Source organism: Leguminivora glycinivorella, chromosome 18, assembly GCF_023078275.1.
Source record: "Leguminivora glycinivorella isolate SPB_JAAS2020 chromosome 18, LegGlyc_1.1, whole genome shotgun sequence".
Taxonomy (NCBI): domain Eukaryota; kingdom Metazoa; phylum Arthropoda; class Insecta; order Lepidoptera; family Tortricidae; genus Leguminivora; species Leguminivora glycinivorella.
The window spans coordinates 7939410-8011498 of NC_062988.1; the positions used below are offsets into that span (position 1 = coordinate 7939410).

The 72089-nt window shown below is 37.4% G+C and overlaps 1 protein-coding gene across 1 annotated transcript; it reads right to left on the reverse strand.

The window, feature by feature from the left end:
- Window positions 1-32100: 32100 nt before the first annotated feature.
- Window positions 32101-33925, reverse strand: LOC125236060. The gene is made up of 3 exons (XM_048142749.1): window positions 33439-33925; window positions 32833-32970; window positions 32101-32203 (listed from the first exon to the last, which is right to left on the reverse strand). The coding sequence occupies exons 1-3, from the start codon at window positions 33806-33808 to the stop codon at window positions 32184-32186; spliced, it is 528 nt and encodes a 175-aa protein (XP_047998706.1). The 5' UTR covers window positions 33809-33925; the 3' UTR covers window positions 32101-32183.
- Between the last annotated feature and the right edge of the window lie 38164 nt (window positions 33926-72089).

The window sequence follows — 72089 nt, forward strand, 5'->3', positions numbered from 1 at the left end:
GTGTCATAATTCACATAGCAGGCGCAATTCCAAAACTGCTGTTATAAGATGATAATGTAGTTATGTGATTTATTGCAGTTAGCGATTATAGGAAGAACATTCAATGTATGGGCGTCACATACCTACTTTTGATAAAACCTGTAATACTGAAATGAGCTCGACGCTGTTTTTGGAGCATATGTATCTAGAAATAAGGTTTAAAATGGCATTGAAAACGAAAAATCGTTAAAAATCACATAGCGAATTTTGCACGCGCAGCGACGATGTTTACCTTACGTCGAGTCACGTTCGTGGCGTCACAAACGACGTCAAATCATAACAATGGTTGTACGTGGCTCGTGAGCACATGTTAAGCAAATTTGAATTGTGTTGTTGGTTTTATGAGCATTGCGTGCTTGGAAATATTAATAAAAAGTAAAGGTGGGAGAAGTCAGATTTAAAATAGTATTAACCCTAGAAATGTAATCTGGCATAGGTATACCTAACTATCTACCTATGGCAAATTGCATTACCAGGATGTCTCAGCGTAAAATACGACGTCTTATGGCGCACACGGGCGATGTTCTTCCGATTGTCCGGCGGCTATATTTCCGTGCTCATATAACCCGACAGGTGGCCACCTTTCGGAGGGCTTCATGGTGAATGATGAACGTACATCGGTCCCAGCGCGCCCTCACAAACGGCAGAGAGGATGAAAAGCCGGAGTGGGTTTAGTGGGTATGGCCAAGTTTCCCCCCTCTCGCTAGGGGAGGGGAAAGAAACGGCGAGTCCCACACATCGTGCGTAACAGCATTCCCAGTCCGTCAAAAAAAAAGGTGGCTTTTAACTTTTTTTTAACCTTTAAATTAAGGGCGAACAGCGTGCGTAGCCGAATGCACAAACGCTCGCGCAACGCTCACGAAACGAAACGCTCGTAGAAATCTATCTCTATCGCTCTTGCGTATTGGCGCGACAGAGCCAGACTACCTTTCGCAGCGTTCCGATTTCGTTTCGCGTCGTAGAAATGCTATTTGACTACGGGGCCAGGGATTACCATTATCTTGCATAATTTTTTTTGTCATATTTTACCTTCGCATAACAACGCTTGGCAGAATCCTCTTTTCGCAGAATGACATTTTGCATAAATTTCTTGGCATACTGTCATTTTGCAGAATTATTTAAAGCAGAGTAATACAATGGCATAATGGTAAATAGTATAATAGTCGTATAATCGATTAATTCTTTTGTTGAAAATTGTGTCGCATTCTATTGACTTGGCATTTTGTCATTTCGCACAATTGTCTTAGGCAGAATAATAGATTGGCGTAATGTTGATGCGCAGAATAATGTCACTTATGTTTTATTTATTTTTTACATTAAAAAGGAGTTTCTGGTTTACTCACTGTCAACCTAACACGCTCCTCCTCGCTTCGCTCGTCGTCGCACCTAAACCGACTCTGTGACATATAAGATTTCTGTGTCGTGTGAGTATTTTGTCTGGATAGGGATTCTAACCTAATCTACATTTCTGGCAACATGTCAAAATAAATAAAATTACAGTCAGCAACATGAGTAGGTATTATATTTATGCGACATACTCGTAAAATGCTGCAAAATTAAAGTCGACGATATTAACAGTATGCTATTACTAATTCGGTGAAATGTAATGTATACTATATACAATTCTGCTATATTAAAATCGACAATATTAGTATTCTGCTATCCAGAATTCTGCCAAATGAATGATATGCGATATGACAGTTATGGTATTTGTACAATTATGCAAAAAAATCATTCGGTTAAAAATGTTTGTGCGAAAGCTGCTATGCCAAATGTATTTCGGACAATCGATATTCTGCAAGATAAAGGGAACCCCGGGGCCAGGCATCTTCTGGGCAAGCTCACTCCATCGGAGGCCACGTCTTTGCCTTTGGCTAGTCTGTGGCCAAGAGTAAGCCCATTTATAATAATAATAAAAAAAAAAAGTTTAGCGAAATGGCTCTGGGTGGCTAGCCGAATGGCACAATCGCTCACGAAACGCTCACGAAACGAAGCGCTAGTAGATATCTATCTCTATCGCGCTTGCGTATTGGCGCGACAGAGCCAGCGGCGTATCGCTTTCGTTTGGCGTCGGAGAAATGCCATTCGGCTACGGGGCCAGGGCACAGAACATCACACGACACCTTGAGATGCACACTGGCGATCTTGCCAGATATGTTTAGCGACATACCGAAAGACATCGCACGAATTCACGCGACTTATTTCTGACCAAAGAACTGAATCTAGAAAGATGTATCTGGGGCTAGAGATATTATAAAACTTCGCGCGTCTTATAGCTCACACTAGTGATGTTGTCCTAACACCTCGCATGCCGCGATTTTTTTTTTCATAAATAAATGGTTTCGTTGTAGGTAAGCGGATCCGCGTTCCGGCATACGTGAAATTAAACCTTGTTATTGTTTTACCCAATAAAGAAATATTATAGGTTAGAGTCCCACGGTAAGCCCGAGAAGGGGGTGCCCTCTATTTCGCCTATCATTAATTCGCATAATTTGAATTTGCATAACAGATTTGGCATAACATAATTGTTCATAACATTGAATAAGCATAATATTAAAAATGCATAATTCTTATTTCGCATAACAATGAATCTGCATAATTGAAATTTGCATACTATTATTTCGTATAACTTTAATTATCCTAAAATGAATTGCCATACTTACTAACTGTATGGAGCAAGCGATTTTCAATTCAATTCAAAGCGATTCAATCAGGGGCTGATTTTTCAATTTCGAGCGCTCGATTTTGAATGTTTAATTTTATTCTGTCTCACTTATTAAGCATGAAGAAAATAGGAGTAAGTAAGGTACAGCGGGGCAAATCTCGAGTGGGGGGGCAAATATAACTGGTAAATTTCTTCTATGTTTTACAATGACTGCATTATTAAAAAAAACCTGTTTATTTTTAAGAAACATACATGCATTTATGAACTTAACTGCTAATCTTAAATTAAAAGGATTATTTGAGTTAAGGAGTATTTATTTAATTTATACATTACATATTAAGTTTTTTCGTTTTTCATAAGTGTTTTTCAGAAAATAGAGTGTCTATTAGTTATGTAGTAGGCGTGTAGGCGTGGATAGTATTTAAATAACATTATTTCATCGTTCAGATTTTCGCAGATCGCTCCTGCCAATACTGATACCCGAGCAAGCGGAAGATTCCAATATGGAATCTTGAGCGTTGCAAGGCACATTAACCTTCGTACGGCACGTTAAACATTGCCACCGAGTTTGAAAACCAAATTTTTCACCACCCCAACACGAACAAAATACTGACTGTAAAACATCAAACTAAATCAAATCCATCGATTTCTTTAATATTTATGATTCAAAATCATCATTTATAGGTAAAATTCTATTAGCTAGCTTAAGACATCAAGTTAACATTTGTATGAAATTACTTTGCACTCTTGTGGATAAAATGCAATTATGCTATCTGTTTTCGAACAGAAAAGTAAGCCGTTACCCGTTAGTGTGGTGAAAATATAATTTTATTGTATGCCATTTAAACATTCTACGAAACAAAGTTATGCGTATTATATTTATACCAATTCATCGTTATAACAATTTACATTATGCGCATTAGCATTATACGAAATATGTTATGCGAAATAATGATATGCGTATTAAACGTTATGCGTAATAAACGGTATGCCAATTCATATTAGGAGTATTCAGTTATGCGAATTAATATAGACCCCCGAGAAGGCTTATGTTGTGGGGTACTCAGGCAACCACAGATGTCATTAAGTTCAGTGCAGGCAACGATATATATAATATACAAATACTTGTATAAGTATGTAGGTATATACATAGAAAACATTCATGACTCAGAAACAAATATATGTGCTCATCACACAATAAATGCCCTTACCAAACCTTATTGAATCATTTATTGACTAAGTCAATTTAAGGATTTATGAGGATGCCATGAATATTTTAATTGGGACTGTTAAGGTGTTGAACATATCCACGAGTTTTCTGTCGATGGCTTAACCAGATTAGCTATAATACTTAAGTAAATAATCAAACTTATCTTCGAAACTATCAACCTAATGACCGGATTTAATCTTTCCAATCTTCAAAGTGGCTGCCGGCTTATTTGTTGATGAATTACCAGAAAAGCCATTTTGGGGCAAATTTAATGGTTTTTCTGAATAAACATTATGATTTATGCATAAATTAATCCCCTTTAGAATTTTGGACAGACAAATGAGCTACTGATGGGAAATGCTGTAAAAATTACATTATTAATTTCTATACCTATTTCAGGAAAAGATAATATAAGTTGTGTACTTAACACAGCAAAATGGAGTGTATAAGTAGAAACTTCTAATGGGTTGCCAACGCGCATGTGACGCTCCTTGTGTTGCAGGCGTTAGGCATAGGTTACTGAGACCGCTTTCCATCAGGCGGCCCGTATGCTTGTTTGCCACTGACGTAGTATTAAAAAAATCAATCGCTTAGATCACTTTTCTTATATTTACTACTGACTACCTACTAAACACGCATAGCTCTACGATCAGTAGGTATACTTTACACATTTTTGACCCCCGACGCAAAAACGACGGGGTGTTATAAGTTTGACGTGTCTGTCTGTCTGTTTGTCTGTTTGTGTGTGTCTGTCTGTGGCATCGTAGCTCCCGAACGGACTAACTGATTTATATTTAGTTTTTTTCTGTTCGAAAGCTGAATTAGTCGGGAGTGTTCTTAGCCATGTTTCATGAAAATCGGTCCACTATGTCGCGGTCGGGGGTTTTATCAAAATTTTAATTTTTAGTACGAATGACGACCGCAAAACTATACTGTTTAAGACACGATGACTAATGAATGAATGACGGGTTGCACAACCACTATTCAAAAACACATTTAATAGGATAACTTGCAACAATATTAAACTTTAAAGTAAGTATACAGCGTAATTTCTAATTTTCCACTTCAACTGTTCCTACCTCTTGGCTCGCCGCGACCCATCCTTGACTCATAAAACGTCACAACCTGGACTTATTTTTACTGGACTTACGTCCTTTTAATATTAGTCAAACAATCTCCTACAGGCCTAGCCGAAGTGACAATTTATTGACACTGCGTAGCGATCGAAATGCAATCTGGCTCCGTGTGGCCACTACAGAAGAGCGATAAGAAGAGCTAGCTTACAGAGCATAAGAGATTGTAAAGTTGGCTAGGCACCCTAGAAACGTTGTTATGGCGAATAAAGCCGTTATTATGAAAATGCTGTTTTACGCTTCACTTGTCACAGTCAAGCCTCGGTATCTTGAAATTGAAGTTTACAATTTGTGGGATTCTTTTGGGTTAGGTGTGATTTTCCAATATTATATTCCAAGCGGTCTGTTGAGTACAATCCAGGTCTCTTTAAAGCAAGAGTAAATAGGTATCTCATAGGTAAGCGTGCTCCACCGTCGACCGCATCATCACTTACCATCAGGTGTGATCGTGGTCAAACGTCTACCTATTCATACTAAAAAAAAAAGTAATAACCTTTAAAAATGAATAACACTTTAAATTATTTGATTTTGACGACCGGTCTGGCCGAGCGCGTAGTGACTCTGCCTACTACGCCGCGGTCCCGGGTTCGAATCCCGGTAAGGGCATTTATTTGTGTGATGAGCACAGATGTTTGTTCCTGAGTCTTGGATGTTTTCTATGTAAATATTTGTATATTATATATATCGTTGTCTGAGTACCTGCAACACAAGCCTTCTGAAGCTTACCGTGGGACTCAGTCAATCTGTGTAAGAATGTCCTATGTATAATATTTATTTATTTTTCGCGTTTTGTACACATTTCAAAAGTGACACACGGGTCGAATGTTGGAAAAAAGGTAAAAAATGTTATCTTGTCGCGTTCGATCCGTGTGTGAGTGTGTGACTTTAAAAATGGGTCTAAAAATCTAATAATTACATTTTGAAACTAATTTCCAACGTTTCAAGGATAGCGTTGTTCCCGTGGTCTCGGAGAAAACTGGCCCCATAGCCGAATGGCATTTCTAAGACGCGAAACGAAAACGAAACGCCGCGAAAGGTAGTCTGGCTCTGTCGCGCCAATACGTGAGCGTTTCGTTTCGTAAGCGTTTGTGCATTCGGTTACGCACGTGTGATATTTCCGAACTACCCGCAATTGGTTTTGTTTGTCAACTTGAACAGTTAGCACAATACCGTCCCCGTAACATTGGATATAAATTTAAAACATAATAATATGTTCAATAAAGGCCAGTTTTTAAATATTGTTATGTATATTAGTGAAATTGCTTGATTCGGTGAAAATAATCTAGAAACGATAAGGTTATCAGGGTCAAAAATGACGTTTTATAAAACAAAAGCGTATTTAGTTTGAATCGCGCCGTTTGCGTGATGTTCTTGGAATTACGAGGGCGCCGCCCGGATAGGGTTGGCCTTTGTCATTTCCTCTATCTCCCCAAGGTAAAGGGTGGATTCTAAAAATAAAATAGCACGTGGAAACTTTATGGCTGTAATTAAACTAATTTTGATAAGCATGATGATAATTTTTATTTGAAACGAAAATATCTTTAAGTGCGTTTTCACATTATCCAATCCTATATCGGATGTGGGACCGATAGATATTTGTTATACAAGGGGGCAAAGTTGTATTTTAACGCCGAGTGTGGAATTGAAAAACGAGCAAGTGAAAGGATTCTATAGTTGAACTTGCGAGTTTTTTAACACACGAGAAGTAAAATACATTTGCACCCGAGTGTAAAACAAAACTTTTCCCTTCACTATAGCGAGGAAACTACAACGCAAAAAATGCGTTTATCACTGCTTCCAGTAGTTCCACAGGTGGTAAATCATCTTTATTACTAGATTCACCTCCTTTTATCAATTTTAATGCAGTTAATCTGACTTTATTTAAGGTCAAATTACTTTACCCACTAGTGGATAAAATGCGTTTTTACCCGCTGGTACTAAAGGACAAAACACGTGTTTCCAAGCTAGTGAGGGGAAAATAACTATTAAGCCGCGATCTTTGATCAGAGGCAAACTGAAATCCTTCCTACATCCGATATCGGATCGGATAGTGTGAAAACGCACTAAGGTGGCTTATCGCTACCAACCACTTTGTTTCTGTATTCACCCTTACGAGTACCAAAGAGAATCGAGTTTTACAGAGAATTGCTGTCGAAGTAAAATGTGTAATCACAGTGCATAGACTGCCATCTCTTGATACAGGCTTAGAACTTTTGAACCTCACCTCAGTTTTGACAATTTAGCCCATATTTTTAGCTTGATATGTCAATGTGTTAAAATGTCAAATATAGCGCCATCTAGCTGAGCGTACCCCAAAGGTGTAATGCCATCTAGGCCACCGTACCTTTTTCTGTATGGTACTGAGGTACGTCTTTGTCTTAGACTTTATCTGTCTATACGGAGTTATAAATGTCTTTGACCCTTACATAATATTGCGACATTTGCGACTGCGGCAGTTGCGTTTCGTTTGACACGAAGCGTCAAACCATTGTACTATCAGCTGCAAAAGTTCATGGCGAGTTTATCAATGAATTCATTCATAATTTTTCCTTGCATATTTTCAGCTCACTGTACGTTCGACAAGAGGGCCAGCCGGCTTAGCCGAAATGACAATCGTTCTTTGTTTTACAAGGGGGCAAAGTTGTTGTTTAACCGGACGTGCCAATATTGATACCCGAGCAAGCAAAGATTCCAATATTGAACCGCGAGCTTAGCGATTGGTTCAAAAAGTGGAATCTTGAGCGTTACGAGGGTTTCAAGGCACGAAGGTTAAACAAACTTTGCGACCGAGTGAAACACAACAACTTTGACCACTCCAACACGAACAAATCGCCATCTGTTTTCGAATAGCAAAGAGAGCCTTTACCAGTTGGGATGGTGAAAATATTTATAACCTACTAAAACCCAAGTAATTGGTTATAAAGTACTTAATTTAGTCGATTTGCTAATGGCCAAGTTATCCACGTCCCAGCCATTTGTGGCAACCCTGACTCTGCTCTTTGAATTTACTAATTAATCTAGTTTTTGCCTTTTCCGTGATAAAGCAAACATGATTCTGTGCCTTGGTTCCCAGAAAATTCGTTTGTTTTCGAGCGCTAAGTTAGTTTTTAATCTAGTTTGACACATGTTGTTACTGTGGTTTCAAAGCTCATGCAAAATGTCTACTTGCTAACAATGTTTAATTTTATTTAACAGTCGCAATCTGATATATCGGGACAGCTGAAGTACCCAAAAATATCTGAACACCCTTTACGCCTTTACAATAGTGCCATATTTATTAATAGTTAATGGCGACTAAATTAATTTATTCACTGTTACTTTAAAATACTAGACCCAACATTGTTTTTAGTAGGTATAGCCTTAAAGCCGCCTACAGAGGTGATCCTGAAAATTCGACAAAAAATACATAATTAAGAATATATTAGAATTGAAGATAGCAGTTGATTTGATACAGTAAGTATTTTATAAGAAACCGAGCCGAGGTGACGGGAAACCACGAGCCAGATGATCGGACGCAGGGACCGGAACCGCTTACCATAACCGGGGTTTTTCATAGGCTTATTCTAGAAGTTGTTTTAAAAACCCCAACCATAATGGTAACCTTTTGTAAGGGTGACTGTTTGATAGGGTAAGCCTATCTGATACAGTTAACTTAAATAACCTCTAACGAAAACCAAACCCAGTCTTAAAGGTTACCCTATCATTTAATTATTAAACCGTTTAAGCAACTTTAATCTCTGCGCACATTGAAATTCAACTTATTATTGAATAACCATAGCGAGTACAAGCTCATACGTATCGTCTCTAAACAAGTTTATGTCGATTCAAATAACGTAGTTTTATGTCGATTCAAACAATATAAGAGGCCTTACTCCTAAAGACGAGCGTTTTTTGCAAAATGGAACCTTTTTCATTCAAAATTATAAAGAAACTATAAATGATTATTAAAAAAATGATAATGTTCCTAAAAGTACATATCTTAAGCTAGAAAGTCAATTGGTACTACTTTAAAATATGTCTTTTTATACTTCCGAAAAATCAGTTTTTTCGGAAGACGTTTTCAAATTTCGTAGTGGGATAGCTCGTTTAGAATCGTGATTGTGCTGTTAAAAATGTTATTTGGGGTAATAAATGATCACAATCCTATTTGTTATATCCTGTACGAGTTAGCTAATACTTTGACATTTTAAGATTTACTTGAAATGGTGGATAAATAACCTTCCGTATCCTCCCCATTTTTTCGATAAAAAGAGGTTTACATTATGTATTTTTCCTGCGATTCCTGCATTTTTTGTAACTCTTAAATAATATTATCCTAAACTAGAACTTCTTATTGACCTATAAGAAAAAATCATACATATAAGACATACCTTTCTGTCGATAGATATGTTTTTAAAACACCTAAAATTCGAATAAAAGACACTGTGCTAACGCGAGCCCGCTCAGTCTGCGCCGAGCGCTCGAAGACAACGGACCTGCGTTTGATCGTCCGGCGCACCTAGCTTTCGTAAGCAGCTCGATAGTTCCGAGAAGTGCCGTAAACTGCGACTAAACAAATCTTGATCCTTTTTACACCTTATGCAATTTTAGCATTCGAGATGCTTTTCATATGATTTTGGATTTTAAGTTATACGTGAAGTTTGTTGAGAGTTTGAATTATTATTATATTTTGGGACCAGGATGAGGTTCTGGTTCTCATGATGATGGAGTCAGGCAGGAGATGTTCAACAGAACTGCTATTCTACTTATCATAACTCCACCATGTTTGGGCTCATTAGATTTGGGCTGATGAGCACCATCGATCTAGATGAGGTCCAAGGTCTCATGATGGAGTCAGGAGGTGGTCAACAGAACTGCTATTCTCCTCATCATAACCCCATCATGTTTGGGCTCATTAGATTTGGGCTGACGAGCACCATCGAACTAGATGAGGTCCAAGGTCTCATGATGGAGTCAGAGGTGGTCAACAGAACAGCTATTCTCCTCATCATAACCCCATCATGTTTGGACTCATTACATTTGGGCTGACGAGCACCATCGAACTAGATGAGGTCCAAGGTCTTATGATGGAGTCAGGAGGTGGTCAACAGAACTGCTATTCTCCCCATCATAACCCCATCATGTTTGGGCTCATTAGATTTGGGCTGACGAGCACCATCGAACTAGATGAGGTCCAGGGTCTCATGATGGAGTCAGGAGGTGGCCAACAGAAATGCTATTCTCCTCATCATAACCCCATCATGTTCGGGCTCATTAGATTTGGGCTGACGAGCACCATTGAACTAGATGAGGTCCAAGGTCTTATGATGGAGTCAGGAGGTGGTCAACAGAACTGCTATTCTCCTCATCATAACCCCATCATGTTTGGGCTCATTAGATTTGGGCTGACGAGCACCATCGAACTAGATGAGGTCCAGGGTCTCATGATGGAGTCAGGAGGTGGCCAACAGAACTGCTATTCTCCTCATCATAACCCCATCATGTTCGGGCTCATTACATTTGGGCTGACGAGCACCATGGAACTAGATGAGGTCCAAGGTCTTATGATGGAGTCAGGAGGTGGTCAACAGAACTGCTATTCTCCTCATCATAACCCCATCATGTTTGGGCTCATTAGATTTGGGCTGACGAGCACCATCGAACTAGATGAGGTCCAGGGTCTCATGATGGAGTCAGGAGGTGGCCAACAGAACTGCTATTCTCCTCATCATAACCCCATCATGTTCGGGCTCATTAGATTTGGGCTGACGAGCACCATTGAACTAGACGAGGTCCAAGTTCTCATGATGGAGTCAGGAGGTGGTCAACAGAACTGCTATTCTCCTCATCATAACCCCATCATATTTGGGCTCATTATAAATATGTGGAAGGTCGTTAATAATAATAATAAATGGAAAAAATGTTTTATTAGGGTACCCCTACATATAAAGAGGGGGCAGATATTTTTTTTCATTTCAACCCCAACGTGTGATATATTGTTAGATAGGTATTTAAAAATGAATTAGGTTTTACTAAGATCGATTTTTGATAATTTTCATATTTTCGGAAATAATCGCTCCTAAAGGAAAAAAGTGCGCCCCCCCCCCCTATAACTTTTGAACCATATGTTTAAAAATATGAAGAAAATCACAAAAGTAGAACTTTACAAAGACTTTCTTTGAAAATTGTTTTGAACTTTATAGGTTAGTTTTTGAGAAAAATACGGAAAACTACGGAACCCTACACTGAGCGTGGCCCGACACGCTTTTGGCCGGTTTTTATGTTATTTTAATACTTTTCTGTGCTATTAATACATTGTCACCCTAGGGGATTCAGTATTGACAGCTTCTTTTTTTTCTTTCTGCAAATATTTCTTTCCGCTTGTAAGTTTATTGTAAATAAGACTGCTTGCACTTACATTGACATTATAATTACATAATGCTATTAAATTAAATCTAATGAAGCGTTGTTTTATTTCCTAAATCTCAAAACCCTCTAAATCGAATATGTATAGTAATGAGCAAAAATTTTACCGCAGGCTTTCCAAACCGACGATGTTTGATCAGCTACTTTTAGAACGAACATGTACATATTTTGATTTTCACCCTTTAAATTTTAAAAACATTTTAAAGTTTAAAATGTTTCTAAGACGCAATGTTTTGCAAATTTGGTCACGCCATGCACAGTTAAACTGTGGAATGAATTGTCGCCAGCGGTATTTCCGGACCAATGCGACCTTCAAACCTTCAAGAAAAGAGCGTACATCCATCTTAAAGGCCGGCAACGCACCTCCAACACTTCTGGTGCTTCTGGTGTCCATGGGCGGCAGTCATCGCTTACCATCAGGCAGCCTATCTGCTCGTTTGCCTCCTATCCCATAAAAAAACGTTTAATATTTTTTAAGAAAAAAAAAACCGCCGCCTTTCGGGTTCTGGTGAAAGCTACTTGCGAATGTTGGATTATGTAGAAATGTGTAGGTATTTTTTAAAACTGCTTTTAATGCTTTAATTATTTGATGGCAACACAAATCAATATACGTATAACGCTAAGGTTTGAGGAGTTTCTCAATTCCTCATGAATCCGATTATAATAAATCGAAGCTTGACAAACTTTGACTTGAAAACTCAATATGCTTAACAAACATAACTAAATAAATGTCACTGTTCTGAACTTAAATGCATGCTTTTCTTACAAAAATACCAAAGTCACTATGAGTGTGCCGTTCAGATTTGAGGAGTTCGGTTCTGACCATCATCAGCAGTTCCACTGCACCAAATGTCACTGTTCTGGACGTAAGTGCATGCTGTTCTTATAAAAATACCAAAGTCACTATAAGCGTGCCGTTCAGATTTGAGGAGTTTGGTTCTGAGTGTTCTGACCATCATCAGCAGTTCCACTGCACCAAATATCACTGTTCTGGACTGGACGTAAGTGCATGATGTTCTTATAAGAATACCAAAGTCACTATAAGTGTTCCGTTCAGATTTGAGAAGATCGGTTCTGACCATCATCAGCAGTTCCACTGCACCAAATGTCACTGTTCTGGACGAAAGTGCATGCTGTTCTTATAAAAATACCAAAGTCACTATAAGCGTGCCGTTCAGATTTGAGAAGTTCCGTTCTGGCCATCATCAGCAGTTCCACTGCACCAAATGTCACTGTTCCGTACCTAAATGCATGCTGTTCCTTTAAAAACACAAAAATCACCATACGTATGCCTTTCAGATTCGAGGAGTTCCCTCGATTACTCCAGGATCCCATCATCAGAACTGGGTTCTGAGAAAAATGGGACCAATCTGTATTCATATACATTCAATTTTTTTTTTTAATCGGTCCAGTAACAACGGAGATATCGAGGAACAAACATAAAAAAATGAAAAAAAATAAACATACAGACGAATTGAGAACCTCGCCTCAAATCTCTCAGATTTGAGGCGACGGTTAAAAAGTGACACATCATGAGCAGTTCCAATGCACCAAATGTCACTGTTCTGGACGTAAGTGCATGCTGTTCTTATAAAAATATGAAAGTCACTATAACTGTGATAATTTCCGAAAATATTAATATTATCAAAAAAACCGGCCAAGAGCGTGTCGGGCCACGCTCAATGTAGGGTTCCGTAGTTTTCCCTATTTTTCTCAAAAACTACTGAACCTATCAAGTTCAAAACAATTTTCCTAGAAAGTCTTTATAAAGTTCTACTTTTGTGATTTTTTTCATATTTTTTAAACATATGGTTCAAAAGTTAGAGGGGGGGGACGCACTTTTTTTCCTTTAGGAGCGATTATTTCCGAAAATATTAATATCATCAAAAAACGATCTTAGTAAACCCTTATTGATTTTTAAATACCTATCCAACAATATATCATACGTTGGGGTTGGAATGAAAAAAATTATCAGCCTCCACTTTACATGTAGGGGGGGTACCCTAATAAAACATTTTTTTGCATTTTTTATTTTTGCACTTTGTTGGCGTGATTGATATACATATTGGTACCAAATTTCAGCTTTCTAGTGCTTACGGTTACTGAGATTATCCGCGGACGGACGGACGGACAGACAGACATGGCGAAACTATAAGGGTTCCTAGTTGACTACGGAACCCTAAAAACGATCTTAGTAAACCCTTATTCATTTTTAAATACCTATCCAACAATATATCACACGTTGGGGTTGGAATGAAAAAAAAAAATCAGCCCCCACTTTACATGTAGGGGGGGGTACCCTAATAAAACATTTTTTTCCATTTTTTATTTTTGCACTTTGTTGGCGTGATTGATATACATATTGTCACTAAATTTCAGCTTTCTAGTGCTTACGGTTACTGAGATTATCCGCGGACGGACGGACGGACGGACAGACAGACATGGCGAAACTATAGGGGTTCCTAGTTGACTACGGAACCCTAAAAAACAGAAATCACTATTAAACTATTCTCTAATTTCAAGTTCCTAACTAAAATTTTCCTAATAAAAAAAAAACAAATTGATCCCGCTACAAACTTTCACTCCCTTTTTCCCTCTACTAGGGGTGTAAATTTTCATAATCGATTCTTATCTCTTCGAAATTTTGTTAATGCAATCTATACAAATTTCGACTTTCTAGCTTTCGTAGTTTCGGCTCAGCGGTGTTGGTTGTTGAATCAATCAATTAGGAAACCTGTATTTATATATGTATATGTAGACTACTATACTTTTACTACATTCATACACCTTATTTACTACTACCATACCATGAACAGGAAATTCCCCGTATAAAATTGAAAATTATGTTATTACCAATTTAATTCAAAACTATCAAGATTATTTGTGTCGGCGTTGAAACGCGCGTTGAGTTGCAGGTGCTCGCGTACCGAGCGCCAACGCCATCTATCGATGGCCGTTTCGTGAAATTGATGAGCGCTCTAAGGAATAAGGAGTCTTAAAACCTTACACTAAAATTTAAAACATAACTGACCTGAATTATCATAGTGTGTTTTGGCATTGAATGCATTCGTAGCGCGCGCCGGGTCGTTCTATTGTTTATCTATCTTACCTGTGCGTTTCCGAACAATTCTAGTTTTAGCTTTTTAAAGATCAACCTTTTGTTTGTCCGTCGGACCATCTCAGCAAAGACGCTCATACTCGAGAGCAAATTTTAGTAAAGAACTAACTAAAAAAAATATTGTGAAAGAACAAAGCAAATAATTATATCGATATCTTACGATTAGATAATTGAAAACATCTTCTCAATTGGGCTTTGTTAAAAATGTCAAAATAGCTATTTATGCAACAAGTGCGGAAAGTAGGGTATTTCTGATGAGTGTCATATAAGCCGATACGAGTCGGAATTTCGGAAATCATCTTTGCGCACATGTTTCAAAGTTTTCAAACAATGCTTTACTTTGCATTGTGCGAGTAAATAAAAAAACATAATAAGACAAAATACTTTAGTAATTATTAAAATTAAAAGTTATGTTAGTACAATTTTCGAATTTGAAAGACATTGGTTTTATGGGACTTATAATAGTAAAGTTCAAAATAAAATAAAAAAATTGAAAATTAAAAAGCACTAGTGCGGAAAAGTATTACTTTCCACACGATTTTTATGGGACTGATAGTGAAGTTAAAGTTAAGTTTAACTTCACTATCAGTCCCAGTCATCAGTTAAGTTAAAGTTAAAAGCAAAATAAAAAAAATGTTAAAAGCACCAGTGAATATTGTGGAAAAGTACCTACTTCTTTCCGCACAATTTTGCTTCATAGAAAACGCACTTTTCGAGCACATACATTCTAATAACTATTTTTATGGGACTAATAGTGAAGTTCAAAATTTAAAGAAAAATGAAAAGTAAAAAGCACTAGTGCGGAAAAGTACTTTCCGCACGATGTTGCTTCATAGAAAACGCATTTTTCGAGCACATACAGTGCTATTTTTATGGGACTGATAGAGAAGTAACAAATTTAAAAAAAAGTAAAAAGCACTAGTACGGAAAAGTACTACTTTCCGCACGATTTTTCTGGGATAGATAGTGAAGTTCAAAATTTAAAAAAAAATTAAAAGTAAAAAGCACTAGTGACTAGTGCGGAAAAGTAGGTACTACTATCCGCACAATTTTGCTTCATAGAATACGCACTTTTCGAGCACATACATTGTAATAGCTATTTTTATGGGACTGATAGTGAAGTCCTAAATAAAATAAAAAATTAAAAGTAAAAAGTACCAGTGCCGAAAAGTACTCTACTTTCCGCACGATCTTACTTTATAGAAAACGCACTTTTGTAATAGCTATTTTTATGGGACTGATAGTGAAGTTCAAAATTAAAAGTAAAAAACACTAGTGCGGAAAAGTACTACTTTCCGCACGATTTTCCGGGGACGGATAGTGAAGTTCAAAATGTAAAAAAAAAGAAAAGTAAAAAGCACTAGTGTGGAAAAGTATTACTTTCCGCACGATTTTGTTTCATAGGAAACGCACTTCTCGAGCACACATACATTATAATATGTAATAGCTATTTTTATGAGACTCATAGCGAAGTTCATAATAAAAAAAAATTAAAGTAAAAAGCACTAGTTTGAAAAAGTACTACTTTCCACACGATTTTTCTGGGACGTATAGTGAAGTTCAAAATTTAAAAACATTTGAAAAGTAAAAAGCGCTAGTGCGGAAAAGTACTACTTGCCGCACAATGTTGCTACATATAAATCGCACTTTCCGAGCACATACATTATAATAGCTATTTTTACGGGACTGATAGCGAAGTTCATAATTAAAAAAAAAAAGTAAAAAACCCTAGTGCGAAAATGTACAACTTTCCGAACGATTTTTCTGGGACGGATGGTGGCCTTCAAAATTTAAATAAAATTGGAATGTAAAAAACACTAGTGCGGAAAAGTACTTCTTTCCGCACAATTTTGCTTCATAGAAAACGCACTTTTCGAGCACATACATTGTTATAGCTATTTTTATGGGAGTGATAGTGAAGTTCAAAATTTAAAGTAAAAAGAACTAGTATGGAAAAGTACTACTTTAAAAATACCTACTACTTGCTGCACGATTTTGCTTCGTAAAAATAGTTATTTGTTATACAAGGGGGCAAAGTTGTATTTTAACGTCGAGTGTGGAATTGAAAAACGAGCAAGTGAAAGGATTCTATAGTTGAACCACGAGCGAAGCGAGTGGTTCGAGAATAGAATCCTGAACATGCGAGTTTTTTAACACACGAGAAGTAAAATACATTTGCACCCGAGTGTAACACAAAACTTTTCCCCTCACTATAGCGAGGAAACTGCAACGCAAAAAAATGCGTTTGTCACTGCTTCCCACTTCCAGTAGTTCCACAGGTGGTAAATCAAAATAATTAATTACTAGATTCACCTACTTTTATCAACTTTAAAGCAGTTCATTTGACTTTATTCAAGGTCAAATTACTTTACCCACTAGTGGATAAAATGCGTTTTTACCCGCTGGTATTAAAGGACAAAACACGTGTTTCCGAGCTAGTGAGGGGAAAACGTACTTTTCGAGCACATGCATTGTAAACGCACTTTTTGAGCACATGCATTGTTATAGTTATTTTTATGAGACTGATAGTGAAGTTCAAAATAAATAAAAATTAAAAGTAAAAAACCGGCCAAGAGCGTGTCGGGCCACGCTCAGTGTAGGGTTCCGTAGTTTTCCGTATTTTTCTCAAAAACTACTGAACCTATCAAGTTCAAAACAATTTTCCTAGAAAGTTTTTATAAAGTTCTACATTTGTGATTTTTTCATATTTTTTAAACATATGGTTCAAAAGTTAGAGGGGGGAAGCATTTTTTTTTTCCTTTAGGAGCGGTTATTTCCAAAAATATTAATATTATCAAAAAACGATCTTAGTAAACCCTTATTCATTTTTAAATACCTATCTAAAAATATATCATACGTTGGGGTTGGAATAAAAAAAAATTCAGCCCCCACTTTACATGGCTGGGGGTACCCCAATAAAACATTTTTTTCCATTTTTTATTTTTGAACTTTGTTGGCGTGATTAATATACATATTGGTACCAAATTTCAGCTGTCTAGTGCTAACGGTTACTGAGATTATCCGCGACGGACGGACGGACGGACGGACGGACGGACGGACGGACGGACGGACGGACGGACGGACAGACAGCCATGGCGAAACTATAAGGGTTCCTAGTTGACTACGGAACCCTAAAAGTAGGTACAAAACCTTGCTTGCTGTAAAAACCTACTTCATTTTATTCCCTTATAATATACTGATGAGTACGAGTAGGTCAATAATTGTACTATCAAATACAGAAACTAAATGACGTACATGTCAAATGGTAATAACTACGTAAATTCAAGTGCATGCGTCTGAGACAAGCTCTATCTATAGCAAACCAGTTTCAATGTAGAAAGACAACAAGGAACGGATAAAGCTTACCATAACTCAATGAAAACAGGTTTTAAAAACCCTATCGCGATAGGGTTTCGGAGTTAACTTAGTTAGTAGTTATGGTAACCTCATAGTAACAGATTCAATAAGCTTACCGTTTTAAAAGGTTACCTTTAAAAAAGCTTACCGTTTTATTTAGTAAGAAAATTGATTGGGTAAGCAAATTGATGAAGTTAAGCCTAAAAAGGGGTTTTCCGGTCCCTGATCGGACGATATCAAAAATACGGCAGGCACAGAACCGCCGCTTACAGAACAGAATGGAAATCCATGAAAGAGACATATGTTCAGCAGTGGACGCAAATATGCTAAGAAGAAGAAGAAGAATAAACTTAAATTGAATGCCCATGTGACGGGTTAAGAATTTCACCTCCCTTCTTCCTGTGGGTGTGGTAGAAGACTGTGGGATATGGGTTAAATTGTGGCCTAGGCGTGAGGCTGGCAACCTGTCACTGCAATGTCACAATTTCGTTTTCCATTTGCCAAGAGTGGCGCTGAAACTTGAATAGTTCATGTGCTCTGCCTAACCCTGCAGGCGTGATTGTATGTATGTAGAATGTAAAAGTTACTGTTTTCATAAAATATCCTGAACGTTTATACAAAAGGACACTTAAAATAAGCTTCAAAATGCCGCAAGCCAAAGTAAACAAGTTTTTATCCTTTTGAAAGCAATAAAGAATTTGCATAATAGACACCGAAGGCGATCCGGCGACGTCCATAAATATTCATCGTTTCTAATTTGCGATTAGACCTTTCAGGATCGTTATTTAAGTGACATAGTTGAGTGTTCATCTTTTTGAGTGCTATGATTTGAGCGAAGTGATATTTAAATATCACTTTTCATCATTGCACGCTCGCCATCGACAGGGCGCTCATCCACACACCTTGCAACCTAAATGGTCGCATACCGTGCGGTTTCAGAGGAATTTCCTCCCGCGGACGCTCCGGCTGTGAAATGAGCTCCCTGCCAAGGTATTCCCGTATGGGGTTCTTCAAAAACGGAGTGTACAAGTTTCTAATTGGTCGGCAACGCGCATGTGACACCCCTTGAGTTGCAGGCGTCCATAGGTTACGGTGACCGCTTTCCATCAGGCGGACCGTATACCTGTTTGCCACCGACGTGGTATAAAAAAAAAAAATAGAAAGTGGTCCAAGTTGCCAGACGATATCAGGGACGTAGGCAAATGCACACACGCTTACGGTAATATCGCTCGTCCGTACCTCATTGGCGCGAGCGCGACAGTCACAAATACCAAGGAACAAATAATACCGTGACCGACTAAGCCCATACAAAAAAGCGTATCCCTGAAATGTATGGACCTTTTAGGCTTAAAACTGCCTGAAAGTGGCCAAAAACATATTTTCCCCTAATATTTTTGTGTTTTTATTCTTTATAAGAACAATTGACATAATATGATGATATCACGATTCACGATAGGCATCATCAGTGTAGTCTAAAAAATGGATGTATGATTCTTATTTAGTATGAAGATTGTAAATCCTATATAAATAATCCTTGAGTTTCGATTGTCGTCTAGTATCAGTGTCTGTCATTTCGGTTAGGCCGACAATGACACATGCCAGATTCAGTATCTTGGCTATAAACCCTGTCAGTTTTCAACCACTATTACCTTTTGCGGATAACTGAGAGACTGGAGAGGCTAGTCCGGCTGGAACTGGTCATTTCAAGGTGCGTAGCCGAACGGTACAAACGCTCACGAAACCCTTACGAAACGAAACGCTCGTACATCTCTATGTCTATCGCTCTTGCGTATTGGCGCAACACAGCCAGACTACCTTTCGCGGCGTTTCGTTTTCGTTCCGTGTCGCAGAAATGCCATTTAGTTACGGCACCTGAACCTTTTAGACATATAAGATAGGGACATAGGTCAATCCCGTCATCAATCGGGGTAAGAAGGATTTTTGCTAGTTACCTATTCGCGGATTCGCAAAGTAATATAGATTTTGATTAACAGGAATTTTCGCAAAGTACCTAACGCCTGATTCAATATTCTCTACTGGCATTTGATTGGCAATAAACGATCGTGGAGGTTTATACATACACGAACGATCAGAAAAGATAAGAAACTCTTCTTGAAGGCTCAAAATAATTTAATTTGTTCGCTAACCTGAATGTCCTTTGATCATCACATCTAACACACGCCCCCATTGTTCTAATTTTAGTATTTCAATAGATGATTGAAGCTCTTTGTTTAAACTGACAACATTTGTACCATTATCCCCAGACACGACCCATATTTCCATTCCAACAAACCACTAATTACAAAACCTTTTGCCCCATTTGTTTGCTATAATTACTTTCGCATCAAGTGAACCACCTCAAAGCGTTCCTAACAAGTTTTACTAATCCTAAAACGTCAAGGTTTGTAAACTCAGCCGGTCTAGCTGAAGTGACAATCGTTGATACTACATGGCGATCTAAACGCTATAGAATAGAATAGAATAGAATATTTTTGTATTGGGTTTTAAATTTCGATTGCAATGTTTTTTTTGTAGCATTGAGGTTCGAAATTCGTTTTAATAAGCGTGAGATCGCATACAGTCGGTTTTTTTGTTTAATGCAGTGTGGTGCAGATTCGATTCAGTTACATGACATTTGTATGAATATTCGTCCCCTTACTGCAAATACCGACTATGTGCAAAAAAGTGATTTTGAGATAATGCGATTTTAATGTTTGAAGGTACGATTTCATATGAAAATATGAAAAAAATTACTATTTGTATACAGCATTCTACAGCCCGTATTGTGTTGTTTAATACTTAATCGTAAACAATATCCAGGCTTGATTTGATTGCCGATAAAACTACGATTTAAAAAAAATAGTAGCAAACTTAGTTGGTTTTTCCTGTAGAAATAAAAATTTGTATATTTCTCTTATTAATACATATAAAGCAGTGTTTCCCTTTGATTAAGCTTTGCTTTTAATACACTTTACTTATGATTTGCAAAAAAAAAAAAAATATACAAAAGTTTTGAACTTATTTCAAAATATATTAAATATTCTCAATGACATAGGCGGTTTTAGTTGCAGGAAATATAGCTGCTCTAATTTTATGTTACAAAACTTCACTTATCATTGTTAATTTAACTGGTACATTTGTAATAAAAAGTTTTTTAACATTACTAACCATTAATAATACTTTATTTATGGTTTTGAAGAGTTATTCTCAAAAAAAATTTTGAAAAAAATCCTCTTCAACCGGTTTTAGGAGATTTTTCACAAAATAATTTAACCGATTTCAGTAAAATTTAACAAGAAGTAACGCAATAGCATTCCCTTGAAATCACAAAAAGAATTTTACAAATCGGTTAATGCGTTTTTGGGTAATAGCATAATATGCATAGGTACTTACTACATACTAGTTCACTGTCTCAGCAATCCGAAGTCCGCCATAATTTATGTTCGAAATTTCACTATCTACACTGTTACATTTAGTATAGGTAAATAGTTTTTGTACGCTCAATAACCTGAAGTAATAGTTTATTTAAAGTTTTGTAGTATTTACGCCAAAGTCACTAAAATGTAGGCGTAGATGAGGTAATAAGTAAGAAAAAGTAATGTGTAACGGTAATTACATAGGTTTCTGGGGCGATTTAAAGCAATCATGTTTGCAATATTCTTACGCCCCCAATTACACGCAGTGTTTTTCATCACACTTGCAATAAAAAGATAAAAAAGTATTTATGGTAGTCCAAAATACAAATTTAAACACTCTTTTGGGAAAAAGTTTTTTCTTTTACTCCTGATACGCCTTCGTGCGATTGCACACTTACTGCGCAAGAGTGATAAAAAGTTATTAAACAACATCTTCATCGCTGGTGGAATTCGATACAAACACGTCCGTAATACGGCTGACAATGCTAGACTAACTAGGTATTAAGTGATTGGAAGCACTCATGGTACTATTTAGTTACGATACCTTTGTCAAAAAGTCTGCGTAAGTCCATTTTCTTGAACGCAGAGATAGCTAGTTGTTTATCGAGCTTTAGACCGAGATAGAAATATGATATGATACATTAAGAGGTTTGAGGTGGTTCTACTGAACTGGAGTTTAATTTGTGGCGTTGATTTTCTTGCCTTGTGCTACGTCCAGATCTCGACATGAACTTAAGCCTAGTGCCCACTAAGCTCGCCGAGTCGAATCTCATTAATTCGCCTTCTGCATTTCTTATGAAACTACGTCCATTAGCGACGCGTCGAATCGGATTCATCGTTCATTGTAAATGTATGCAGGGCTCGATTCGACGTGCCTCGACTCCACCTAAGTGTCCTCAAGACTTTATTCAGCCTTTGTGACAGAGATTTAATACCTAAAGGGTACCATGAGTGGTTTCAACCACTTAATACTGCAGTTGGTGAAGTGGTACACAGTTGTGACATCTGAAGTCTACTCGTACCGTAGGTATGCTAGTAAGTAAAGTAAAGTAAAGTTTATTCATTGTTAACTGTGTACATAAGATGGTATGATATACAGGAAATACAGTATCAACAGTGCCCATTTCGAGCGTACAATATTCTTAAAAACTACTGACTATATTAGCTTACTGGCTAACTTATAATTATTACCCGGTATATTTCAGAAAAAACTCATTTAGGTTGTAGAACATCGTATGAAAAACGAAGCTTTATTTAAGACAAACAATGGGTTATAATTATGTATAAAGAAGAGAAATATGCAAACATTTATTTCTACAGGAAAAACCAACTAAGTAGGTATTCGACTGTTTCATTAAATCGTATTTGATCGTCAACTAAATACATTCTGAATATATATACGACAAAGTAGTAAACAAAAAAATATAGGGTTTAAAATGCCATACACATAACGTAAATTTCTTCATGTTTTCATATAAAACGTGCCTTCAAACTTTCAAACCGCATTATCTCAAAATCGCCTATTTACACATAGTCGGTATTTGCAGTAATAGACCGTTATCCTTTCCTTCGTCACATCACATGCAAAACCAATTATAGTCCCTATACAACTTTTTGGTAGAATGAAATTGCTGATGTTTGTAAACAAACATCTTCTGGAAAAACATCTTAAAGACATTTGGTGTATTTAGCCTGGCTTAAAATAAAGAATTTTGTTGATAGTTTTATTTGCAAAAATCAAATATGTACACATTAAACTTTTTTGTAGAACATAAGATGGCTACTTTAACAAAATGTTTAAATGCAAAAAAACACTATACACCATTAAAAGGTTCTACTTGGCGGATAAAGCATAAAAGTTTATATTAAATATTCATATTACATTCTGGCAGTTTATAATGCAACAAATTGACCATTAAGTAACTTTATGCGGAAGCTATCTTTTGAATGCAGCGTCGTATCAATACATGGGTTTTAACATATTGTAGCCCTTGAAAACCTTATTCTATAGGTGCTAAAAACTCGATTTCGTCAAAAAGTCACTTAGTCGGTATTTGCATTAATGGGACGTATTGTACAATTTAAGTAGTGACATGCTTACCGAGTCGGTACAAACTAAAGTACCAGAATGCGTAAGCCTGAGATGTTTCTGGGTGAATCAATGTTTTCTTGCCTGTTATTGCCATGGTTACGGTCCCCGGAGTCACGCTGGTTTTATGCAAAATTATGCTACTTAAACTTTGCAAAAATGCATTTTTCTGGTGTCAACAATCCCTTTCCTTAATTTGCCACATACAAACATGGACTACATGCATAATTTCAGTAGCATAATTTTGCATAAAACCATCGTGATTCAGGGGACCGTAACCATGGCAATAACAGGCAAGAAAAAGTTGATTTTTCTACTTTCAATGTTTCATACTTTTGTAAGAGTACATGAGCCTATATTATAGTCGTTAGCACCGTAAAAAAACTGCAAGATTGTATTAAAAGTAAGAAAAAATAAAAATAACGATGGGCCATGTTAGGTGCCGGTAAATACCATAACAATTGTCATTGGAAAATTACTCAAATTATAACAAAAAAGAAGAGAAACGCATAATTTTGGAAACGTTGACATAAAGTCGGCTATTGAAAATAGTAATTTACATAACAACCTTCATTTTGGAAGGTAGACAAACTTGTCATTATTACGTATTTCTTATAATAATTTTCACATCGATGAGTTCGGTGACACTAGTTTCCAAAAATTCTGAATTACGCATACTATGTTCGCAAAATATTGATGATAAATAATTTATACTTTTACGAAAAATATTTAAAAACTATACTTTTTTTAATATAATGCATTATCAGTGCTTATTTAATAGATTCCATCAAATACGAGATAACTTATGTTACTTTTAAATTAACAATGTATGAAACGGAACATCCGCCCCTAGTATTTTCCGTTACATGCATTGTTTTATTTAAAAATAATAATATTTCTCTCTCATATTTGATGAAAAGTTCATAGACCTTGATAAGTAATGTAATAAATTAAAAAAGTACAGTTTTTATATATTTTACTTTATTTTACACAAAAATATTTAGTTCGCAAGAATATTTAGCGAACATAATATGCAAAATTTAGAGTTTTGTGAAAAATATTATAGGCATGTTCTATGATAATATATAAAGACTAAGCTTTTTCGAGTTTTAGATTAGGTATATTATAAATTTTAAAGTTAATTACATCAAAGCAATTACTTATTTCCGCCATGCAACGTAGTTAACAACGATTTCTAGCACACTGGTTCTAATGCTATTTCCCTTGACATTAGCCACAGACCATATAATGAGATAGATGTAACGTTTGTAACTTTTTCTTTGTAAAATGAACGACGAACACTGATATGTTGAGCTCTTGTTCTGTACAGTTCTAAATCTCGGACAACCTATGTACCCTCTAATAAAATATGAGAGGTCTCACAATATAGGTTACCTGACTCAATAGGTATCGAATTTAGCACAAAAAAGGATTGTTTTCTGTAGTATTTGACATAAAAAAACCTATGTTTATAGATTTTGGGTATTAAAAGTGACTACGATACTACGGTGGGTATGATGACTACGTATTTTCGTTTAAAAATATGTGTAATTTTTTTTTTAACTTCGGCCGCCGAAAACGCTGTCAGCCATGTAGTGACGTTATAGAACTTAACTTCATGTCGAGTCAATCACTAACATAATGAACTCATATGAACGGATTTCTTTTCCCATGAATGATTTGTTGAACTATAAGAATCGACAATAAGGGTTTTATTAAAAGTACCTAAGATACAAACTTTTTTCACTCGGAATCACGATCTTTATCTATCCTTATAGGAGAAAACCTATATTCGGTAACGGAATATTACATACATACATACACTAACTCCCATCTGTATTCCTAAAGTCATATCAGAGCTCAAGTTTTTTTTTTAAATATTATAGGACATTCTTACACAGATTGACTAAGCCCCACGGTAAGCTCAAGAAGGCTTATAGTGTGGGTACTCAGACAACGACATACATAATATACGTACTTATATAAAACGTCCATGACTCAGGAACAAATATCTGTGCTCATCACACAAATAAATGCCCTTACCGGGATTCGAACCCCGGACCGCGGCTCAGCAGGCAGGGTCACTACCGACTGAGCCAAACCGGTCGGTATTATTGTCACTTTTAGTAATTAAGTGGTTGAAAGACAGACAATGAAATGACATTGATATTGCTGTGATAGGTAGTCCATCGCCCACAACACAATGAACCAATACCTCATAGTCATATTCTACGACACCAATGCGTAAAGATGTAAAAAAAAATTAGAAACAGAACATTTTCACCAATACAGCACACTGAGAGAAAATACAACCAGTTTTCATGTTCGTTCAACAAGTTTTTTGGTTAAAATAGCGCCTACGTGCTCTTTGGTTCAAACAACAAGCTACTTGTCATTTGAATCTTCAATATATTTGAATCACCAAGTCGATTTTATAAAAACAACATATTGTTTTAAACATACGTTTGGCTGATTCAAACGGATAAACCGCAACGAGTCGAACTTGTTAAATTCACAATGCAAATTTCTCTCAGTGCACAGCATCTGGTTTGCTTTTTGATCTGTGACACTAACGATAGATGGAGGCAAATAGAACCGAACGACGAGCAAATACGGGTCGGGCGCTAAGTCTCAAACGAGCTCACAGAACTGGACGAATTCACACATTCTTTAAATTAAATTAAATTAAATTAAATAGAAGGAATAAGTAAGGAAAGAATTGTAACTCCATACATCAGTAAATGCGAGTTATTTGTAGTGACATCTAGCGTCAGTCACGCGTCAAATAGCGCAAATTATCAATGTCGCGACGAACGAAAAGCCTAATACTCAACAATTTTTAGTTAATATTATTACAATAGTATTAATGAGTATTCTGTTTTCAATTCCTTCTGCTTATATAAATTGTAAACTGATTTAATATTAAATTTTTGGCCGACGAGACACTGTTGACACCTAGTGTTGAGTTACAGTAGTGGTACTGATAATTTACGCTATTTGTCGCGTGATTGACGCGTAATTGACGCTATACAATACAAATAACTCGCATTTACTGATGCTGAGTTACTCTCTTTCCTTACTTATTCCTCTATGACTAGACTTAACTTTAGCAGCCCCCTTCCTAACCTCAGCCAAAATTCCCATGCGGCAGTGTACGAAAATTGGCACGCATGAAGATTTTACGTTTAAGACGCTACAGTAGCGAAAACGGAAAGGAGCCTCCCTTTTAATTTGGGAAATCTAGTTTCATATTACTAGTGTTATTAACTACATTTATCGAAAAAAAAAATTGTTCATTAAGAACAACTCAGTTAAAAGATATAATATCTTTAAAATCGAGTTTCCGCTCTCGACTATTTCCTCCTTAAAAACTTAATCAATCGTAACGACTCTGAATAACAATCAAATAATCTGTGTCAGACCGTTTAGATTTCTTGGCTTGTCATTGTCACCAATTTTGAATACCACACTTTTTTACGCGATAATCAAAAAATTTTTGATGGGCTCTAGGGTCTTTAAATATAATAATATTAAAAAAATCAAAACGGTCCGATACAGATAAAAAAAATAATAATCTGTGTTCAAAAAATCATTGCTCTATCTTTAAAAACCAGGGAGGTAGGACATAGTCGAATGTTTGTATCGAGAATTGACCCCTCCTGTATTGTCTTAACTACCACAAGTAAAAACAGGTCAAGGAATTAATATACCACCTATCCCCTTTTCCCCACTTTTGTATATATATTAATGTTCTTTAATTTTCACGACAACTGCGAAAGCTACAATAAAGATATCACAAAGAAGTAAATAAATATTACATGATACTAAATCGGGCTAAAGACCAAACCACGTCAGCCAATTACTTTAGTCGAATACTACTACAACATATATGTATTTTATTGGACGTAAGACAGTGACAAAACAAGTGACACACCAACAAATTTTCAATATACAGAGGTGGACATCTCTAGAACGGTAAGTCGTATGAGTACGTTTGTGTATGATAGGTGCAGACTGCAATTTATGATCGTAGCGCTACGACGTAGCATGAAGCACATCTCTGCATTTATCTTAGGTGTGTTGCAAGAACGATTTAATACTTTTTTTTTATTATAGGACATTCTTACACAGATTGACTGACGCCCACGGTAAGCTCAAGAAGGCTTGTGCTGTGGGTACTCAGACAACGATATATATAATATATAAATACTTATATACATAGAAAACATCCATGACTCAGGAACAAATATCTGTGCTCATCACACTAATAAATGCCCTTACCGGGATTCGAACCCGGGACCGCGGCGCAGCAGGCAGGGTCACTACCGACTGCGCCAGACCGGTCGTCAAAACTGGACTGACAAAGCCTATACAAAAAAACGTACCCCTGAAACGTGTGCCCATGCCTTTCAGGCTTAAAACTAGATGACTCTGTTCGCAACTTGGAAGTGGCCAAAATCATATTTTCCCCAAATATTTTTGCGTGGTTTTATTTTCTGTAAGAACAAATGACATTTATTTCTTTCTTTTAAAATCATGATAGGCATCATCAGTGTAGTTATGATAGTATTTATTAGGTGGCGCTAAAAAATCGAGGTACGATTGAAAATGAAAATGAAAATGAAATATTTATTTTTCAAGTAGGCATATTACTGTTAAAGGAAGAAACAATATCCTAGGGTCCTAAAAAGTATTTTAAATGAATAGAAAATCAGAAATACGTGTGAGACGAATGATATATTGTCCAAGAAGAAATTGTACATATGTTACCATGGAAACCATTAATATTAATGTTGCTAGTCATAAGACATACATAGGTATACAAACTACATTCTGCAACATACTCCGCCGACAGAAAATAACAAATAGGCTTGAAATCAATAGCTTCTTAAATATATATACTACATTTTTATTAGCTTCTTGCATAGTTGCATTACACAGCTTTATATTTGAGTGGACTGTAATCTTTTAAGGTTTGTAAATTGAAATTATGTTAACACTTACTAAAAAAACTTAATAAGCAGCTATGTAGGCAATTTCACAAGATTGCTGATGTAGTTATGAAATAGTAAATAACATAAGACACATTTTATAGAACAAAATAAACATTGGATGCAACCAGCATCAACATAAATAATCCATACCATGACTACCTACTCATAGAACAGTTATAATTTAGTAGGATTTTTAGCCATGTCATAATACACTGAACTAAATATCAACATAGCATATTATGAAAGTGTCACATAACACATTTTGTTTAAAGAAAAATATTATTCATCTAAAGGCAATATACAAACTTTGGTAATAGAAGTTGTATGCACTTTACCATTTGCCTTCTTTACTTCTAAGGCTCTTACCTTCCCATCCTGACCTGGAAAAACCTTGGTTACTCTAGCCATAGGCCAAGTCATAGGTGGAGTATCTATTTCACGCAAGATAACTAGAGCACCTACTTTAATATTAGGCAAAGCAGTCTTCCATTTAGGACGGTTTTGCAAGACATTTAGGTATTGTTTAGACCAATATCGCCAAAAGTGTTGCTGCAATGCAGTGCATTTCCGCCAAAACTTTAATCTATTATCAGGTAAGTTCGTGATATCCTGCTCAGGATAGCAAGTTAAGGGAGCACCGGTTAAAAAATGCCCCGGCGTTAAGTAGGAAAGATCCTCTGTATCTGATGACATTGGCGTTATCGGCCTACTGTTCAAAATACCTTCAATTTGAACAAGTAGTGTGTATAATAATTCATATGTTAAAACATGTGAGCCCAACATTCTTTTCAGATGGTATTTCAAACTTTTCACCGCCGCTTCCCATAAGGCTCCGAAGACAGGGGAGTAACTAGGTATGAAATGGAATGTTGTTCCCAATTTGGCAGTTACATTTTGAACTTGCATTTGATGACATCTATTATTATTTAATTTATATAGCTCAGACAACTGAGTACTAGCTGACTTAAAAGTAGCAGCATTGTCACAATAAACCTCGGTTGGAACATTACGTCTTGCAATGAAACGTTTGAAGCTAGCCAAGAATGTATCAGTAGTCAGATCTGACACCAACTCTAAATGTACGGCTTTGGTAACGAAGCACACATACACAGCAATGTAACCTTTTGTAGTGATGTCACTTCTCACTCTTGACTGCTTTATTAGGATTGGTCCCGCAAAGTCTATGCCAACCTTAGCAAACGCACGGTCTATGTTGACCCTACCAGCGGGCAATGAACCCATCAGCTGTTTTGCGGTTATACCTTTTAGTCTAAAACATGTGAGACATCTATTTACAAACTTTTTTACCAATCGCAAACCATTTACTATATAATAGCGTTGACTTAAATTGCTAAGCACTTCTTTTTGACTGGCATGTAACAGCTTCAAATGTTCATTTTCAATAATAAGGTGAGTCACCTTAGACTCTTTAGGTAAGATTATCTGATGCTTTTGACTATAAGGTAAGGAAGAATGTTGCAAACGTCCACCTACTCTGAGAATGCCATTAGCATCAATGAAGGGATTGACAGACAGCAAATACGATGCAACTTGCCTACCTGCCCGCAATGAGGCTAGCTCGTTATCAAAGAACTTTTCCTGTTCATTTTTTATAATTAAATGCAATGCCTGAGTTGCCTCGCTAAATGTAATGAAATTAAGCTTAACTTTTTGTGAACCCAGCCTCACATTTTTACAGAACCTTTGTATATAAGCAAGCACATTTACTGCCTTATTAATGTTAGAAAACTTATCTAACAAATCATTTGCAAGAGAAACCGATTGATATGATGCCATGCACACCGGCTTGGATCCATCTGCATGCTTGATCTCTGGTAAGTTGTCAGGTACATTCTTACAGTCATCGGTGAATTTATACTCTGGATCAGACATGCAAGCTGGACCACACCACCACAGTTGGTTACCTTGTAGTTCGCTGGGTTGTACACCTCGACTCAAACAGTCAGAGGGATTGAGGTCAGTTTTTATATACAACCATTGAAAACCCTTTGTATATTCGTTGATTAATTTGACTCTATTAGCAACATAAGCATTTAACTTTGTTGGATCCGTTTTTTGCCATGCCAGAACAACCTGAGAATCACTGAAAAGATGCACACTTTCAATAGAAATCTTCTTACTTAATGTATTGTATGCTCTCAAGCATAATTTTGCCATTAAAAGTGATGCATTTAATTCTAATCGTGGCACAGTCAATTTCTTGTCTTTAGATGCAATGCGACTCTTAGAACAAAGAAGAGACATAGATACTTTACCATGCTTGTCAGTGACTCTTAGATAAATAGCAGTCCCATATGCAGAAACTGAGGCATCACCAAATGCTACAAGCTGAGCAGACTGAATATTGTCAACAGTAACATTTCGTTTGATTTTAATCTCTTTCATTGCCTGCAAATCATTGTAAAAATCTAGCCATTCTTTAAATAGCATTGGTGAGGGCTCAGAGTCCCAGTCAGTACAAGACTGAGTCAACTTTTGCATGATTATTTTTGCTTGGACAAAAACGGGTCCAGCTAGACCTAACGGGTCATAAAACTGGCTTATATAGCTTAAAATTTGCCTTTTTGTCTTAGGGACATTTTTTGACATTGGACATGAAAGTTTAAAAGAATCAGAGTTAATATCTAACTTTAAACCCAAAGTTTTGATGTCCTTATTGAGTTCCAGTTCCCCAACAACCTGCTGTTCTACTGGAATGTTTGTCAAAATTGAAGGGTCATTGGCTGCCCATTTATGCAAAGTAAAACTACCTTTAGCAAGTAATTCTATCAATTGGTTTTGTGTGTCAACAATCTTTGCCAAGCTATTCTCTGTATGTATGATGTCATCTACATAGGTTGAGTTAAGTATTGCCGAACTGGCCAGAGGATATTGCCTCTCAAATCTTGTGGCCAGCTCATTCAGGCATTTTGTTGAAAGATAACTAGATGACTTCATGCCATAGGAGACAGTGTTTAATTGAATACACTTTATTGACTCATTTGGAGTGTCTCGCCAAAGAATGTTTTGCAAAGAACGCTGCTCTTTTTGAATTAATATATTGCGGAACATACGCCTAATGTCACAAGCAATGAAATATTTGTGTACCCTGAAAGACAACAGTATGTCAAATAACTCCTGTTGAACAATTGGGCCATTCATTAAAATATTATTTAGCGAAATCTTATTGCTTGTTAGCATTGATCCGTCAAAAACCACACGAAGCTTTGTAGAGACTGCATCGGGCCTCAAAACAGCTGAATGTCCCATAAAATAGACAGGATCTTTATTAAGATCATATGAGGAAATGTCAACATATGATCCATGACCTAAATCAATATATTCATGTATGAAATCCTTATACCCGTCATACAACATCTGATCCTTTTGAAATCTCTTTTCTAGATTATAGAATCTTTTAAGAGCTAGCCCAAATGAATCTCCTAATGTATTGTTCACATCATAGATAGGTATTTTCAATGGCAAAGAAACTGTGAATTGATTATCTTCTAGTTTGACAGTTTCAGTGAACAATTTTTCGCACTGCTGTTGTTCAGATGTATGTTCCGCATATATTTCAGGTACTTTTTCTGTATGCCAAAAATTGGACATCGTATCACGTATATCAGTTTGACATTCTTGACAGAAAAGAGTGACAGCAGGTCGCTTAATAATAGAAGATGGAACATCACCTCCTACAATGTAACCAAACTGTGTGTGTACCAAGCTGGGTGCGGCATCAGGATCGCGCAGCTCCTCAGGCTGCGACAACAGGCACTGAAAAAAGATATTTGCAGCCAATAAAATATCTATCTTGCTCGGGATATGAAAGGAGTCATCGGCTAATGTTATATTTTCAGGGATCTTAATTTTTGAAATATCAATTTCAGTTTGTGGCAACATTTCCTTGGTAAACTTGTCTACCACTAACAGTTTTACATTTGTTTTAAATGGATAAACACATGAGAAAATATCTAGTTGCAAACTATGTTTGATGCATTTATCATTTAAAGTTACACCAGTTATAGTAGTTCCAGGTGAGAGCGGATGACCTAGTTCCTTTGCCAGCTTTGCTGTAACAAAGGAATTCTGAGATGCACAGTCAAGCATAGCCTTGACAATGATCTCTTTCCCGCTTTTGGAAATCACCTTGACCTTAACCGTTGGCAACAACACCAGTGGCTCATTATTAACGCTAGCCAAGGATACTGATGGCTTCTCTTCATTTACATGCAGCAATGAATTGTGGTTTTCCTTGCACTCCTTACACTTAAAATGAAATTTGCACTTTCCTGGGTGAGTGTTAAGGCAAGTTTTGCAAAGCTTTGTTTCCTTAACAAACTCAAGTCGCTCAGATATTGGAACTAGAGAAAACTTAGGGCATGCATATAATTTATGTTGCTTACCACAGTATAGGCAGTCCTGGGATGGTTTAGTAGTGACAAACGATGATGAAGCTGCCTTAGCTACAGCTACCTTACTCGCAGCACCGCTTGCTGTATCACCCTGTCCCTCACTGTTCTCTAGGGCAAGTGCCCGACTTTCTAGAAATATCAAAAAGTCACTTAAGGATGGTTGCATCAAAGAATCCCTACGTAAATGATACTCACGGTTGGATATTGGGTCAAGTTTTTTAGTTAACAGACAAATGAGAATGCTGTCCCATTTCTCTATAGCCTCACCTAGGTTCTTTAGTGCAGCTAAATGCTGTTTAGTTACAGAAATCAGTGAGCGCAAGGCACTATGACTCGATTTTGTTAGCATAGGCAATTCAAACAATGCATTTATATGTTCATTGATGATTCTAAATTTATTATCGTACCTATCTGCTAAAATTCTTAAAGCTTCGGCATAACTTTGACCTATGACAGGTAGGTTTTTGATTAAATCAAATGCTTCAGCTTTTAGGAAGCTTCGTAAGTAAAAAAGCTTTTGCACACTGTCAAAACCTTCATTATTATGAATAAGGGCATTGAACATTTCAATAAAAGGTCTATAATCGGTGTATTTACCTGAGAAAGTTTGCATCTCTATATTAGGTAATTTTAATTTAGAAGATACGTGGGGCGTCGCTGGCGCTACCGATCTAGCGTCTGAAGAGGTGGGTCCAGGTCCAGACAACTCTACGATGCGATTTCGCATCGCGGCGACACACTCGAAGTATGTGGTTTCGATGGGTTCGGGATCCTCCTGGTCTCCTACATCCAGTGTGAGCTGCTCATAGCCATCGAATGCCTCCTGGGCCCTCTCTATCATCAATTTCAACATCTCGATGTCATTGACGTAGGTCGAGTCCATTTTGTTTTTAATCCTCGTTAGCGCTGCTTTTTTAGCGCCCCGGCGCGCTACAAGCGCACGACGCTCTTCTTCGGATTTCTCCATGTTTTAAAACACCACACCATGCATAACCTTTTAACGTGCACACACACAACAAGCTAAATTTACTATATTTTTTCACCAAATTTTCTGAAACAAAATCATTGACAAGTACATTCAAACCCAAACGTTACTTGTTTGTTTCTGTCGCTCCTTTCCACGCGCGCGCGATACATTCTGCAACAATTACAATGCGCATATGAACGTCAAATAAAGCTACGCCGGCTCTAACCCTACGCCTCAGCCTCGAGAAGATTTCAGTCCCCCCTCAGTTGGGAGGGGGGTATCCACTATGGGACCGGCAAGAAACTCGGCGGGCAACTTCTTTTCAAAACATTACATCTTATAATTAACATGCATTAAATAACAACATACAATTTAACATGCAAAAGTATTCATCAAAGAATATGAACAGACTAGGTACTCTATGGAAATCAATTTCAATAAATTATATTATTGCTTAATAATACGTCGTTCTTCTTCAGAGAAAACATATCAAATTGTCATAGAAGAAAAAGATAATATGAATCTCAATATCATTAAATATGTAATTTACCTACACAACATAAAATATAAAATATTTGATGTGCTTTCTTATCTGAACTGTGTCCTCTATACATAATACAATTATTTTAATTGCTATTCGTTTTTTGTAGTTTCTGGTTCGGGCCATGCATGTTTGTCTGTCAAATAGTCCTCGAATCTGTAATAAGCCTTTAACATCAATGATTTTTTTAAGTAGTTCTTAAGAGCTGGGAGGGGTAATCTCAAAGCAGTGTCAGGTAACTTATTATAAAAATGAATGCATTGCCCAACAAATGACTTCTGTACTTTACGGACACGAAACTTCTTTATGGCAAGCTTATTTTTGTTTCTAGTGTTATAATTATGGATATCAGAATTCTTAGTGAAACAGTCTAAATTCTTAACAACATAAATTATACTATCATAAATGTATTGGGAAGCTACAGTTAAGATATTAATTTCTTTGAAGAGTTCTCTTACTGATTCACGTGTTCCTAAGTTGTAAATAGAACGAATGGCTCTCTTTTGTAATACAAAGATAGTCTGTATGTCAGCTGCTTTGCCCCAAACCAGAATACCGTATGACATTACACTGTGAAAATAACTATGATACACTAGGCGAGCTGTCTCAACATTAGTCAGTTGCCTGATTCTCCTAACGGCGTATGCGGCTGAACTTAATTTGATTCTTAGTATGAAGTTGGTAAATCCTATTTAAATAATCCTTGGTGTGTAGGTTATATTATTTTACGTTCTTAAACACACTAAAGATACGATCATTCGAGCATTATTTACACATACACGGATGCAACTGATGTAGGTTTGAATCCCCTTGTCTGTATATCACCTTTCGTAATAAAAAAAACAGCAATAAAAATGATTCACAATACCATTATTCTTTTGAAAAATGTGTTACCCTAAAATATACTTCACTCAATTATTTTATCTAAATTATCTTCTTCCTTTTGAGCTGCAAAATTCGTATAATAAACGCTCTCATTAGTTGTTATCAGCCTTCAGGTAAACGTATTTTCTTCGCGTGGCCATTGCCCATGAATAAAACATACAAAAAAAAATATTTCAACCCTAACCTCTACATTTGCACCATTCACTTACAAACTTTATACTCTAGCCTTTTTGGTTGAGCAGAAAAGAGCACGACTTTGGAGATACGCTGTTTCATGTTACGTACCTTATTTCTAAGGCAATTTTGCCGGCCTAGCCACTAGGTGACAATCGTTGACGCTACCTGGCGAGTCTTTCTCTTTCGCACCTATAGATGAATAAGTAAGGAAGAGTTGTAACTCCATACATCAGTAAATGCAAGTTATTTGTAGTGACATCTAGCGTCATACACGCGTCAACTAGCGTAAATTATCAGTACTGCTACTTGTCGATGTCGTGACAAACAAAAAGTCTAATTCTCAACAATTTTTAAATAATATTACAATAGTATTAATCAGTACTCAGTTTTCAATTCCTGCTTGTAATATAAGTTGTTTTAATATTACATATTTGGTAGACGCAACACTGTTGGCACATAGTGTCGAGTAGTGGTACTGATAATTTAAGCTGTTTGACGCGTGATTGACGCGTGAATGACGTTAGATGTCACTACAAATAACTTGCATTTACTGATGTATGATGTATGGATTCATTTACAACTCTTCCCTTACAGAAAGAGCGATAGGGAGAACTACCTTAGCGTAAGCGGTTGTAACGTTGGCTAGGTGCCTAGAGAGAAGTGTTTTGTTGTACATTGCGTGCTGATAATGGTTGTTAGCGTTGGAGTGAAAAAAAGGTTTTCCGTTGAATTTATGTTTAACTAGCTACGCCTGTTTTGGAGTACATTTAACAGGTTTTAATATACTTACGGAACTATATTTAGATAGAAGAAATAAGTTAACATTTGTGTAGCGGTCGAGTTTGTCACATTTATTTTGTAATGACATGGTTGCTTACCTGTGATAGGAAATGTGTTTCTGGCCCTTGAGTGTTCATAATTTTTGTATGGTTGGAAATATATATCACGTATCCATGATGTACCAAAGTAAAAAATGTTTTCACAGCATTTGCGGACCAATAAGAAAAAAAAAACCGGCCAAGAGTGTGTCGGGCCACGCTCAGTGTAGGGTTCCGTAGTTTTCCGTATTTTTCTCAAAAACTACTGAACCTATCAAGTTCAAAATAATTTTCCTAGAAAGTCTTTATAAAGTTCTACTTTCCTGATTTTTTTCATATTTTCTAAACATATGGTTCAAAAGTTAGAGGGGGGGGGACGCACTTTTTTTTCCTTTAGGAGCGATTATTTCCGAAAATATTAATATTATCAAAAAACGATTTTAGTAAACCCTTATTGATTTTTAAATACCTATCCAACAATATATCACACGTTGGGGTTAGAATGAAAAAAAAATCAGCCCCCACTTTACATGTAGGGGGGGTACCCTAATATAACATTTTTTTCCATTTTTTATTTTTGCACTTTGTTGGCGTGATTGATATACATATTGGTACCAAATTTCAGCTTTCTAGTGCTTACAGTTACTGAGATTATCCGCGGACGGACGGACGGACGGACGGACGGACGGACGGACGGACGGACGGACAGACAGACATGGCGAAACTATAAGGGTTCCTAGTTGACTACGGAACCCTAACTAGTTGACTACGGAACCCTAAAAAATGTGGTAGGTAATTATTGTGACATAATTGTGATAAAAATCTTGTTTTTCATGACCTTATTTTTTAGATCCTGTTTTCACACAATTTAACCCGTGGCGTGACGTAGGCGAGAGGCTGGCAACCTGTCACTGCAGTGTCACAATTTGGATTTCTTTTAACCCCTTTTTGCCAAGAGTGGCACTGAAACATAGTAGTTTATGTGCTTTACCTACCCCTTTATGGGATACAGGCGTGATTATATGTATGTATTTATGTATGTATGTTTTCACACAACTATAGTGTGCAGAAATTTTTCAACGCTGTTATAGCCGTTACTTTATATATATAGATGTTACTTTATAGACCGACCCTGCTATTAAATCATGCATAACTTATGGTCTCTGCCACTTTGATTCCAAACACACGGAATTCTAGAAGCAACATTGTTTTTCAGGATTCCGATTCTGTAATAACTATCGGAATCAGGATTAGCCTGTTTTGTAATACCGCACCAGCTCTTTAACGCTTTTATTATATGTATGTATACTGCACTCGGTGCTACATTGGTGGCAAATAAGCATACGGTCCGCCTGATGGAAAGTGGTCTCTGTAGCCTATGGACGCCTGCAACTCAAGTTGTTAGTTAGGCAATGAGCGCAACTATGCCAAAAATGTAAATGGCCATACGTACTTTAAAACGTCGTACGAAACCCGTACGAAGAGGAAATCGTAACTCGTGTAGATTTAAAACACTCCCTTTGGTCGTGTTATTAGACGACCGGTCTGGCTCAGTCGGTAGTGACCCTGCCTGCTGAGCCGCGGTCCTGGTTTCGAATACCGGTAAGGGCATTTATTTGTGTGATGTGCACAGATATTTGTTCCTGAGTCATGGATGTTTTCTATGTATGTATATCGTCGCTTAGCACTCATAGTACAAGCTTTGCTTAGTTGGGGCTAAGTTGGTCTGTGTCTGTGTAAGGCAGGGACCGGACAACCCCTTCCGCGCTACAAGCCTTTCATTGGGAATCCCTAACGTAAGGACGACCCAAACGAGAGACTCTCCCTTTCGAACTGCAAGCCCATTCATTTGACTAGCCCTTACAAAAAACTTAGCAAAACAATAAAGCTAGCCCTGTGCATTGGCTTACCGCTATCCGATACGGCTTGCAAGCCTTTAATAAGGGTTACCCTTATTTTAAGCGCTATTTATAAGGCTTTCCCTTTTGTTGAAGCGTAGTCGAGCCTTGCGTGAAAGAGACAGGATTATGAATCTAAGCTAGTGTAAGAACAGGAAGGAAAATGCGCTGTTGCCACTCCGCACTATGCGCCCCATTTTTAATTTTGCAACGAAACATGTTTTCGTTGGATAGAAGTAGAACACGGCTAGAAATTATTTTTAATGAACTGGGAGACAAGGGACTGATGGATCGCCTGATGGTAAATGATCATCGTCGCCCATAGATCAGTATGTATGTTCGTACGTATGAATGTATGTAGGTATGTATGAATGTATGTAGGTATGTATGTATGAATATAAATATATAAATATGTAAATATGTATGTATGCATGTAAATATACAGTGTTGGCCGAAAATCAATACAATTAACCATTATCATTACACATTGAAAACGTTAATTGCCAACATAAAAATAAGCCGTTTTCGTCATCCAACTCGCCTTGATGAGTTAATTGGGTGAGCAGTTTCTAAGATAGAGCTGATGTTGAACCCTGGCTTTTCCCAGGGGAACGCGGGTTTGGTTTAACATAGGCAAGCGCTGTTTTCGTCATCGGACTTGTTTTGATGAGTACTTGAGTGAGCAGTAACCAAGGTAGAGCTGATGCTGAACCCTGGCTATTTCTAGGGGAACTCGGGTTTCGTGCAACATAGGCAAACGCTGTTTTCGTCATCGGACTTGTATTGATGAGTACTTGAGTGAGCAGTAACCAAGGTAGAACTGATGCTGAACCCTGGCTTTTCCCAGGGGAACGCGGGTTTGGAGTAACATAGGCAAGCGCTGTTTTCGTCATCGGACTTGTCTTGATGAGTACTTGTGTGAGCAGTAACCAAGGTAGAGCTGATGCTGAACCCTGGCTATTCCTAAGGGAACTCGGGTTTCGTGCAACATAGGCAAACGCTGTTTTCGTCATCGGACTTGTATTGATGAGTACTTGAGTGAGCAGTAACCAAGGTAGAGCTGATGCTGAACCCTGGCTTTTCCCAGGGGAACGCGGGTTTGGAGTAACATAGGCAAGAGCTGTTTTCGTCATTGGACTTGTCTTGATGAGCACTTGTGTGAGCAGTAACCAAGTGAGAGCTGATCCTGAACCCTGGCTATTCCTAGGGGAACGCGGGTTTGGAGTAACATAGGCAAGCGCTGTTTTCGTCATCGGACTTGTTTTGGTGAGTACTTGAGTGAGGAGTAACCAGGGCAGAGCTGATGCTGAACCCTGGCTATTCCTAGGGGAACTCGGGTTTCGTGCAACATAGGCAAACGCTGTTTTCGTCATCGGATTTGTATTGATGAGTACTTGAGTGAGCAGTAACCAAGGTAGAGCTGATGCTGAACCCTGGCTATTGCTAAGGGAACTCGGGTTTCGAGCAACATAGGCAAACGCTGTTTTCGTCATCGGACTTGTCTTGATGAGTACTTGAGTGAGCAGTAACCAAGGTAGAGCTGATGCTGAACCCTGGCTTTTCCCAGGGGAACGCGGGTTTGGAGTAACATAGGCAAGCGCTGTTTTCGTCATCGGACTTGTCTTGATGAGTACTTGTGTGAGCAGTAACCAAGGTAGAGCTGATGCTGAACCCTGGCTTTTCCCAGGGGAACGCGGGTTTGGAGTAACATAGGCAAGCGCTGTTTTCGTCATCGGACTTGTCTTGATGAGTACTTGTGTGAGCATTAACCAAGGTAGAGCTGATGCTGAACCCTGGCTTTTCCCAGGGGAACGCGGGTTTGGTGTAACATAGGCAAGCGCTGTTTTCGTCATCGGACTTGTTTTGGTGAGTACTTGAGTGAGCAGTAACCAGGGCAGAGCTGATGCTGAACCCTGGCTATTCCTAGGGGAACTCGGGTTTCGTGCAACATAGGCAAACGCTGTTTTCATCATCGGATTTGTATTGATGAGTACTTGAGTGAGCAGTAACCAAGGTAGAGAGCTGATGCTGAACCCTGGCTATTCCTAAGGGAACTTGGGTTTCGTGCAACATATGCAAACGCTGTTTTGTCATCGGACTTGTATTGATGAGTACTTGAGTGAGCAGTAACCAAGGTAGAGCTGATGCTGAACTCGGGCTATTCCTAGAGGAACTCGGGTTTCGTGCAACATAGGTAAACGCTGTTTTTGTCATCGTGAAATATCTGAGACTCGTCTTTATGACTGGTACTTGGTTGAGTTGAGTAGTACCATAGAATCTGTCAAACTATTTCTGTTGATTGTTGTGAATTCTATGAAGATCGTTTGAAACAGAAATACTTTTCTGGTGGAAATCAAGCATACAGCGCGTCTGATAGTAAGTAGTTACCGCAGTCTATGGACGCTTGGAACTCCAGTATTCTCTTTATTCCCTGTGTTACTATTAGTGAAATCGACTGTACTTAATTTTGATATTCAAATGGATATACATACGTATTTTTTTAGACACAAATAAAGTGTTTCATGTATGGCAAATTAATAAATGTGTTCTAACTACTTGATGTTAATATTCACTTCTGGTAAGATTTTTGTTCAGTTAATATTATGTTTTATGCCTAACTTGAGATTGCATGAAATATTTCTATATTATAATGTTAATCTATGAACAGTAAATATATTATTGAAACAAAATCATTATAAGAGAAAATTCATTAGGCATCTAACAAACATTCTATTAATAAAAGTGGTTCATAACGCCATCTGTACGTAAATACGAAGACAAAATTCCAGGTTCCATAAATCAACTAACATCACAGCACTCACAGCTAACAAGCCATATCTGGTGTCGCCATCTGTTGTACGCATGGCAAATCAAAACTGTCGGTAAAACAGAGGTACTACAATACCGTGCTGTCGACCATATTGGCAAATCAGAGATAACGTAAACAAATTTGACAGTTCGCAACTATGGACTCCATGGAGGAAATGAAATTAATGCTAAAGTCGATACAGGCTCAGCAGTTTAAACAAAGTGAAGAATTTAAATCACTGGGGGACTGTATTGCGAAACAAGTTTTGGACAAATTAGACGAAAGACTAGTGCTAATTGAACAGAAACAATCGAACCTGGAAAACAAATTGGAACTTCAGGAGAACCAAATCGAACAAATAGAACGCCGACTAAGGCAGCGAAATATAGTTTTGTTCGGCCTGGAAGAGAAAGAAAGAAGCTATTTTGACTTAGAAACTACTGTATTACGTACTATAAACAACACTATGCAAGTAAAATGCCACGAAACTGACATAGAATCCTTAAGAAGACTTGGCAAGAAAAGAAGCAACGTCAGGCCTGTTGTCATCACATTCACTACACTCGGCAAGAAAATACAAGTCCTCCGTAAGAAGAAAAACCTAGAAGGTACGAATTACTACATTAAAGAAGACTTTACCGGAAAAGTACTGGAAAAAAGAAGAGAACTCCAAGATCAGGCAAAGAAGGAGCGAGACATGGGCAACAGGGTGATAATTAGGCAGGACAAGCTTATAATATTAAAAAATAAAAATAAAGACACATCAAGCCAGAACAGCGAACATCATAACTATAGCCACAAGAAAAGAACCATCAACTCGGTATACTCGCCCCCCCGGCAGACTTCAAACAAGGAAAATATTCCAGCAACACAAGTTAACCCCCAAGCTACAAAGAGAAACAAACACACAATTACAGACTATATGACGGCGCCTAAGGCAACTCCGATTAGCATGCAGGACTATACAACAGTGCAAAACCCCCCGACACCAGTGAATCCAGCGAACCCAAATCATAATGACAGTGAACCAAAAAACGCGTAACAAGAACCCCTCTCTGCCCCCGCCTCCCACCACGGCTGGTCCCCGAGGGAGAGCTAGACCACCACCCTCCAAGGACACCCACGCATACACAAAAAATGAGAACAAGATCATCCCTTACTCAAGGTAATAATTTTGAACAATCTTCTAAACAGGCATTCAGAAATAAAGAACAAAATATACTACATATTGGAACATATAATGTTAGGACACTTAGATCTTACGAAAAACTACTAGAACTCTCAGAAAGTCTAAAATTAATAAAATATGACATTATTGGTCTCTCGGAAGTCAGACGACTAGGAACAGCAATCGAAGAACATAATGATTTTATTCTATGCTATTATGGCCAGACCCAAGGACTGTATGGAGTAGGATTCATAATAAAGAAATACTTGAAAAATAATATATTAAAATTTCAAGGATTATCAGAGAGAGTTGCCTTATTAAACATAGAAATTAACAATTTCCACCTTTCTATCATACAGGTATATGCTCCAACTGAAAAAGCCAAGGATGACCAAGTGAAGATTTTTTATGAAACCGTTGAAAAAGCATACCAGCTTGCGGGAAAAAATGTCATAATAATGGGCGACTTCAACGCCAAGATTGGACATCCACAACCAGAAGAGCATATGGTCACAGGCAAATATGGCTATGGTTCCCGTAACTGGCGAGGCGAACTTTTGATAGATTATTGCCTCGAAAAAAACCTGGCCATCATGAACACATATTTCAAGAAAAAACCAAATCGAAGATGGACATGGATCGCGCCAAATGAAAAAACAAAAAACGAAGTGGATTTTATCCTTACAAACCAGAAACATAGTATAACCAACATTGAAATTATTAACAAAATTGATTTCTCATCAGACCATAGACTAGTGCGAGCTACATGGTCACTCAAACATCCGAAAAAAAGCAGATACAACTATAGAAATAGTACTCTGAAAACTCTACAGACAGATATTGAGAAAAAATGTTTCTTGGACAGTCTTGAAGTAGAAAGACAACCACTTATGACTCTGTCACCAGATGAAATAGCACAACTGTATCATGATAAACTCATAAAATGCATTCAGACAAGTTTAAAACATTCGCAAAAGGCTAGCCATAACATACATAAAAGCATATTATCTGACAGCACAAAGCAGTTGCTTTGTTTATTGCGGGTTTGTGTATTAGTTAATAGCAAAGCGAACTGAGCTGCAAAATACCAAACCCAAAACAAAAGAGATTAAATCAAAGTTGAGCGACATCTACAAAACTGTGAGTAAGAGTATAAAAGAAGACTATAAAAAACATAGAGAGTCAAACATTGAAAAACACCTTTATACTGACGGAAGTGTAAAAAAAGCCTACAAAGAACTCAGAACACATAAAAACTGGATCACAGAGCTGCTAACTTCAGACAATAATACTGCACTATCTAGAAATCAGATAATTGAAACTGCTACAACCTTTTAAAGGAAGCTTTACAGTAGTCAAGAGCAAGAACCATCAACATTAAGCCTACCAGAAATAAGTGAAGTCACAGTCATAGATGAAATTGTTATAATGAGACATATAAAAAATCTGAAAACTGGAAAAAGTCCTGGGCCAGATCACATTTCTAATGAAATACTAAAGACTGCTGCTCCTTTATTAGTGACACCCTTGGCACATTTGTTTAATCTTATCCTTAAAACAGGGACAGCACCCGTAGAATGGACGCAGTCAAACATAATACTTTTGTATAAGAAAGGAAACCCCATGGACATAGGAAACTACAGGCCCATCAGTCTGATGTCTTGCACATACAAATTATTTTCCTCAATCATACTATCACAAATAAGTGAAACAATAGATAGCCACCAACCATGCGAACAAGCTGGGTTTAGGAGCGGGTACTCAACCATGGACCACATACACACCTTGGAACAGGTCATAGAAAAGTATCAGGAGTACCGAAGACCCTTATATACAGCATTTATTGATTATGCTAAAGCGTTCGATACAATATCACATTCCTCTATATGGAACGCTCTGACCCAGTGCAACGTGGACCCTGCATATATAAGAATAATAAGACACATTTATGAAAATTGCACCAGCAGAGTTCAATTAGACAAACTAGGACCAGATATATCTATTGACAGAGTTTGCCTGTGTAACACTAAACCCGAGTTCCCCTAGGTGCAGCCAGGGTTCAGCATCAACTGCACTTCGGGTACTGCTCACTCGAGTACTCATCAAGACAAGTCCGATGACGAAAACAGCTTTTGCCTGTGTTACACTAAACCCGAGTTCCCATAGGTGCAGCCAGGGTTCTGCATCAGCTGAACTTTGGGTACTGCTCACTCGAGTACTCATCAAGACAAGTCCGATGACGAAAACAGCGTTTGCCTGTGTTACACTAAACCCGAGTTCTCCTAGATGCAGCCAGGGTTTAGCATCAGCTGGCTTTCGGGTACTGCTCACTCGAGTACTCATCAAGACAAGTCCGATGACGAAAACAGCGTTTGCCTGTGTAACACTAAACCCGAGTTCCCCTAGGTGCAGCCAGGGTTCAGCATCAACTGCACTTCGGGTACTGCTCACTCGAGTACTCATCAAGACAAGTCCGATGACGAAAACAGCTTTTGCCTGTGTTACACTAAACCCGAGTTCCCATAGGTGCAGCCAGGGTTCTGCATCAGCTGAACTTTGGGTACTGCTCACTCGAGTACTCATCAAGACAAGTCCGATGACGAAAACAGCGTTTGCCTGTGTTACACTAAACCCGAGTTCTCCTAGATGCAGCCAGGGTTCAGCATCAGCTGGACTTCGGGTACTGCTTACTCGAGTACTCATCAAGACAAGTCCGATGACGAAAACAGCGTTTGCCTGTGTTACACTAAACCCGAGTTCCCATAGGTGCAGCCAGAGTTCAGCATCAGCTGGACTTTGGGTACTGCTCGCTCGAGTACTCATCAAGACAAGTCCGATGACGAAAACAGCGTTTGCCTGGGTTACACTAAACCCGAGTTCCCCTAGGTACAGCCAGGGTTCAGCATCAACTGCACTTCGGGTACTGCTCACTCGAGTACTCATCAAGACAAGTCCGATGACGAAAACAGCTTTTGCCTGTGTTACACTAAACCCGAGTTCCCATAGGTGCAGCCAGGGTTCTGCATCAGCTGGACTTTGGGTACTGCTCACTCGAGTACTCATCAAGACAAGTCCGATGACGAAAACAGCGTTTGCCTGTATTACACTAAACCCGAGTTCTCCTAGATGCAGCCAGGGTTCAGCATCAGCTGGACTTCGGGTACTGCTTACTCGAGTACTCATCAAGACAAGTCCGATGACGAAAACAGCGTTTGCCTGTGTTACACTAAACCCGAGTTCCCATAGGTGCAGCCAGAGTTCAGCATCAGCTGGACTTTGGGTACTGCTCGCTCGAGTACTCATCAAGACAAGTCCGATGACGAAAACAGCGTTTGCCTGGGTTACACTAAACCCGAGTTCCCCTAGGTACAGCCAGGGTTCAGCATCAGCTGGACTTCGGGTACTGCTCACTCGAGTACTCATCAAGACAAGTCCGATGACGAAAACAGCGTTTGCCTGTGTAACACTAAACCCGAGTTCCCCTAGGTGCAGCCAGGGTTCAGCATCAACTGCACTTCTGGTACTGCTCACTCGAGTACTCATCAAGACAAGTCCGATGACGAAAACAGCGTTTGCCTGTGTTACACTAAACCCGAGTTCTCCTAGGTGCAGCCAGGGTTCAGCATCAGCTAGACTTCGGGTACTCATCAAGACAAGTCCGATAAAAAAACCGGCCAAGAGCGTGTCGGGCCACGGTCAGTGTAGGGTTCCGAAGTTTTTCATATTTTTCTCAAAAACTACTGAACCTATCAAGTTCAAAACAATTTTCCTAGAAAGTCGTTATAAAGTTCTAGTTTTGTGATTTTTTTCATATTTTTTAAACCTATGGTTCAAAAGTTAGAGGGGGGGGCGCACTTTTTTTTCCTTTAGGAGCGATTATTTCCGAAAATATCAATATTATCAAAAAACAATCTTAGTAAACCCTTATTCATTTTTAAATACCTATCCAACAATATATCACACGTTGTGGTTGGAATGAAAAAAAATATCAGCCCCCACTTTACATGGGGGGGTACCCTAATAAAACATTTTTGCCATTTTTTATTTTTGGACTTTGTTGGCGTGATTGATTTGATATACATATTGGGACCAAATTTCAGCTTTCTAGTGCTAACGGTTACTGAGATTATCCGCGGACGGACGGACGGACAGACAGACATGGCGAAACTATAAGAGTTCCTAGTTGACTACGGAACCCTAAAAAGCAGCGTTTGCCTGTGTTACACCCGAGCAAAGCAGGAGCCTATCATAACTATAAGTATTTGGTATTGAAAATTGAACCTTATTTTATCTACAGCCGTTTACATTAAACAGAAACGCGCAAATATCACACACAGTGCCGCCATAGGTAACGATCGTATGTTATTTCGTTCGGAGTAATATGTGCTTTATGAGCGAGGTACAGGATTTAAACTCGCACGATATGATCTATAAGGGAAAGCAAATAAAACCCAATATAAGGCTCACCCTTATGGCGTTAGGCTGAGCCGATGATAAGGGTTTTGAAAGGGTATTGGGCTATTTTAGGTAAGCGCTTTCGTTAGGGCTTTAAAAGCAAAATGAAAGGGTATCACGTCAAAAGGGTAGGGTAAGTTAAGCCTAACGAAATACCCATACAAAACCCCGTATAAGGGATAGCGGGCCGGTCCCTGGTGTAAGGTGTCCCCAATATTTATTTATTATTTATTTATATTTTATCGCCATACGTTTCGGATTCACTCTTTTCCGCACTTGTAACATATTTCATCGTTCGATAGACAAGATAGGCAACATTCTGTGTTGTATCAATACGGATTGAAAGAGAGGGATAAGAAACATACGCTACGGAGCGTCAACGAACGCGCTTTATTGAAGACTAACTTTTTTCCGCGGCTTCGCCCGCGTACTAAAAGTGTGTTGCTTAACTTCAAACTTAGGTAAATCTATTCTGCTTTAAGGTTGAATATATAAATAATATAATATGATCTGAAAGATTAGAATGTTGAACTTTGGACCCCCATTTAACCCCCTTAGGATGTGAATTTTGAAAAATCCTTTCTTAGTGCTCTTCTACAAATTATACGAAACCTACGTGCCAAATTTGGAGTCTCTAGGAGCAGCGGTTTCGGGTGTGCTTTGATATGTCAGTCAGTCAGTCAGTCAGTTTCTTTTTTATATATTTAGATAAATAAATATCAAAACCGTATCAAATAATTTATCACAGAACAGGCTCCCAGGAAACAGTTTAATTGAATTGGTATGAACAGGAAAGCTTTCTCATTAAAGTTGTTTGTGCTGATTTAAGACGTTTCCGAGTCGTTTAGTACGCCATTGGTGTAAAATACACATTAACATGCGGATCACGTAGGTAAATGGCTCTCAAACAAACAGGAGAAGATTTGTTGTAACTGGTTTAATGGGATCCATTAAAATTAGGTTACATTGAGAATAATAGAATTGATGAGGGGCGATATGGATACAGTAGAGGTATAATAAAGACTACTATCGTCCAGTATCACTCCCGCTCCCCGCTGAAAGTGCTGCCCACCCGCTCTCGGTTACCCTACAGTTAACGCCTATCAATAACCTAACCACAAAATTAAAATTTTTAAAAACCCCCGACCGCTATATAGTAGGGTGTGCAAACCGGTTAACCGAAAAACCGGTTAACCGAGACTTTTTGGCCTCTGTTAAAAACCGGTTTTTATAGTCTCTAACCGGTTAATAACCGAAACTGTATTTATTTCTCAAAATTTGGAAAATTAGGCATTAAAAGGTTCAAAAATACGTAATTATTCAATGTTTTGTAATAATAAAGATTTATTCATTACGTTTCATTGACAACGTTATAATCTATACAACTAGGGAATATTTTTGATTTGTTGTTTTTGTTGTTGTTTTGGTTTTTTCTTTCGTGTATGATATCTATTTCAATTTAACATTATTATCTGTAATGATTTTAGGTTTACCCTTGCCGACAGACACTTGTTCGAATATTATTTCAAAGACAACGTTTCAAATAATTTCATTTCATCGACAGTTCATATCGTAGAACAATCGATACAAGTAAAATCAAACCGTAGACTTTTATTTCGTAGATAAGTTATTCCGAGTATACTTTATATCTTGGTATTTCGAATTCGTGTTTTTTCATTTCATTTTGTTTTACATTAAATACAATCATTACGCATAATATTATTTCAATTATGAGTTTTTTCTAAAATTTTACAATTCGTAAACTGTTTGTTTGGTCACAGTTCTAACCTAACCTAAATCTACTTTTAAAAAAAGTTCGTTGTGTAGAGTCGCAGTTCCAACATAACCTAAACCTACTCTGTAAGCCGTTTGTTTCTGTGTGATCACAGTTCTTACCTAACCTAAACCTACTCTGCAATACGTTTGCTTCTGTGTAAATCACAGATCGAACCTAACCTAAACATACTCTGTAAACTATTTTTTTTTGTGTGTGGTCACAGTTATAACCTAACCTAAACCTAATTTAAAAGCCATTCGTTGTTGTGTAGGTCGCAGTTCTAACCTAACCTAAACCTACTCGGTAAGCCGTTTGTTTCTGTGTGATCACAGTTCTAACCTAACCTAAACCTACTCTGTATGTATGCTGGTCGTTTTTGTGTGTGGTCACAGTTATAACCTAACCTAAACCTAATTTAAAAGCCATTCGTTGTTGTGTAGGTCGCAGTTCTAACCTAACCTAAACCTACTCGGTAAGCCGTTTGTTTCTGTGTGATCACAGTTCTAACCTAACCTAAACCTACTCTGTATGTATGCTTGAGTGTGGTCAAAGTTGTAACCTAACCTATACCTACTTCAAAAGCCGTTCATCGTTTTGTAGCATCGCAGTTCTATCCTAACCCAAACCTACTGTAATGTAGGATTTAAGCCAATGTTCAAAGTTTAATTATGGACGTATGTGATGAGTCACGATAAAATCGACAATTTGAAGTTTCCTAGAATAGAAACATCTAGTACGACAAATGAAAAAGTTTTGTAATAATACGTCGAATAAATGAATTGCGATGTTTTGTAGTTCTGCTATTTGAAGAACTTTGAAATGAATCAGCGACGAAGAAATATTAGTTGAATAGTATTTATAATAACTAAGAAAATTTTAAATAAATAGTAGTTGAAACAAAATTACTCGAAATAATTTTACTCGAACTAAACTTTCGATGATTTGTTGTCGATGAAATGATATTCGATGAAAGGTTTGTCGGCGAAACAAGGGTACACCGGTTAGTACGACGTAATATCAGTGGTCCCTTGAGCGTCGTTGTAACCGGAGTCTACCGTATATTTCAAACTATATTTTTTAAAAGAAAGGAAAAATGGAGATCTTGGTTTTCTTACATCAATTGCTTGTATTACTAGGGGCTCTGGGAGCTGTAGACCTTCGCGACATGCCTAGAAAACGCAACTGACGGATCACATTCAAACCACACAAGCCTTTTTTAGCAATTTCCGCATTTACCAAATTTCCAAAAACTGGATAAAAATGATCTACATCGTGCAAGTAATACCTGCTACGATATCATCAACATCAGAATTCTTAAAGGTAATGGTAATTATTGCGTAGTACGGCCATTTACTAAAAATCCTCAAAACCGGTTAATAACCGGTTAACCGGTTTTGAAGGAAAAGTCTCGGTTATTAACCGGTTTTTTAAGTAAACCGGTTTTTGCATACCCTACTATATAGTAGGCCGATTTTCATGAAACATGGCTAAGAACACTCCTGACTAACTCAGCTTTCAGACACAAAAAAAAACTAAATCTAAATCGGTTCATCCGTTCGGGAGCTACGGTGCCACAGACAGACACACACACAGACAGACAGACAAACAGACAGACCGACAGACAAACAGACAGACAGACGGACAGAGAGACAGACAGAAGGACAGAAGGACAGAAGGACAGAAGGACAGAAGGACAGACGGACAGACGGACAGACGGACAGACGGACAGACAGACAGACAGACAGACACGTCAAACTTATAACACCCCTTCGTTTTTGCGTCGGGGGTTAAAAAAGCGATCTGTCATATCTCACTCAACAAGCATATTTAGTTCGCCTACACGAGCTTAGACTGTGTGCGTATGAACGCGCCTCTTTCATACATTTGATCGCCATTGTCCAAGGTGTAATATGGATAAGTACTGTACTAAGTATTACAAGATATAACCATTAACAAAATTGTTATTACTTAATAGAAATTCTGACTGTATTCGATTTTTAGGAGTTGGGCATTTCTCAGGAGGCGCGTTTTTACGTGTCCGAGGCAAAAAACGTCAGAACGGACTGGTCTAAAAATCTGAATTAATTCAGGCACAATCATTAGCCTCTGTACTACTTGGTACAATATAAAATTATTTATTTATTATCTGTATAATATAAGTAATAAAATATTAAACGCGAAAAATGACCTTCGGTGGGCGTGTCCCGCACCCAGAATTTGCAAAACAAAAAATCATAACTCAAGATGGAGTTGTTGATCGCAGTTGATATAGATATTCACGTATAAGGTGTTAGTTAACCTATCATATTTTCTATATAAAAATAATATGTTAGCTAAACTCATCGAGTAAAGACAAATTTACGATGTGTCCCGGGCTAGTGACTGATTTCGGTGTAATTTGTTAAACATGACAGTACTCTTACAAATTAATAGATCAGGGACGTAGTAGCACAAATATAGTTAGTTTTAGCTATGTTTTATCCATTCAGTGTAGAGGAGATGAAGTACCGTTTTATAAAGGGGACTTTTTGAAAGTTTCTCAGTCGTTCGCTTGGTTTGGTCCCATGTTTTTTAACATTCAGTGGATCAATTTACTCCTACAGTTTAGGTCAATTTGTCGTTATGTAAGGTACTAATAAATCCTTGAAAGTATGTTATTACGTCATTATGACATCTCCTCTGTATCATGCATGCTATTGCAGTTATCTCGAAAAAAGCTATAAAATTTGATATCAGTGGAGTTGATTTCCGTGGTTTCGGTGGATTTTTTGACGACCGATATCAAAAAAAGTGACCACCGACTTCGATTGCCACGTTGTAAACTGATTAAATGTCCATTATTTTCTAATATTTCATACTTAAATAGTAGGATATACCTTGTAAAAACATAGAACTATGTTTCTAAGCAAATTAAGCCGCTCTATGGGTACAAAATTCTCTACTGGATAATGACTAGCATATTACCATGTTAAATTTAGTAAAATTGCGTGATTATGAGCCTTTTTACATGACCTGTCATCGAATTAAAATGAAAAATATCAATAAATTGAATAATAAGTTACATATTAAGTTGAAATGTGGAATAATATTTAAAAAATTAAATTCGGTGGCGCAAATTGATTACAGTGCCCATACATAATTTCGGTGATTTTAAAATGTCAGATTTCTTACAAACTATAAGGTTCTAATGGAGGCCTTCACCACCAATATTTTTTATATTTAGGCTAGATTTTAGTAAATTGACTGACATATCAATAAAGTAGTAAATAAAAATCAGCACCGAAATCAGGCACCGAACGTCATACCTGAGAACTGCCCAGTTGATTTAGATCCATACTTAAGGTGGCATAACCAGATAGAGACGGTATGCAAAAGGTTGGCTAGTGCGTGTTACTCATTGAAAAGTATTTCCAAAATTGCAGACACCAAGATTTTAAAAACTGTGTACTTCTCATATTTTGAAAGTATCATTAGGTACTGTGTCGAAGTATGGGGCAACGGCACTAATATAAATTCGGTATTACTCTTACAGAAAACCGGCCAAGTGCGAGTCGGACTCGCCCACCGAGGGTTCCGTACAAACTTTCAATGGTTAAAATAATCATACTACTCATACTCATATTCATTTATTCATATTTGTAACGCCATTTTACACGTCAAGATTTGATTTAAAAAAATAATATTCATACAACAATAATACTTAGAGAATAAATAGACAGAAGATTAAAATTACAAAAAGTTAGGCAATATTCACATAAAAAAATGCACAAAAATATTTTTCTAATTAGGTAATAAATAATTGTCATAAGTGTAGAACGGGTGCTCGACCAGACAGTTATTTAAGCGATAGGTACTTAAAGTTCGACACACTAGGCGCTTCAACCACATATTGCGGCAATTTATTATAGACGGCAGGGTCCATCACATGTGTTAATTTGACCGTAAATTGGATTTCGCCAATTTACGGTCGATACCTACTAAATTTCCGGCATTTCGACTGTTGTACTTGGAACACATGTTGTTAGTTTTGTCACAGAATATATGTATAATATAAATAAGTACAGAAGGCTCACTCCTTTGATGTTCACAAAATGACGCCATTCTAGATTCTTACCTACATTAACAAACGGACCGCACGCGAGCAGCCAACATTGAATTTTTCCCCTCACTAGCTCGGAAACACGTGTTTTGTCCTTTAATACCAGCGGGTAAAAACACATTTTATCCACTAGTGGGTAAAGTAATTTGACCTTGAATAAATTCAAATGAACTGCGTTAAATTGATAAAAGTAGGTGAATCTAGTAATAAAGATCATTTACCACCTGTGGAACTACTGGAAGCAGTGATAAACGCATTTTTTGCGTTGTAGTTTCCTCGCTACAGTGAGGGGAAAAGTTTTGTGTTACACTCGGGTGCAAATGTATTTTACTTCTCGTGTGTTAAAAAACTCGCAAGTTCAGGATTCTATAAATAACTCGCAAGTTCATGATTCTATAAATAACTATTATACAAATAACTATTATTGCGCCGCGCGAAGGTCGTCGCCAATGAATGGGCCGCGAACTCGCGGCCGCTGACATGTACTTGTAGCGCGGCGATAGAATCGCGGAGTGAGCCGCCCCTGGTTTTGTATGCTGCCAAGTTCTCTCTTACATAAATGGCTACCTGCATGATAACTACTGCAGGCAGTGTAATGAGTGTAAGGATTCTTATTTTTTAAAGAGTTCTTTGGCCGGAGTGTCTACTGTCTACAGGTACCTGAGCAACGATCCTGACAGCTCGTTTCTGAAAGCGAAATACCCTCTCAGAGCTCCGCACCGTACTGTATTAATGAATGGACAGTGGCGAAATAGCATGTCCGGGCTACTTCTGGAGCCACAGACTTTGCAACTCGACCTAAGGCAAAGCATGCACTGCCCCGACTACCACACGGTTTATCTACTTGCTGGTCCCATTTTAAGCCGTGATCAATCTTTAAACCTAGGAAAGTAGTCGTGGATGCCTGTTCAAGTATTTTCCCATTAATTATGAACTATCAACGGCGTGGTCATGCGGCCCGAAAGATTAAAATGCACAAAATGAGTCTTTTTGAGATTTAAAGCTAAGCCATTCCATGCGAACCATTGAGACAGCTGAGTTATCGTTTCATTCAAGGCTCGCTGAAGACTCTCAGACGTTGGTGCAGTAACTATAGCAGCAACATCATCGGCGTACATTAAAATGTTGGCAGCCTGTATCGCAACCGGTAGGTCGTTGAGGAGAAGTGAAAAAAGTATGTTAGATACTGACGATTCTTGCGCTACGCCCATATTAGTTGCCTCTGAGGGATCTGATCTTATTTTTTCACTATCCCCTACCACAATTGGTACTCATATAAGACTTGTCTAGAAGCACAGTATAATAAAGAGTACTATCGTACAGTATGGCCACCCCCGCTCCCCGCTGAAAGTGCCGCCAACCCCCTCTCGGTTACCTCACAGTTACCGCCTGTCAATAACACGAACAGTCGACCTGTCATATTAAATTTCACTCATACAAGCATAGTACGTTCACCTACACGATCTAAGACTGTGTGCTAGGAATGCGCCTCTTTCAAATATTTGATCCCCAGTGTCCGAGGTGTGCTAAGAAGCAAAGAAGATCGAGTATTATAGAGTTAGAGTCAAAGTAAAATGTGTAATCACAGTGCATAGACTGCCATCTCTCGACGTAGGCTTAAGACTTTTGAACCTCAGTTTTGACAATTTGGCCCATATTCTTAGCTTGATATGTTTTAAAATTTCAAATATTAATATTAGCGCCATCTAGCTGAGCCCTTCTTCTGTGTGGTACTGAGGTAAGTACGTTTTATTCTTAGACTTTATCTGTCTATACGGAGTTATATATGTCTTTGACTAGAAGTATAGGTACTCTAATGAGTATTATTGTATTTAGCGCCGTCTCTCGGCAAAATTTACTAAGTAATTTACGCGACTTGAGACTTGTGCGAACCTTTAGGCATGGAAAGTCACATGAAAAGTTGTCGAAACTAATAATAGATGGCGCTGCATTCGAATTTCTTGACTGATAACTCTAATACTAAATTGAATATACTCTAAGGTAGAGCAGAGTCTAACTGGTGAATTACCTCCGCTTTACAAAAGACCGCAGTCAAGTAGCACTAGACTTTACTCATTGTTGTGTTCCTGCCGGTGAGTAAGGCAGCCAGAGCTCAACGAGGGTGCGGTATGCTGACGACGGGAGAATCTACCGAATTAATTAGGACAATAGATCCTTCCTCCTTCCTCCTTCCTCCTTCCTTCCTTCTTCCTCCTTCCTTCGGTCCTTTGAGTCGTCGGCACCCAGGCCCCTTCTAAGTACAGGTTTGTACAAGTTTCTAATGAGTCGAGTCGGCAACGCACATGTGCCACTCCTTGAGTGGCATGCGTCCATATGTAACAGTGACCGCTTTCCATCAGGCGGACCGTATGCATGTTTGCCACCTACGTGGTACAAAAAACTCTCGACAAATTCACCTTAAACATTAAAAACTAAATCAAAATCTATTGATTCGTTCGGGAGCTATGATGCCAGACAGACATGTGTATACAAAATTTGCATTTCTTTTAGTGGTTGTACATTTTTGAATTCGTCACTCATCGTTAATTCGCTTCTACTCATTTCCTCAAAGGTTGACTGGAAGAGATCCCATTAAGGGATAAGTCCGCCTACATTGTATATTACTGACTCTGTAACTGTGTCTCTTTTGTTTCCTTTATGTACAATAAAGCTTATACATACATACATACATGTCAAGCGTCAAACCTATTATTATTATAACACTCCGTCGTTTTTGCGTTGGTGGTTAAAAATAAGAAACCTCCTTCAAAATTATAATAAAACACAACTTTCTATGAAAATCGGTCAAGTGCGAGTCGGATTTCGACATTTCCATACAAAAAGGTCATGAGCGCCTGACGACATGTGATGACAACGTACACTAAATTACGTACTTTCAGATTTTGCGTATATTTTGGAAACTATAAGAGATAGAGCAAATAGACTTCAGATTTTGGTTGTCGGTGGCACAATTTTATTGTTTTCGTATATATATACCATTTTTTGGACCTATGTGGGCAATATTATGGTCAGTGCAGTTCTAAACAGTCTTAAGCGCCTCCTTTTTAGTAGGAACTTAAGTCATTTTGGCAAATGATTAAAATTTTTAACAATTTCTAAACAGAAATGAATTTCTTTCTACCTGTCCATGGCGCTCACAAAATTTCAAAACATTTAGTAAGTACTTGCAGCGGCAGTGAGTGAAAATCTCAATTTGAGTTTTTTTCTCTTAAGTCCGACTTACGCATGACTGTAGATTTCTAATAGGTTTTCCTGTAATCTACAGGTAGAGGGCTATCTCGTGTATTTTTTTGAAAATTTTACGCTAAGTAGTTTCGGAGATAAGGGGGGGGAATGGTCATTTTTTGCTTATTTTCTTAAATTACTTCTAAATTACCAAAATAAAAACCATAAAAAAAATATATTTGAGATGCTTATAAAATGCTCTTTCATTTGATATGTAGCACAATATAGTTCTAATAACTTTGATTTTTAATTTTCAATTTTACCCCCCAAAAGTGCCCCCTATGATTAAATTTCGTTTAATTTCATTTAATTATATTACATGTCCGTCTTTGGGCCACAGGTTTACATACGTGTGCCAAATTTCAAGTAAATCGGTCTAGTAGTTTCGGAGAAATCGGCTGTGACAGAGGGACAGACAGACACGCGAGTGATCCTATAAGGGTTCCGTTTTTCCTCTTTGAGGTACGGAACCCTAAAAAGGCGTTAAGACTAATTACTAGATCAACAAGCATACCAATTACTCATAGAGATATGTTCAAAGACCTAAGAATCATGACGATCACCTCAACGTACTTGTATCGCATATGTATATATGTATGTTTAAATAGAAATAAATATCCCACTTCTGGTGAAAGTCATAATTTAAATTTGAGGAACAACAATAGACTAGCCCGAACCAAATCAAGCTTTGTCCACTTTGATCGCAGTTTTAATAACATGACTATCAAAATTTTTAATAAACTTAGTAATGACATCAAAGATTGCACAAATTTCAGAATATTTAATAGAAAATTAAAGGATTATTTTACCAATAGGCCATACTACTCAATTAATGAATATTTTGCTGATGCTCTCAATTAAATAATCTTTATTGACTTTTCTGTAATTATTTAGTTGTAACTTGTAACATGACATTATATGTAATAATTTCAATATTTTAATGGACAACTGCATGATCTTGTACATCAGCATAGAATAAGTAATCCTAGCATTTAAGTACTTAGAGTATGATTTGTAACTATATTTGCATGTATTTATACTTGTAATGGCAAATAAATCATCTGAATAGGCTTCATGAACTTATCCTATCTAATTTGTGTACATATTTATGACTTTCCCGTTCAGACTTTCTCAGCCTGGTCGTAAATATACATAATTAATTAAGCCCCAAAATACTTAATCGAGATTGCGCCCTTTTTATTGCTAGGAACCAGGCAATAAAGTCTTGAGCTACTAATTTCGAAGAAACTTGGCGCTAGCATGGTTCTTATCTTCTTTATTTTACTTTGAAATTTCTTTTGCTTTTGTATTTATAATAAGTTAGCCTAGATTTGAAAAACGTGTTTTTTTTACAGAAGATCAATTAAATGAATGAACCTCTTGCATGTGATGTGATTAACCTAACCAATGTTTTATCATTATGATATTTTTTGTGAATTATTTTAAATGTTACATAACATTCAAAATGCTCGTGTTTCCTGCACATCATACTATTTATTCTATCTCTATATCTTCAAAGAGGAAATCTTTTAAACTGTCATAGCTCTTTTCAGTCAACAACTTCAGTGACTTATTCTTAAATCTATTGCACAGGTAGCTTTCTTAAAGATTTTGGTAACTTGTTAATAGTACATTACTACAGAGGCCGGGACAAAGGACCTCAGACCTATCCGGCCTCGCTTCGCTCGGCCGTCTGTATGTCTTCGGCCGGCAACCCCATTTCCCGCCGAGGTATGTATAGTGCTTTTCTCAAACATGGTATGAAATAAATAAAGTCTACTGAAAATAGTAACTTTGGATGGCTGTATCTCCTAAACGGTGCGTCGTAGCGCAAAAATAATCGAATTTTCGTTCCCCTTTGATAAAAATTAAAAAAAAAACAAAAAAAAAATTTTTGTATGAAAACGCACCCAAAATCAAATATTGTCTAGGGCCCGTACCAGTTGCAGTCGGCACGTCTATAAAGCCCCTTATAGTTTTTTTTTTAATTGGCTAAATACCTGGATGTTATGTCACAATTATCTGTGTTTGGAAATTAAAAAAGAAGACTTTGCCGGCCTTGGCCTGCAAGGTTTGTATGAAATTCCATTATCTATCAATCGTCCTAGCCGCACCTGCAACGTCATACTTCGCTGCCAATTATAAGGCACATAACATCATTATATTTCATACCATGTTTGAGAAAAAACTTTTACGCACATGACAAAACAGTTCCCATGAAGTTTACAATAAACTTGGAGTAGGTAATGTATTAAAATGTAGGTAAAGGAATGGTGGCCGCTAGCACATGTAAGAAATGCCTGTTATCCGTTGGCTCGTTGGGTCGACCTCATCCGGAAAGTTGCGGGTCACAAGTGGATGAGACTAGCCCTATTATACTGTGCCAGGGGAGAAGTGGCGTACTAGAGGAGAAGCCTATGCTGTAGACGATAAAGGGCTGATATAATGATGATGATGATGAAAGTATTCAAAACTTATAGTACCGACCACAGAATCTATTAGATAGAAGAAACAAGTTCATCTATTTGTATGACGGCCGAGCGTGTCAGATTTTGTACTGAAGTTGTTACTTTCCTGTGATTTTAAATATGTCTCAGGCCCTTGAGCATTAATTTTTGTGTTGTTGCAATCGAAAAACGAAGCATTTTTAACGTTTTTGTTGAGTTAAACTTATCAAAATTGACGCCCGAAAGCTGCAGGCTGCGATTAAAGACTGACAACTCAGTGGATTTTACTGAGTTCATTTGACACGCTAAGTAGATACGTTTACTTGATATATTTTATGTAAGACATTTGTGGTAAGTACCGACACTAGTACGTATATTTGCGTTCCGACTAAGAAATTAATAATTTTGTGTTTTAGTATGCTAGTACCGCGGAACGCAGATGTTGCTTATTTGTGGGTCTTGAATCTTAGCGTACAACGCCACGACTTACTATCGTACTTTAGGATGATTACAAAAGTATGTTTAAAGATTTTTAAAATTTATTAAATTTACAAATACAACTTTATAACTTATTGAATTAAAAAATATTTGCCGAAAACAGATTTTAATTGGAATAAATGGGATATTTGTGTGGGTAGGTACGACAACACATAACACAAGTTGCTGGTATAAAATTATGAATTCACAAAAAAAATATCGTAAAGAAAACGTTACACTTTTTTCGCTAACGCTTACTCATGGCCACAGAGTAGCGAAAACATGGCCTACGATGGATCTTGCCTAGTTGCCTATTCACACTTAATTTGAAGGTTGCCGGTTATTCATGAGATGCGCAACTCATCCGTAATTTCAAACCAAATAAATTCTTCTCTGATCTAAAAAACTCGGATGAACTCCTATTTGCACGGTAAGGAAAGAGAAACAGTCGAAAACCATATAAATTTTACATTTTCCCCGAAACCCCCTGACCGAGTTTGAGTTCCACGGGTGTAATAAGACCCTTTACTTTCTGATTGCACAATTGTGAGCGAAAAGTTGAGACCCAATTTAGTTAAAACGTCAGCAGGCTTACTCGAAGTGACAATTGTTGACGCTACGCACGTGGCGGTCTAAACGCAGTCTGGCTCTGTCGCGCTACAGAAGAGCGATAGGAAAAGCTAGCTACGAAACGTAAGCGATTCTGACGATGGCTATGTACCCAGTAGGCTGTTGTGGTTGTGGAACTTTTACTAGCTACTTTTAGAAAAATCGTGATGTTTACCTACCTACTTATTAAAACTTTACAATTAGATTAGCCCAGGACCGGGATGTAGCGTACACGAATGGACGCCTATGCTCAGCAGTGGGCGATTAATGGCTGAAATGATGATGATACAATTAGTTATGTTATTTGTAAGGAGTGTAAGGACCGAAATGCACATTATACAGGTTGGTTCAGAAGACGTGACCAGGATTAATATATGTTTAAATAAGTTGTTCACACAGTCATTACATACTTTTATTTAACTAACTTGCTGTGTTTGATTTTTAGGTCGGTATAGACATTAAATATGACCTTTCTGATATTATAAACATTTTAGATGCATATCAGAGAATAGAATAAACTGAAAAAAAAAATAGAAAAAAAAACACTACTTACACTAAACTCACATCTATATATGTACTTAAATTTGGTAGCGAGCGAATTTGCCATCAGAATGAGCAGAGGTCCTACCACGAACAACGTTCGACGTATAACGTTCTTGTTATACCTACTTATAAATACATAAGTGTGACAGGGAGGCAAAACGTCGAATGTCGTTCGCAGTAGGCCCTCTGATATATGTATAATGGATGGGTATTATCTCAGCAGATTGCACTTCCATTTAAATAATCGTGCGTGCTCGTCTGAGCACTTTACAGAACGGAATGTATTTTCTTTTGCAATTTATTTCGTTCATATTATGAGGGTTGCGTTATGTAAACCGATTTATGTAAAATTTTAATAAGGATGTGAAAATAAATGAGGAAAACGAGCTCATAGCTTTTTTTATATTCCTACATTCAAAAACATCAGTCGAAATGTAAAAAAAAATGTACGTGTATCATTGCATCAAAGAGTAATTAAATACATTGCCTTTCATGCTATACATACACACGTAAATAAAATGTGAATTAAATTTTAATGTTACTTTCCTAAATAATAAAGATAAAAAATAACTGCCTAGTTTACAAAATAGGATGAAACGTTTTCTTCGCAGTTTAGCACCGATTCTCGTCTTTTTGTATGTTTGGTGGGCTTCCTAAGTAAGAAAAAACTACAAAAAGTTGATTTTATAATGTCCATTTTGAGACCATTGACCTATAAAGGGTTAAACATATAATCAAAATCTCATTTAACGTTCATATCCAAAAACTACAAACGTTTAAATTTATCAACAGCATATCGTTAAAAAATATTACGAAAATAAACGTATTTTTCGGCAACCGAACATAATATTTTACTATAATATCCTCTTATATAACGTTGACAACTCAATCGAAATAAACAAATTTGTATAAATCGAATCGCCCGAAGTTAAACACTCGGCGAATTGATTAAATCGAAAATCGTCGGTGAAACAAATATTTGTGTTGGAATTGGGTCGGTCTCGGCGTCATAGCAATCGGTCAATGGGATAAAAGAAAAATAAAAGTCGAAAAAATTATGTAATACGAGGTTTTTACATAAGTCATCACCCTCCTTGCGTTATTCTGGCATTCGCGACGGCTCTTGAGAGCCTGGGGTCCGCTTTTGACAACTAATCCCAAGATTTAGCGTAGACAATAGTTGTATACGAAAGCGACTGCCATTTGACCTTCCAACCCGAAGGGTAATTTGGCCTTATTGGGATTAGTCCGGTTTCCGGGTTATGAAATGGAATTTCGCATATAAGGTCCGAAAAGTTCATTAGTACGAGCCGGGGTTTGAATTTGAACCCGCGATCCGTATTGAAAGTCGCACTCTCTTACCGCTTGGTCATCAGTGATTTTTTTTCACATAAATATGCTTAAAATTTTATAATAATCCATATTAAAGCTTCTGTCCCGCGTAAATGCTTCGCGTATATGCTCGAATTAAATTATTGTTATTAGATTATATCCAGGCACTACTTGCGCTAATCAATCGCAGTCGATCAATAAATACTTCTTGAAAGCTATGTATTAATAATATCGATGTCAACGCAATCCTTATTTACTCTCAACTGCTCGTAAGTTAACTTCTAAGGATGCTTGATACGAGGAAAGGGCAGAAAACTTAGAAAAGTTGAGCATGGGGAAAATCCGATCCGATTAGCGAAAGAATTTTGAGATAGATCTGAAGTAGTTCGCAATTTATCAGGAAACTACTCTGATATATTGATTGATACCTGACTCTGAGTAGCATTCGAATTTAAAACAATTTTCGAATACACTTAAGGTGAAGTGAAGTTATCAAACTCTCTCATATGCCGGAGATCCCAAGCGATTGTAAATACTGACCGATTATAATCTTTAAGATGCGTCAAATAATCTTAATACGATACGGATCGGATATCAAAATGACGTGTATCAAACAAAAGCGTCACATTGAATCCTCACTTCTTTTCACACGTTGGAATCGTGCCGATATCGTCCACAAAAATTACCACCAGCCGGATATCAGTTTATTGTACTAAGTAAATAACAATTATTAGAATTTTCTTTCCTAGAGCTTCATAAACGATTTACTAAGTATTAACAGAATATTTGCAGTGTTTTAACAACACCACAGATATAGGGAAGGATGGAGATCGGACATACCGGGCGATTTGTATTGAATACAGCTGTCGCTAGATTTGGAACCCACACATACTTGTAGACGCTCCTATTGGGTTATTACACAACACACGCGCATTTCCATGTCTGTGTACATGTGAACGACCAGCGAATCACATCATCACGCGCGCACACAACGGCAACTGTATGCTCAATGAGTTTACAACTGCGACACGTCCACTGGCAGTTTGTCTGCTCTCTAGTATCTTAAATATATAAAAGAAGAACCTGACTGACTGACTGATTGACATATCAACGCACAGCCGAAACCGCTGGTCCTAGAAATCACAAATTTGGCACGTAGATTCCTAATAAAGTGTAGAGGAGCACTAAGAAAGGATTTTTCAAAATTCACCTCCTAAGGGGGTGAAATGGGGGTCCAAAGTTTGCATAAAACACGGTAACGTACGCGGGCGAGGCTGCGGGATAAAGCTAGTGCTCTGAGCATTATACGCATGGCTAGGTCACTAATGAGAGCATTTCTTTTTTTTCCATTTTTTTATTTTGGTTGTTTTAGGGAATTTTAGGTCAATTGTACTCAGAATCACGAGTACTTTCAATCTCAATGGGAGACAAAAAGTGTCCCAGAATTTCCATACATTTTTGTTACTTTCCTCTTTTGTTACCCCATACAATATGTACGGAAAATGGTAACAAAATAAGAAAAAATCGCATGGGACAATTTTGTAACCAGTAGAATTGAAGAAGTTAGTAATTCTGAGTAGAAAAGCATATATTATTTTTTTTAAGAATATCACATTTCATAAAAGTGGCAAAAAAAAAAGAAATGCTCTTGATCACGCATTTGCAAACCAAGGTCAAGCACTAGGAACACTCCAACCCCACTTACATATACATATGTAAATCGACGGACAAGGTTCATGCGAATGTGAAATATGCATATAATTGTGTAGAAAGGTCAGGGCGGTAATAAAACGGGCTGCATAGCTGGCATGCCCAATGGTGCAAACTATAAGTAATAGCGATTCAGCCACTAGGGCACAGACTAGGGTTAGGACAATTAATTATAAGAGTGGAATGCTGCCTTATTATTTACTAGCTTTTCCCCGCGGCTTCGCTCACGTTAGAAAGAGACAAAAAGTAACCTATGTCATTCTCCATCCCTTCAACTATCTCTACTTAAAAAAACACGTCAATTCCTCGCTCCGTTTTGCCGTGAAAGACGGACAAACAAACAGACACACACACTTTCCCATTTATAATATTGGTATGGATACTCAGCTCAATCGCATCGGTTGCAGACGTTTCTGCTTGCCTTAAATTCAGCTTTCCTAAATCCTTCTAAAAATGCTAATGTATCGTTTTGTGACACTTCTATCCACGTTAATGATTATCTTAAACTATGAGGCCAGTGGTTGACTAGCTTTAAGAGCTCATCGTCCATGTAGTTGGCTTTGGCAAATATCTAATAGACCAATTTATTTATTTATGCATCAGAATATAACTATTGTACCTACTAACAAAAGTATGGACTTATATGTCTGAAATAAATAAATAATTGATTGATTGTTATGCAACTGATGACCCTATTTTTGATCTATATTCATTACGCTAGCTAGATTTCACTGTACTTAAATTAATATAAGGTAACGCCTTCTTATACTCTTAATATTTCTATCATTAAGTTTATATAGCTATAAGTAACATGCACAAATAAGTATGTCCATTTTAAATAAAGAGAGCAAGTGAAGTTTTATTGAACTTAAATATTAAATTTAAACTTTAAAACGCTGATCTCTTGTAACTTATATTTTAAACAAATGACACACTGACCCCGTATTTTTCAGTGAAATTAAATTTCTCCCTCTGCGTATAAACAGAATTACTCCAGGTTCGTGTTTCCTCATGTATCACGATATCTCTGTTTGTGCTTCTGCTATGATTGTTTTCAGTAATATTTTAAATGCTTTGAGCTGCTCTACTCGTATTACTTTTGATTTTCGGGTTTAACATTTTTTTCCTGACAGGCAAGCATGGTCACGTTATAAACGATATACTTATACTTGTAAGTTGTAACGTCAGGCCGTCCGTCCTTTTCGCACTCTCTGAAGTGTGATAGGGATGCACCGATGCGATAAAGTTTATCCAACTAGTCTGCTACGCCCGCTGGTTGGCTTTTTAAATGTGCAATTGCCTCTGGGATTCTCGCTTTTTTGTATACTGGTAATATCAGCTGCAAAAGTACATGGACAATTTATCAATGAATTCATTCATAATTACAATTTGACAGCTCACTGTACACGACGACGAAGTTTTTCAGTACATCAACATAATGATGCTTCAAAGTAACTTTTCACATATTTTTCACTGTGACATTTTATACGATATTACGAATGAATGTGGAAGGTGGTGGAAGTAACGGAAAAAGAAAACCCAAGAAGAGGATGGACTGTGTGAGACATGATATGGAACTAAAACAAGTTAATGATGAGATGGCGAGTGATAGAGATGTATGGAAGAAGAAGGCATGCTTCGCCGACCCCAAGTGACTGCGATAAGGGCAAGAGAATGATGAAATGATTTTATACGATTACTTACTATGTATTTTTTCAACTCCGAATTAACTGTCCCCTTAAAATTAATTATGTATTATACTGTAATATATCTGGCAAAATGTTCAATTCTTAATCACACAATACCTTTCTTCTATAAGATTGAATTTAGCTTAAGCTTGCGAGTAGCAGCGTCCCTTGCACCTGCTTAGATAGATAACGAATGGTTTTAATTGGAATCCTGTCTATCAAAATGTCAGCACTCAAGGATGAACCTTTAGTGATGACAAATTTACGATTCAAAATCTTATAGATCGCATTACTCACTCGTAAATACTGAAATCACAAGTTAAAGTTTATGTTTTTGAATTTTGTCGAGCTTCCGTCGTCATGCATGTAACTGCGTCGAAATATCGGGAGCTAGACAAACTAACTACTTACGGTCTTCATGTCTAATGGCCGCTGTACACATATGGCCAACGGTTCCGCCAACCCCCTTGGCCAAGCGTGTAGAGGGCTACTTGGCCGTAAGTTGGCAGTTGGCGCTTGCGCTTGCCGGCCGACCGATTGGTGTCGGCTTTTTGTCCACACATCAAAGGATCTTGGCGCCAATGGCCAACTGCGTTTACACGTTGGCGCTTCATTCAGTTGGTCGTCAGCCGTTAGAGAGGACAGTAGTGAAATATTTACGAAAATAATATGTTTATCTATGCCAATAATAGTGTAGATTTTAGGAAATAAAATAACCTTGCAAATCTTTAATGTATTTCCTAAAAAAAGATAAATGTTCTTATCAGAATATTCAAAAAATTGTTAATATTTGAAATAATTTAATTTTACTACGGGGCTATTATTTTTTTATCAAATTTTTCTGACAACTACTATGACCTAGAATTTCCTTGACTTTTCCATTCCACGTCCATCTTTCATGAAGAGCCAATGCCAAGTGATTGGTTCGCCAATGTGTAAACAGCGGCTCTTATCTTGGCCAAGGGGTTTCACAAAGGGTTGGTGGAACCGTTGGCCATATGTGTACAGCGGCCATTACAAACTTATGTAGAAAATAGTTCATTTTAAAAACGATATGGAGGCCTGGGGCTGGACCCAAGTAAAAGCTCTTGTTTTATGACTTTTACATAGATTATTTTATGCCATATGAGGCATACGAACAGACGGGTCGCCTGGTGGTAACGCCGTGGCTTGAGTGGGCGACGGTCGCGCGACGGCGATGCGACGCGTAACGAAATCAAACCTTATCGATATGGAAGTATGGGACGCGACGGCGCTGGTCGCGCGACGGTCGCGCGACCGTCGCCCACGCAAGACACGGCGTAAGCGATTACTGTAGACACCCGAAACGCCAGAAGGGTTGGATGTGCGTTACCGGCCTTTATGATTTGTGTAGGTACGCTATTGTCTTGAAGGTTTGAAGGTCGTGGTCTTCAACCCGCATATAACACACACACTAGGTATAGCATTTTCATAATCTCCAAATACATAAATCAATTTAATAAACCTGACCATTTCCAGCTACACCACATGCAGGATTTTTGATTAAAGCATTTTTCTATTGATGAAATAAAACTATGGAAACGGATTAAATTGCGTATTAGTATATTACACCAGAGGCCGGGAAAATGAGGATTTCCGGCTAAGTGGCCGAGCGAGCGTGCGAGCGAGGCCGGATAGGGATACGAGGCCGGAATCCGTTTTCACGCCGAGGCATGTATAGTGCTTTTCTCAAACATACAATGAAATAAAAAAAAATGCTCTAAAGGACAATATTTTATAAAAAAAAGTTACTTTGCAGGCCTAGGTCTAAAAATAATATGAAATCCCTTTACAGTCCTCTCGAGTTGTTGCGCCCAAAAAGCGATATTTCCCAGCCCATTTTAAGGAACGTAAAGACAATATTTCATTGCATGTTTGAGAAAAATGAATTTACATTAGATGCCTTAGCAATCTATATTATTTATGGTCATGGTTCGTTAAAATTTCTTGTATGTGGGTAGCTTTGCGTATTGTAATTTTTCCGCAGTCACCCGTTGACTACGAATGCTGTAAAGTGTTCGAAACGTCGGGATGAATTGTAAATTCATTATGCGCGATTTAATCCGTTTTATAGTTTTATTTTATGAGTAACTACCGCACCGAAGACAATATTAAATTTTTTTATTGGTTTTTGGCTTTTATTTCACCGCTGACATTAAGCCCTCTTAACCCTCCATAAACCGAATAAAAAGCTTGTTGTCCCCGCGAGCCTAGATTATGTTGTGGGCAGACGATAAAATTGCTACGTGATCTGAAAATAACGTACGTTCAAATGTTATTTACTTAATCTACAGGGGAAAAAAGTTGAAATACTCATTTTTATATAAAAATGCTCCAAAACATATGGTTGGCGGTTTTTAAAATAGATGCTATTGAGTAACTTATTCTGAATTTATAGCATCAGGTAGCAATACAAAAAATATTAAGTTTCAAGAAGAAAGAGAAAATGTATTTAGAATATAACGGGGGTTGTTTTATGTCGCTTTAAGCCCGTTTTTATTCTTATTTAGAGTTTTGTCTGAATATCAGGCAATGTGTATGTATATTTGAATTCAAGAGACGTGTAAAATATCACGTTTTTTGGCACAACCTGTACAACTTATCAAGTGTCATAATATTAGGTAAAGAAATATGTTATTAACTATTTTAAATAACAACGCCAAATTTAGGAGCTCCACGTTGGGCGCCACTAATAGGTATTAAAATAAAAACGTTTCTTAAATGTGATTGACATATTATTATGTTGTAATACCGTTCTATCAGTATCAATTTGACGTTTTTTTAAAATAAGAACGACATTTTTCTCACATAATATGCTAGTCTATATCGTATGTAGATTTAATATTTTATGTATATCAATGTTCGAATCGGGCAATGGCGCCTATTATAGTGTCATCTCATCCAATTCGTAAACGCTCAGCGCGACATTTAAAGATCGATATCCAATCCAATTTAAAAATCGCTCAATCGCTACCATATCAGGATAAATTGAATAAATCACTGCACAAACATCCAATCACGGAATCGACGTACAAAGAGAACGACTTCAGGCGCTTTGGCTAATTAAAAACGTTCATGTCACCTACCACTTTAAATATTCATCTACGTCAACAACGACAACTAAATTTCAATCCTTGTTAACATAGACTTAGAGTGCATGAATACAGTTTCAAATGTTGTATAACTGCATTGATAAATATGTTCCCATATGATTGTGAGAGAGCGTTGTGATTCATAAATCATTTTAAATATCGAATCAGTGCTCTGTCGACTGTTTTGTGTTTTGATTTAGCTTTTGATTGGATATTGGTGATGTCTATTGAATAAAAGAGTTTCAAGGGTCGGTCTGGACCATTATATTGTCATGATATTCCATTAAGCAGAGCCTTTTTTATTGATTTTGATAGGGGGTTTACATGTAGTAAACGTCATATTTTCATAGAAGTTTGACTTCTAAATTATTGACATTGCTAGTGTTTGCCGTCTTAGCTTGGTCGAAAACTTTAGCAATGTCAATTACTAGGTGCAATCGCGAAATTGTGGCATTTTAAAACGCACGTAACACAAGGGCAAATGTTTTTCTTAGGATATCAAAATGTTTGATTCGTCTGCTCTTCCCTTTTATCGGTCATATGTATAACTTAAGGGAAGAGCAGATAAATCAACTGATTTGAAGCAATATTTGTTACCCACGATCACACCAATAGCGAAATGTTACCAGCACTTTCCTTCCTTTTGTTCACTTTTTCTTTGCTCATTTACAGTAAAAGATAGAGTATGTACTTAAATATTTTAAAATAAAATCCCAAATATTCTTCCCAAAATAACAGAAATACGAAAAGAAAACGAAATACATTTACAATTATCCGCCATCCGTCTTAATCCCGAGGCCCTTAAAATAGCCCTAAAAACGATCGGTCTCCGATTCGAAATTGACAAATGTCGTTGAATTATCCGTCCTGTCGATCACGGCGATACACAACTGCGGCTTTCTTTGGAAAAGAGTTCTTCATCTGCAATACGAATCTTTTATCTCGTTTAAAATAATTTTGTGCATACATATTTTTGAGTAACTTTAAAAGTGAAAAATGTCTACTATGCGTGAGACTTGAATTCGCTGAGCGTCGCTACGGGTCCCATTAACAATGGTGGAAAATTTCGCTGGCTTGGTTGAAGTCTTGGTGGCTCAGTTGGCAGAGCGCTGGGGTATCGACCCAGAGGCCGTGAGTTCGTTCCAAGGCAGACATTTTCTACTTTTAAATTTATTACAAGCCTAGTGGCATCTATTGCAGACGGTTCTGCTAATTAGAAGTTAAAAAATAAAAACCTATTTTTGAATTTCGAATGGACGAATTCGTTCTAAAGTCTGGGGAAAACGACGTAATTACTAATTTTGCAAAAGGACGGCTAGTAATTTTAAATAATATAAGTTGTAATGGCCACTTGTTTTCGATTCTGTTGGTAGAATTTAAATCGTTAAAAGTGGAGATATTATTAAACGAAATTCACGTAATCGAATGGTCCACGTTCAAAAATTGGCTCCCAGTACATTATTAAACTAAAACAAAAATTGATGACAAAGTTATAAACTGATGAATAATTGGGATGTAATACTCGTACTATGCTTTGTTCACAGTAAGCACAATAAGCGTTGAATTGGAAAAAAGGACTTTTGTGGATACATTATCCTGGAAAGAATAAGCAATTGAACGAAAGTAGATCTATAGGTTCCGCAAAAAAGTATTAAATGAAAAAAATATATCCTTGTTTTTATTTAACATTTCTTAATAAACATAATCATCTACCAGGTTTTGTTTTGCAAGCATAGGCTTCCGTGGTTCCAAATATGTGTTTATGAAGTTGATCGATTGGAACGGTGAAAAACGATTGACGACCGGTCTGGCCTAGCGGGTAGTGATCCTGCCTGCTCCCGGGTTCGAATCCCGGTAAGGGAATTTATTTGTGTGATATTTGTTCCTGAGTCATGGATGTTTTCTATGTATATATGCATTTGTATTTGTATATTATATATATCGTTGTCTGAGTACCCACTATACAACCCTTCTTGAGCTTACCGTGGGGCTTTGTCAATTTGTGTAAAAAAAAATGACCTATAATATTTTTAATTTAATTTAATGATAAAGCTGTGTGTGATCAACTGATCACCAAAACAACATAATTATTTATTTTAAGTACACAGTTTAACAAGTAAGTTTATCCGAAGTCACAACATTGGTAGAGTAACAAGTAGCACTAGACCCTACTCTCATAGTGTTGTGTTCCTGCTGGTGAGTAAGGCTGTCAGAGCTCAACGAGGGTGCGGTGTGCTGGTGACGGAAGGACCTACGAAACTAAATTTGTTCCGTCTATTGTCCTTTGAGTCGTCGGCAACCCGAAGCCTCCTTGGAACTTGTACACTCCTTTTTGCTGTGTACTTAACACAGCAACGTACATTTTCTAATGGGTTGGCAACGCGCATGTGACACTTCTTGAGTTGCAGGTGTCCGCTTTCCATCCGGAGGACCGTATGCTTGTTTGCAACCGACGTAGTATTAAAAAAAAAGTAAAAAGAAACGTGTATGAGTTATATCGTCACTACTTTTAAAAAAACTTGTATCTTCGTCTGTCAATGAAAAGAAAATTGTAGTAAGTATGTATGGAATGCATATAGACTTACTGCGTTTTAACTTTGAGGAACAGCGTGAAATACGAGATTTTTTAAAAGTAGTGACGATATATATTTGTAAATTTTAATATTATTACCTATATATAATATTGTCAAACCTATATATTAATTTACTTCTAATATCATATTCTTCATAGTCAAGGGGAGAAATATACAGATTGATTTTCCTGTTATGCCAATTTATCGACATGGATGTGATCAAAAGTTGGGACGAGATCGGATTCTTATTGCTGTACGGATATAAGCGAGGCGAACTTGCAGCAGGGCTAGCATATGATTGACGCAACAGTATTTCGACATGACGACCGGTCTGGCTCAGTCGGTAGTGACCCTGCCTGCTAAGCCGCGGTCCTGGGTTCGAATATCGGTAAGGGCATTTATTTGTGTGATGAGCACAGATATTTGTTCCTAAGTTACGGATGTTTTCTATGTATATAAGTATGTATTTATCTATTTAAGTATGTATATCGTCGCTTAGCACCCATAGTACAAGCTTTGCTTAGTTTGGGGTTAAGTTGATCTGTGTAAGGTGTCCCCAATATTTATTTATAGATATTTATTTACAGGCCAGTTCAAAACTGAAAAAAAAGAACTTGGTCGTGGTATTTGGCTATTGGAATAGAACCCGAAAAAAAAAAAAAGTTCCTGAAATATCACGTTTTTGCCCGGTTCCTGCATCAACTTTTTGCATTTCTCTCTCAACTTTGCTTGTTATTATGATGTGACATGTATTAATCTTGTTTGGAAACCAATTCTAATGGGATTTCTTTTGATATTATATTTAAAAAAGTATATTTATATTCACTCGATTCCTTGATAACCTTTATAAGATTATGAATTTCGACTTAGATACATTGAATTCTAACAAATTGACCAACTCGATCTTTAAGATGTTTCTAATATACATACAACAACATACAATCACGCCTGTATCCCATTAAGGGGTAGGGGTGTTTCTAATATGTAGTACATTAATAATAAATACAGCCTGTAAACGTAATAGGGGCGATTAATGAAACCAGGCATATAATTCATTAATGTTACCATTAATTTGAGAGGTATTTTTGAGTTAAGTACTACTATTAATTTTCACCCCATAATGTTTTTTTTTTTGAAAAATTACCCAGCAGCAATGTATACTTCAAAACGTAGTTGCGATGACAATCAATGACAACTGTCAACGAGAATTTAAAGCGAGTATGTTTGCATTACATTGCGGGTCGAATTATTTTGTATGGATATATATATTTTTAAGTGAAAAAATCACGTCAATTCATCTCTCCGTTTTGCCGTGAAAGACGGACAAACAAACAGACACACACACTTTCCCTTTTATAATATTAGTATGGATCGCGTCTTTTGTATGCAACTTCAATGCAAGTCCTGCAAGTTTACGCTCCCTTTTCAAACGTGTATTTTGACAAAAGAAGTATTATTTAGGTTGTTATACTTTGTTTTGTCCACTGAGACCTTCCAAATAAATTTCACTTTCAAAAGGTTTCTGGCATTTGTTTTGAGACAATGAGTTTTGAGCAAACTGTGATAAAACTTGTCTTCAGGGATCCGTGCTTTAAATGGGGAATATAAATTAACCCTTTAAAGCATCAGTGGTGACTCTGTCTGTCTAAAAAAAAAACGCTGGTGGCCTCTAGCGACAAGAGCGTGCGACTTTCAATCCGGAGGTCGCGGGTTTGAACCCCGGCTCGCTCCAATGAGTTTTTCGGAACGTACGAGTATGTGCGAAATGTTGTTTGATATTTTCCAGTCGCTTTTCGGTGAAGGAAAACATCGTGACTATCGTGAGCAAACCGGAATAATCCCAATAAGTCCTAGTTACCCTTCGGGTTGGAAGGTCAGATGGCAGTCGCTTTCGCAAAACTAGTGCCTTTGCCTTC

Coding starts and splice junctions, on each gene's coding strand:
- LOC125236060 (XM_048142749.1), bottom strand. CDS start 33,808: ATGGAGAAATCCGAAGAAGAGCGTCGTGCGCTTGTAGCGCGCCGGGGC. Junction 32,971..33,438: donor AGAGATGCAAACTTTCTCAG/GTAAATACACCG, acceptor TGATATTTCTAG/AAAGTCGGGCACTTGCCCTA. Junction 32,204..32,832: donor CCAGGACTGCCTATACTGTG/GTAAGCAACATA, acceptor ATCTTTTTTCAG/TGCCTGTTGTCGCAGCCTGA.